The sequence below is a fragment of the Centroberyx affinis genome, unplaced genomic scaffold (genome assembly GCF_046629955.1).
Source record: "Centroberyx affinis isolate AG114_WGS23_722 - 3 ecotype Tasmania unplaced genomic scaffold, CSIRO-AGI_Caff_v1 ptg001780l_1, whole genome shotgun sequence".
Taxonomy (NCBI): Eukaryota; Metazoa; Chordata; class Actinopteri; order Beryciformes; family Berycidae; genus Centroberyx; species Centroberyx affinis.
Window position 1 is genome coordinate 204,394 of NW_027280173.1, and position 72,089 is coordinate 276,482.

At 40.1% G+C, this 72,089-nt stretch overlaps 1 protein-coding gene across 1 annotated transcript; it reads right to left on the reverse strand.

Moving 5' to 3' along the window:
* Positions 1–14,261: 14,261 nt before the first annotated feature.
* Positions 14,262–60,643, reverse strand: clvs2 (clavesin 2). The gene is made up of 5 exons (XM_071529366.1): positions 60,255–60,643; positions 58,564–58,738; positions 24,644–24,754; positions 23,577–23,809; positions 14,262–14,355 (listed from the first exon to the last, which is right to left on the reverse strand). The coding sequence occupies exons 1-5, from the start codon at positions 60,641–60,643 to the stop codon at positions 14,262–14,264; spliced, it is 1,002 nt and encodes a 333-aa protein (XP_071385467.1).
* Between the last annotated feature and the right edge of the window lie 11,446 nt (positions 60,644–72,089).

The following is a 72,089-nucleotide window of genomic DNA, read 5'->3' on the forward strand; positions in this document are numbered from 1 at the left end:
CAAGGACGACTTCCCAGATGGTTCTGTGTAACAAACCATCTGGCATGTCAGGTTAATATAATTCTGGGGAACATAGGACCCTGGGAACATAGGACCCTGGGAACATAGGACCCTGGGAACATAGGACCCTGGGAACATAGGAATGACTTCATCAGGTGGAAAAGGTTAAGGTTAGGAGATAGAGAATTAATGTATTCAGTGAAAGTCCACACAAGTACAGCATAGTAAAACAAATATGTGTTTTTGTCTGTATGTGCGGCTGACAAAATCAGAGCTGCACATATGTGAAGACGTGTCGATGCTGAAGGGCCAAAGTCATGGTGAATCATAAATTGTGAGTCATGTGTAAGCTGTGAAGGATGACACATACTGTATGTGTTGTGTCATGGTAGTGTGTTGCTGTGAAACAGATGTCTTGCTACACCAAGGCCAAAATTTAGGTTTGGTGGGTTTTTTTCCTCCCATTTCAATAACAATAATCAGCAACTTTTTCATATACATAAATGTCCATTTTGCCACTCTCTTATGAAGGGGACTGCCAACGCCATCTCAGTTAATGACAGCTTTTACATTTGCTGTTTTAAATATCTGGTGTTGGGTAGGTCTTTCCTGGGAAAAATGCTGCGGTGCACAGGAAGGGATATGCTTAACTTTGTATATATATCTATATATATAGATATATATAGATATATATAAATAGCTACCTACAGACTTCACACTACCAAAGATGGAGACAAAATAAATACAAAGAAATGAACAAAAGGAACTCACAGATGACCTCTTTGAAATTCATATGGTCATTTATGGGCAGAGTTTCATAACTCCTGAACCTTTGAATCCCTTTAAAACCCCACAGTTTCACTTCAGTAAATAGCTACATTCTTTTGCTCATTCCTGAAAAACATACTCTTTGCAGATGTATGCTTAAACATGCAATAAGCGATATCAGACCTTCCAACCGATCCTGAAACTAACCTATGCTATGTGGAGATTTCTTTGAAACATAACAACCAATATCCACACACGCAGGCCAGCTGTGTTGCTGTTTTCACCTCTTTTCTAAAGCTATTTATCAAATTCCGCTCCAGAACGAAGCTCCTCCCGGGCCATTCAGTACCTTTCCATTTTTTTAAAACTAGCTTAGCACCTCCCATGCTGTGTAAAAGTGCCCCTCACCCCCTCCCATTCCTGAAAAAAACTCTTGTAATGGCGGAATCGATGAAGCGGGCATGTAAACTTGTTAAACTAGTAAACTTGCTACCTCCCTCTTCACTTGTCATTGTGGGACATGTGACCTTCAGCAGGAGAAAGATCAGTCAAAGCGAGACTGGCAACCGACCGATTTCTCTGTAGGTACGGTTAGCTTAGCTATAAGCCTTAATGCACGGCACTTGCTAGATTTGTCCTTAGTAGCCCTCTGTAGTGCAGTGGCTTTGCTGTGCTTCATTTACAAATGTGTTGCGGTTTCTGTCGCCCTCTAGTGGTCAGAAAAATCGCTTATTGCAGCTTTAATAGCACCTGGAAAATTTGCTTGAATTTGGGCTGCATATCATATACCCTTTGCTTTAAGGATAATTGGGCACTGCTATTTTCAATGTAGTGCCTAGCCTATTAGCCATGGCTTCTTCTGTTATGAGACTACAGGAAACCCATTTGAAACGTGGCTAGAATCGAAATATCTTTCACTACTCAGCATGCTGTGTGCTGAAAACATGCTCCGTTGTCATTACTGCTGAGAAAGCACAATAGTGCATGCTTACCATTGTAAACATTGAGAAAAAGCAGCAGACTAAAGTCATTAATTTTCCACATAGCTAATACACAAGCTATGTGTAGTCAGCCACACATAAAAAAAAATTTTTAAAAAAAATTATTTCAATGCTGCCCTAGTGGTTGAGTGAACTAATTGACTGTCATAGAATTCATCAATGTACTGTATGTGTTATGGCCCTCCTCACTATATACTTTCACACCTTCTCTGGCTGTCTTCTCTGTCCATCTTCACTGTATTATCTAAAAAACGACTATAATACTGAGGGAAGGAAGCCTGCAGTCTCTTTTTAAAAGATAATATTGTCCTCAACCACAATGAACATTAATCAAAAATCTGCCTTAAAAACCTTAAACCCAGATAAATAGTCAAGAAGACTAACACGAGGCGTCGGCAGTCCCCTCCGTAAATTATTTCTTGAAACGCAGTGACATTACAGAAAATTCAATATGTTGAACTTGTTTAGTGTGTGTGTGTGTGTGTGTGTGTGTGTGTGTGTGTGTGTGTATGTGTGTGTGCGCGCGTGCATTTGGATACTCCCCCCTCCTCCTCTCTGTATGACCCAGATTAGCTTCCTGTGACTAAGTATACCAGCTGAAGCTTGTTCTGCAGGCTGCGGGTATCTGACACCAAAACATGCTCTTTACACCTCGCTTCAGCCTCAAATGAACATGAGCTGAAATGTGCTATGTGTAGCATTTTGTTTTTTTCTCCAAATAAAGACCACATTTCCCATAAACCCTGGTTGCTTTCTGTCCCCCCCCTCCTCCCTGGCTCTCTTTAGCTTCACTGAGGATAATCATGTTGGAACCTCTTTCCGTTTTGTGCCGTAAAGCAATCCAGTAGATTTCCCACCAAATCCCACCAGCTGGCAGACGTTGTAAAATGCAGTGTAGAGTTAGAGGCTGCCAGTCTTCTCAGCGATGATCTTCTTTGTTCACAGCACTAATGTCTCAAAATGAATGTGCTAATGATTTATTGATGTTAAAATTTTGGAGATTGCAGGTCTAATACAGCTAGAAATGGGCTTCCATAAACACACTATTCCAAAAAATGAGATATTACTCAAAAACACAAATAACGTAAAAACCTGTTTGGCACAAAATGGGCGTGCTGCAATAAGTACACCACATACTTTAGAATGGACTGTCATACTGTCGAGACTAGGCCATTTCTTTGCTTTTAGATGACAGTATTGGCTTTGTTTTGTCATTTTCATGACAATAGATGCTGGCAATAATGATGCCTGATTCATCTTAAAGCAATTTTCTGATTTCTGGTGCATTCTGCATGAAGCTTCTTATGTGAAGCTTGATTTCTTATTGATTCTTATTGGCTAGAGATCTCCAGATAGAAGAAAAAAAAAACACTTCTCTAGATATGCCTGTAGCTGTAAAAGGTGGCAGATAAATTGAGTGGTATATCAGATACAGCTCCATAGCTTGTCCATGCATTATATTTGAATAGTCTCAAATGACTTTCAGCAATAGAGGAATTTCCTTATGGTTTATTTCAAATTTTTCATATGTTTTTGTGTCAGATGTTTTTATGTCAAGCTGACAGTTTCAGGTAATATTTTCTGGTAGCTGTAAAAGGTGACAGGTAAATTGTGTGGTAAGATACAGCTCCTTTACTTCTCCGTCCATCATATTTGAAATGACTCCCAGCTGTAAAGGGATTTCATTACTTTTCAATTCATATTTTTTACATGTTTGTTGTTTTAGATGTTCTTGTGTCAACCTGACAGATGCATCAGTTCAGATGCTTTCAAAAGAATGTGATATTTTCTGTCAATATTAATTTTAGAAACCTAAAATTGGATTATGAACATAATTATAAATGTGTAATATTATAAAGAAATGTGTGTCACTTAAAGCTGGGGTAGGCAAATCTCAGGGCGCCTGAATCTTAAATGGTAAGGGAAGGTTATTTATTTAGCCTTGTGAAAAAATTCAATCAGTTGGGCACCAGAAAGGCTCACCTCATAGACTCCTACCTACTCCTACCTCATGGACTCCTACCAAATGGAAGGGTAGCAATAAAGGATTGAATTGATTATAGCTTTAATAGAATTTATCATGGGATTAAAGGTTAAAGCACAATGAAAAGAAAATGGTTTTACCACTCTGATTACCTCCGCCAAGGAGGTCATGTTTTCACCCGTCTGTGTGTGTGTTTGTCCGTCCGTCTGTCAGCAGGATATCTCAAAAAGTTGTGCATGGATTTGCACAAAACTTGGTATGCAGGTTGATTATGGGCCAAGGAAGAATTTATTAACTTTTCATGTTGATTGGCCAAAAGGGGGCGTGTTGGTGGGTGTGGCATATCACCAAAAGATGCATAAGCGGTGTTGTCAGACATCGCAGAGGTCTGTGCTCTACTGAGCACATTTTCTTTTTTGTTTTTGTTTTCTGTTTCTCTGGAGATAGACTCCATTCATTTGGATCATTATTTCAGATATTCATCTGTACTACATATGCAGCCTGTGTAATTTACTTAAAGGAAGGCTTCTTTTTAGAGAACGAGGGTTGTAACTGTTGTTGTTTTAATCGGTAGGCTCAGCTCTGTTGGAAATCAGTGGACTTTTGGTGACTTGTTGATTGTGTTGCTCGCAATATGAATGCACAGCGCAGGTCCTACGAGATTGTGGTGGAGATCTTTGGCCTGTCAATTCACTGCACCTTCATCAGCAGCACCTGGAGCCCATCTTCTGCTGCTCCTCTTACTCCATGCTCCTCAAGATATCCATCACCAAGTTCAAGGGGGTGGAGCAGAGGAGACACCATGGTCCACCCAACGGATAGGAAGACAGTTTAAGTAACCAATGATGACAATGGATAACAATTATCGTCTAGTGTTGTTACGCCTCTTTTCAAAAAAAGATTTGCTCAATAAACTATTCAGGTGATATTTTGGGGGAACATGGGAACATGGCTAGATGTGAGCATTTGTTTCCATTAGGAATGCTAAATGTGCTCCCTGCAGATGTTTCTCTTGTTTACATACATTACATTACATTACATTACATCACATTACATTACGTCATTTAGCAGACGCTTTTGTCCAAAGCGACTTACAATTAGTAAATTTTGTCAACAGTAGTAAAACCAACTGTGCATCACAGTCTTCATCAGCTAAGACTTTTAATAAGGATAAGTAGCATTTGTTGAATTTTTTTTTTTTTTTTTAGTTTAAGAAAGGTAGACGAACCCTAATGTTTTTCCTTTTTGTCTTGTTGTTATTATCAGTATATACTGTATATAACCCTTTTGTTTTTCTCTCTTTTTTCATGGGAGGGGGGAGGGGGGTAGGGATGGGCTTCACTGTTATTACTATTATTTATTTATTTATTTATTTTAGGTATTGTACCTGTCCAACTGGTTTCAGTATGTCTTGTCTGTCTGATCTTATTATGTATGCAAAGCCACTATAAATAAAATGTTCAAAGAAGGGTAAGAAGATAGGTTAGTTCAAGAAGGGTCCAGGTGGATCCTGAAGAGATGTGTCTTTAGTCTCCGCCGAAAGATGGGCAGTGATTGGGCCGTTCTGACAGAAGGGGGCGGAGCTCGAGAGAGAGAAAGTTGGTTGGAAACTGCTCGCTTAAGGGTTTTGGATAGAACTGAGAGAAGAGATACAGGTCTGTAGTTCTGGATAGCAGCAGGGTCAAGGGAGGGTTTCTTAAGAAGAGGCTTGACTCTGGCAGTCTTTAAAGCAACCGGAACAAGGCCTGAGGACAGGGAGGAATTGATAAGGGCAGTGAGGAAGGGAGTGATGTTGGTGGAGATGGTTTGGAGAACCTTTTAAATCCTTGACAGCTTGAAGCATTATCAGACCAGTCACAGCCAAATGTGACTTTGCCATTCTCTCTCTCTCTCTGTCTCTATCTTTAAGGCCACATACCGTTCTCTCTGTAGAGGGGAGGTTTGTCCGTATATAGTCACACTCTGCTTCTATAGGCTGTAGATTAAAAATGTGCAAAGTATAGCACAACCCCAGTGGGAATTAAAGCAGCATCATAAAGGAATTGACTCATTTGGTTTGATTCTATTTCTGTCCTTCTGTGCCGTCCCATTCTGTTCTGAGTTGATTCAATTAGAGTTATGAATGGCTCTGATGCAGACTGCAGGGCGCCTAATGATAAGCTGGTGTAGGAGGAGCTATGCAACACACATACACTAGATAATGCACACACACACACACAGACATGCACAAAGCCTGAAAGAGAGAGGGAGAAATAAACTGTGAGAGACACAAAGATGCAAAAGACAGTACACTGACGTAAAGTAAAAGTATTCACTTCTCTGTTTCAAATGAGATTGATTGAACTTGGATAAATAAAATAAAGGAAGAACAGGTGTTGTTGAGCCTTTATGTTGATGTTGACTGGACTTCCTTCTGCTCCTTTCTTCTGCTCAGGTTGTTTTATATGGTGACAGTTTTATATGGTGATGCCTGCAAAGTCTGAGGTGTGAGCTGTTAAAGTAATAAACAAATAAATCTCTCTGTTGCTGATTTACTTATAGCCAGATCTTGATAGCTTTTACATTTGCTGTTCTGGTGTCCGGTAGGCTCTTTCCTGGGAAAAAATCCTCTGCCCCACAGGAAGTGACCAGTTTGTTTGGAATAAATACAACTGGGTAGTTAGCATGAGCAGTAATATCCACCATGGCTGGAAAGACAAAGAGTGCCACCTACAGAAACACGAACTTCATCAACAGAAAATCCAAGGAAAAATACATCACAGTACTGGATACACTTGTTTGATTGACAGGTGATCTCTGGGAAGTGCAGTGCAGAAACACCACAGCAATGAGCGCTGAGCACCAAATATGGAGACAAATGAAAAAAAACAACAAAAAAAACAAAACCCTGTTGCATTGGTGTGAGCTGTTGGATGAGCCTCTATGAAGAGCTATAAAAAAAAGAAATGCAATTAGAGCTTTTCAGCTAAACCTCTTATGGATAATATTTAATCCCAGTGTGTAAGAATGCAATTTTAACCTTTCAGTAACACTATAGTACATCATGCTAAGAATATAGAGTATATTGAATGAAGTTGTTATTCAATAAATGCTACTGCAAGAATTGTAATGAATGAATTTATGGGACAGTGGCTCAACACACTGAAACACGAGACAAATGTGAGCAGTGAGAAAATCTACGTGTGTCCATATTTATTTTTGCTTGTTTGACTCAGTTACATAATGCATTTCAGCAAATTGTCTTTGAGGACATTTAAACATTTAACACCTGCTAACTCAACAGTTTTTTGCTCCTATAATATTTTGGCTTTCCATAATAATTTCACAATTCCATTTTGAGTTTGGTCTCCCTTCAGCTCCTACTATAAATATACAATCAAAGAACAGTGATATGCGAAAGAAAAAAAAGAACCAACTTAAAGTTATGCATTCATCTTCAGAGAAAATGATCAATCATCATACCTATCATTCGACGTCGAGATCAAAGCACAGCTTCTTAATGCTAAGAAATAATACATTGAATTTTGTATCAAAGAAATGGCTTTGGCTGAGATGATGAGGTTATAAATCAGACCCAAGTCAAATTCAGTGAGAAATAAAACAGAACCTTGTTTATCCAAACTCCGACAGGATTGGAAATCATCATGAAAACTGTATTACACTGACAAAGCTTACGAAAATGAATTGTGTATATAAAGGGTTTAATTCCAAAATGCTATCTATACATTCTTAGAAGAAAATGGTTACTTGAAATTCATCACTCAGTGGTTCTGAAATATGGATGACCGGATCCTCTAAAATGTTAGCAATGGTTCATGTCAGCAATCATTTTGCAAGAGCAGGTGTCACTTTTTTCAAAAGGACACCTCACTTTGGAACAAAACTCTTCATATGTACACTGATCCCTTACTCCTCTATACACTGTCATCGCCAATTAAGACTTGTAATTGCTGTTATTGTGCCAGTTTAAATGTCTGACACTTGGAAAAACAAAGTTCTGTTGAACCGTGTGTAGTTTAGCCTGCCTGGACAGTCAAACTAAGAAGCACAGAGCAGCAGAGGACATTGATATCACTGGAACCAGACAGTGTGAAAAATATTGAGCATTGTACACATGTATCCTACCTCCATGAATGATGTCAATGTCCTCTCTTCTACTATGTGCTCAACAGACAGAATTTGCCCTCAGGACAGTTCAGCAGTTCAGTTGCTTAGTGTCTGGGAATTCCAGGTTAGGATTCGGGTTCTCTGGAAAATCAAACCCTAACCTTGGAGAAACACTGCCCAGGTCCAAGCCCAAGAGATCTGTGATCCTCCTCGTCAAGGGGACGGTCACTATAAAGGCTTTGCAGTTGTGTCACAAATCTCCTGTCAACCACATCTGGTGCCATCATGGAGGTCCATTGGAGAATTTGTTGTAAGAACAGCTAAATGTCTAAATATATAACAATCAGGTTAGAAAAAAGAGAGACACCCGAAAAAGATGCTTGCGTGGGTATAGATCCATTCAGTAACGTCAGTAAAAATGAATAGTTTGATAAGGTAGATTTGTTTTTGTTTTTTTGAAATTTAGGTTACTGTGACACAGTAAACTGTCTTGTCTTTAGCTCTAGTCTCTACTCCAAAACACTCTGAGTTTTAGCTTGAGAAGAGTCAGCAAAGTAAACCTGAACAGCTAGCTAGTTTTGACTTTGTTAGCTAGCGAACTAGCCAGCGATAATTTAACAAAGCAACTAATGTTAATGTTAACATGCATCTACTAGCCACTACTATCGTTAGCTTCTACTAGATATGTTAGCTAGTGTGCAAATGAGATGCTGACAATGATGGTTAGCTGACCAGATAGCTAACAAGCTCACATAGCTAAACACAAAAATGATCAGCTGTATCAGGGATGAAATATCAGGTCTCGGTCCAAAACGGCACAGAAATTAACCATCACTATTGCTGTTGTTGTCCAAGAGCTGTGGACCTCCAATATGGCCGCCAGAGGGTGTGTTACACACTTGAAAGCCCTCTATGCTAGTCTCTGCCATGGCAATCAAACTCAAACACTGCCCGCATAAAAGTATTGGAAGTGTTTTTAGCAATGCTTTGACCAAGGTCAGCAGGAAAGACAATAACAACACAGGAAGAACATTCCTAATGCTTAATTACTTAAATAAAAACAGATTCTAACTTCATAATTTTGTTTTACAATGCATACAACATATACCAATCGGTCACTTGTGTAATAAACAAGGTAAATAGCAGTCTTAATAAAATACTGACAAAAACATTTAAAAAATCTTAAATGTGTGGCAAAGCACAAAGCATCACCCAATAAAGTACATTTGTAATAAAATTTCATTTTTCCACCAATGGTGTTATGTGTTTAAGTTTGTCTACATACAATAAGTTTTACAATGCAACAGATAAGCCTTTCTGAACTCACTTAACCATATTAACCTTAAAAGTAACCAGTGAGGGACTGAACTGCAGGGAGTTGTGAATGGGATTCAGTTAAACTCAGTTTAGCAATATTCAAGCAGTGTTTTTTTTTTGTTTTTTTGATGCAGATTTTATTTCATGTAAACTTCTTATCCTAAAAACTGGAAGCATCTACAGTGGCTGTGTGTGTCCCTGTTTATGTTACTAATAGGTTTTCCCTTTACATTACCCCTGAACAACTCTGGAAGGGAGTCACAGCCTGAATGACCTCGATATAAGCTTGACTGAATCCCAATGGTGAGTAGGAGTCCTTACTGTACTGGTGTCATAACTATGAAATACATATAGTCATCTGTCAGAATTACTAATGCAAGGTAAGCACTCGGAAACACTTGATAAACACGTTTTCTGGTTTGAACCTTTACCCCCAATTCAATACAATCACTCTGATGTACACAAAACAGACAGTTCCGCATTTCCCCAAAGCATCTTACTGACTTACACTGGTACAAAGAACCTTTTACAAAAGTAGGAGAGGCTGCTGACATGTTGGACAAGTGGCTACATGGCCAAGCAATGACATTGTTTCTCCATCTAATATGTTAAAACATGGATGAGATGCTTTAGGGAAACCCAACCCAAGCATTGATGTAGGGTTCAATTGATATGGGTTTTTGAAGACTGATAATGATACTGATATTTTTGTATCGAAGCTGCCGATAGCCGATCTGCCGTGGCAATATTCAGTATCTTCAAATTTGACCATTTTCATGCCCAAAATATTACACGCATTCAGTGTTTCCCCCAGAATGTTATTCTTGTCAGGGTGGGAAAGCCTATGAACCAGCTTTTAGATCATGTCATCAAGGTCCAAGAGTCTGCAGGTTTTCATTCAAACCGAACACAATGGCAGCTCATTTCAGTATTCAGTTCCGCCTCTCTGGTTGAAGGTGTTCGAATCAGCTAAATGAGTTGCTATAGTGTTTGGTTGAAATGAAAACCTAAAGACTTGTGGGCTTCCATGACACATGGTAGAGAACCAACGCTTTAGACCATGGGACGCTAAAATTCTCCATTGAACCCCAGACTCATGAAATTCTTTTAGGGTTAGGACCGGGGTGGGGTGACCCACCACACCTATCCAATGGTAGGGGAAACTCTGGGATACTTTACTACCTTTAAATTACTACCTTTACTTCCTATAAAAATGTATTTACAGCAACAAGAGGCAACTGTTTGGGAAATTTACCCAGAAATCCTAGGGGTCTTTGGGGTCCAACGACCATAAATGACATCGAGAGTTAAAAGTTAACTCTAATGCAGTATAGTTTGATTGTTTTTAATCAATTGTGTGTACCCAGGATTCAACAAATAAGTCTGAATATGTTCAGAAACAAATTATTGCATGCAGGACAAAGTTTCTATTACTGGAAGGACTCATTTGATTTGTCTAATGATTATTTAGGTGAAAAACCGATTCTGGACTGGACTGTGAAATATCTGGAAAAAAAGAAAAATAACATCAACACCTGTCACTCTTCAGCACTTCTTTCTGTCAATAACGGCGCCTTGGTCACTTAAAACAACAATTTCAATCAGTTGGAGTTCAACAACCAATGACGTACAAGAAAATTTGGGTAGGCACCAAGAGTGGCCAATCAGATTTCAAGGGTAGCAAGTGCCACCCTGGCCACCCTTTTGGCTTTCCCCCCTGGTCTATGATGCTTTCTACCAAAGGATACCAAAGGGAGCAGAGAGGCAAAAGATGGTGGTGAGTCCAGCTTTTTGTGGATGGAACACTTGCTAACTGCTGTTTAGGAGACACTTTTGGATTTTACTCTTAAGTTTCCACTTCCTGACAACAGTCTCTTTTCTTACCTTAGTTTCGGCAGCGTTAAGATAGGAACCGACTGTTGGGAACCTAGTCTAGGGCAATCTCGGAACCCATCGTCTATCGGTCTGACGACGATTAGACTCTGGGGGCGATGGCCAATATTTCAGGGTTTCCGGTGTAGCCAGCGGACATCAAGACTTCCTCTTCCATGTACCGGTCATTGTTTACAGTCCGATTAGCAACTTGAGACGCGAGAATGGAGTTGGAGTTGGAGTTAGACGATGGGTTCCGAGATTGAGTCTAGGGCTACCTCTTGGTCACTCTGCATCATTTCATTGACAGTCTGCTGTCTGTATGAGTGGGTATGTGCCTGAATATGTCTCTTTCGAGTGTGTGGGTCATGATTTCACCTCGCAGTGGACGTGGGTGCTGCGCTAGCATTTGTGGATGCCGGCACTGCCCTAGCTGCCAAACTCCCATCTACCTGCCTCATCATGTTTCTCCCCATCTTATTTGCTTTGGTATCTCATTGTAACTGTCCATGTTACTGTCCATTTTATTGTTTTGCGGCAATTGCACACTCCTGACCTGACTTGACTTGTCCATATGCAACAGCAGAATTGAATTTAGGCAAATGGGGTGAATCTGTGGCATCTTCAATTAGTGGGGATGGGACGCTCCTCTCTGTTGCGGCCCGACTTTGCGATTTAGGATTTAGACAGCTTGATTTTTACATAAAAGTCTTAGTGCCACTTTAATGAATATGCAAAGAAAAGAATTCCTAGCTGGTATTCCAGGCTGTTTTTATGTAGCTGTGGTCAGAGAGGAATTTCTATCATATTAGAGGATGACGACACTGACTGACTGATACCCAATATTTAATAAAAAGGCCAATATTGCCCCCATATATTGGCAAGCTCATGTGTCAGTGTGACCCTAATTTGAGCCGTGGTGGAACCCAGACAGATAGCATGGAGCCAAAGGGGGAGCCACTCTGAGATTTGTGTCTAGCACTCTGTCCCATACAGTGCAGAGGCTTTGAGCGGCTCTAAGTGGGGTTGACATGTCGTGTACGCTGGCGTGATAGTTTAGCATTACAGCTGTCTAGCCTTGTTCTAGCCAGCCACTTCAGACTGCCTGCCTGTCTGGATATCTGTCTCTCTGCTTGCCTGCCTGCCTGTCTCTTCTGTTGCTCTGCCTGCCTTATTAGCGGCTTTCCTGTCTGCTGGTCTGGGTGCCTGTCTATCTGCCTTCACGCCCTTCCGTTGGTCTACCTTTCTTTCTTCCATGTGCAAACCTTTAGTGTAACTGGGCCTCTCTGTGAGTGTTGTGGTGGTAGCACCACTACAGTGCCTAGGCGACTTTGAACACCTTCAACTGGTGTCAATTTCATATAGAAGTGTATATAATATTGTTTAGATTCACCGGCATAAAAAAACATACTGTATGTGGAAAATAATATCTCTATCTTTTTAAATACTATACTGTATCTAAATTGTTTTTTCAAGTATAGCGACTTTACTAGCTTCTCCAACTGCTGTTCTGAAACCAAAATCCATTTGCAACTTCAAGAGGTCACCAAAACAAGTGAAATACTTCTAATATGTGAAATACTTCTTACACTTTTCTGAAATAACACTTAACATAGATTCAAAATCCTTTCAGAACACGTCTGCACTGAATATCATAACTAATGCTAAAATGAATTTATATGGGGTTATAACCAGCGCACAAGTGCCTTAATGTCTGATTTTTGGAACCATGTTTGGAACCATGTCAAAAATTGAAGAGCACTTTGCCTGACTGTAATGGTTGATGGCAGATTCAGGAGTGGGACATTATTGCCGAAAATATAATATACATATAGCGAAGTCATAGGAGAGTGCGGTACACTTGTCCCCCACCTCCCCTTCCACCCCTACAAACCTAAATTCATCCTCCATCTCAGACGAGACATCCCACCCATAGGAGTCCCTTTTATCAAGCTAACCACCACAGAATATAGGCTGTGTTACAGTGCTTATTACAGTGCATACAAAGTCTCAAAGCATATATGAAATTCATCACGACAAAATATATCATTTTGGTAACATGAGGACATCTTCAGCCAAACAAATGGTTGGTGTCATAACTGATTGTTTAAAAGAAAAAAAAAGAAAAAAAGCCATTCTGGATAAGAGCCTTATATTTTCTAATGGCACAAGAAATACTGTATACTGTAATGTATGGGCCAGGCAAAAGAGAGAAAATGGCCTAAGGAAAAAGCGCATAATTCATGAAGTCAACTCTTACAGTAAAGGGGGGTTTGCTTTTCTAAGAGATAGCTGGAGAGAGACCGATAGTTCCGACCGAGTCTTTTCACATGAAAGAAGCCCATACCCCCAGTAAACCCCCAGTAAACCCCCAGAAACCCCCCCCCCAAGTAGGCCCACAGTAAACCTATCAGACCTGACTCGTCGGCCCCAGTTTGGCTCCAGGTTGAACAAGCTCATTATCATCGCTCCTGCTAAATCCCGAGCCATGCTTCTTGATCATTTGGGGGCATTTTCTTCTAAATACTGTACAAAAAAAAAAAAAAAAAAAACAAGAAAAAGAAAAGCCTCCAGCCGGCAATGTGCAGCATAGGAACATCGGCCCCAAGCCCCTTTGAAGTATGATTTCCAATCCCCCATCACCCCCCCCCATAACCCATATACTGTATAGCTGTAGACAACGCTATTTTCCCTCCACAAAATATCATTTTCAGCATGTGTGGCACCTTCACAGCTGTCTCTCTATGCGCTTGCCACAAGAACTATCCCGCCCCTCCTTCGATACTGAGGGCGGGACAATTTTTTTAAAGAGTGAATTTACAGTTTTGGAATTGGCACTTGACAAATAACTAAATAAATAACATATGGTACACCACCAGTAGCTCTTAGGATGCCCTTCTGTCGTGAGGAAACGTCCGTCTCGCGATGGCCGTCTGTAGGAAGCTGTCTGTTGTCTGTCTGTTGCTCTGTTTCAGCTCGTTTTTACTCCGTGAGTTCAAGAGAAACAAGTTGTAGAATCCAACAGCAGCACTTTCTGAGGATGGTGTTTCCAGGGTGTGTGTGTGTGTGTGTGTGGTTTGTGTGCCCAAGTGTATTTGTGTGTTGAACTTTTTAACGTGGGTATGTTTTTGAGCTGTTAATGTGAGTGTGTGTGTGTGTGTGTGTGTGTGTGCGTGCATGTGCGGGCTTCATTTCAAGCTGTCAGCGTGTGTTTAGTCCAGCGAGAGCAGCGGCTGCATGTTGTCTTCTTCACTCTTGACTTTGTCTGGTCGCTTCAGGACGCCCGGCTCCACCACCGACTGAGACCTGGGAAAGGCAAGACCACCATCAGTAATGATTGTGTGTGTTTTTGTGTGTGTGTGTGTGTGTGTGTGTGTGTGTGTGCTGGGTTTCTATCTGTGTACCCGTTTAGAAAAACTGAATGGAAACAGACAAGTTGGATAAAACGTCCTCAGTGTCGGCGCAAAGTTTTTTGAAGTGGAACATTTTTTTGTCAAAGAAATTATGTGATAAGTAGCAATGGAAAGATTTGTCAAATAAATAATGAAGTCTCCACTATGGTTGTATAACCACTGGTTGGTAGGGGAGAGCGGGGCATGTTGTCACACTTTTTACTCATTGGTGTATTTCTCAGCAGTGCCTTACTACTGAGATACGATATATCTTTTTCTACCTTAAGGTCTTCTCTAAAAAAATTGGCATTTTTACATTTTGAATAATTTACTGGAAGGAAATGTTATTACTGATGAAATGCCATTTGACAACTTGTGACAACTTACCCTATGTTAAGTATGGTTTGTTTGTGCACACACCTCTGAAGTATATATACAATAATAACATGGAAAACATACTCTTGTATGAACATACTTCATCTCAGAAATCAACACCCACCACACACACAATCATACATAAACAAACATAAATTCTGATACAATTTCTAACAGTATGATATATTAATGTACATGTAATATATACACATTTAATTTAATGTTTTATTATGTAATTCTTAAGAAAGTTACATTTTTGTAATTGGACTTTTGGCTTTAAAATATTTAGTTTCAGAAATAAAGTCTGTAAGAAATAAAATGAATACTGTGTTTTTTTATATGAATAACACACTCTGTTCTTTTGTTCTTTGTTCTTAGAGTAGAGTGTCTTTTTTTTCTCTACATACCATGGTGAGGTAATCAGTGCATGTGTGCGTGCACGTGTGCTATATATGGTTATGAAATGATTTTGAGTGTTCTTATAGGTGAATAATAGTTTATGCTATTCATACGTGTGTTTCCGTGTGTCCCATATTAGGTGAGGTTTTTGGCTTTGAGTCAAGAAATCTGAACTGTGGGTTTGGCTTTATGCCGAGATTTATGTTGTTGTTTACTCTAGTGTATAAAAGCTTCACTTCTTTGTCACTTCTCTGTTACCCGTTGGGAACACTGAACTGAACCATGCATGTCTGAATAAAGAATCCACGGAAGACTCTTGAACCTTTGCTCATTCATTTTGACCCACAAGGGTGAGACTCATTTTTCCCCTACAAGCCACTGAGACAACTTACCCACGTGACAACTTGCCCCACTCTCCCCTACATTACAATATCATACATGTTGTCTCAACCATAGGTCATACAACCTATGGTTGTATGACCATAGGTTGGTACATTACAATATCACCAAATGCATTTCTTTGGTTTGGTCTTCAGATGAAAGCATGAAATATGACCAACATAAGCTCACACTAAAACAAATACAAATAATAAACTTGCCTAATACTAATCAATACTAACCAACTGTTGAAATACTTTCCATTTTTTAGTGGATGTGTTTTTTTGACATTCAGGAAGCCTATTTATTTGTTTCTACCCAGCTGATGGAAACGCAAGTATTTCATATGTTATTGTTTGTGACATTTCAAAAGTTCAAATTCACTTGACAGTTGGATGGAAACATAGCTTGTGTGTGAAAATCAACAAAGTTACTACTGGAGTTCTTTTTCCAAAAAATGACCTTCCATGTTCAGTATCCCACTTCTCATAATGTAGCAGACCTGCATCAAACAGTATTTACAAAATCATTTTTAGTGTGTTTTAACCTGCTTTGACCTCCAGATTGGCAAATTCAGATACTATTTAATCCAGATTCATATAGTACAGTGGGAGGTGGTTTAAGGGATTTTGAGGGCAAAACCAATATTTTTGGGATTGAAGCTGCCAATAGCCAATATTTTGCACCGATACATAATCTTAAATTTGACACTAAAACTCGCCATTGAACTTAAGGATATTAATAATTCATATAAAACATATTGATCACAATCAAATGATACACTGAGTATTCAGAACAGACAGCTACAATATGCATCATCATCAGGATTGGATAAATGAGAATATCCCTGGCTTGATATGTTCTCAAGAGGTCAAAGGTCGTGTGCAATACCAGCACATGGGCAAGCACTTGCATATTATCTCTCACTATATCTCTCAAATAAAACCTTTATTAAACCCCATTCTTGATTCCTGCCGAAACAACAATACATAGCTGTCTGTCCATCTCTGGAGGCCCTGGACAAAATGTCATTTGATGATGAAATGTCACAATCGGACAAAGGCTGCAACAATGTCTGTTATTGTGTGTATCTGTGTATTTTTTGACAGATCTCTCTAATAGAGGCCTATAAGCTGCTTAGGGGGCAAAAGAGAACTATCCATCAGACAGGCAGAAAGAAGGAATCTGGGGCAATCTCCTGTGTGTGCGTGTGTGTGTGTGTGTGCGTGCATGTGTGTGTGTGTGTGTGTGTGTGTGAGAGAGAGAGAGAGAAAGAGAGAGAGAGAGAGAGAGAGAGAGAGAGACAGAGATAGAGATACAGTGTGGTCATATAGTAACTGCAAATTACACCAGCAAACAAACAGAGCTTCACCTGTGGGTTGAAACATACTGGACCTGAGAGATGAAGCCTCGAGACAAATGAAATATCTCATGATCAATCAATCACACACACACACACACACACACACACACACACACACATAAAAACACACCTCTAGACAGTATCCAACAAAGAGTTATCAGTCATCTCAACTCTGACTGCTAGCAAGGATCTCACTGTGTTCCATGAAATAATCCTTTCATAGAATCCAAAAAAAAAAAAAAATCCTATTGGACTGTCCTATAAGACTCCTGGGGTATCATGCCCTGGGACACCCGTAGCATTAAAAGGACCCCATAACTGTTTGTCCTTTAGCTAGTCCGCTAATGGCAAAGAGAGTGCTGATCTAATTCCTCAATTGCAAAACATGGCACATGTTTAATGTACCAGTCAATGTTCTCTATATGAGTGTGATGTGTAATGACGCACTATTGAGACTTTCTTTTATACACTGAATGCACCAGTGACATTTTGCAATGCAGTGAATTAATCTTATGCACCAGTGACTGCAATAGATCACTGATCTAATGCAAGGCAGTAAAATATACCTACAGAGCTATGAGCTAATGTTCCCTGTGGTAATGGCTGTTCATATTATGGCAAGCAAATGGCAGTATAGAGCAATGATTTACACACATTAAAGCCATGAGTTAATAGGCTGTCCCCTTAGAAATATGTGGTAGTGAAGGAGTGAATTGTTGCGTGCCTGTGAATATGGCTGTGAAAAATTATTCTCTTAATTTCTTACCATCTAATTTAGCTGACATTTTGATAGCAGAGTAGAACTGTGAGTTACTACTGTCATGTTAACATGGTTAGTTAGTTCAAGGGCGGCCCCAAATACAGGCCGGGAAAAAAACAACGGAAAAAGCAATGGTGGATACCGGTAAACTCCTGGTGCCTGTTATATAATGTAACTGTAGTTTGTAGTAACGTACAAGTGCCACAAGATGGCAGTATGCCACAAGATGGCTCGACCGGCGGAAGTCTCTGGAGCGTGCCATCGTCGATTACCGTAATTATCGGTAATGCACTGCAAAAATGGCTACCTAACGAACTCCAACAGAAGCAGATCAGAACTAAAATATGAGCAAATATACTTATCAAACAGAGGGAATTAGAAATAAAGGCCTGTCTCTAATATAAGCCTGCTTCCAATAAAGGCCTGGTACCCTCTGCAGTTGAGGTAAATAAAGGCCCGCGCCAATATTAGAGGAAATACGGTATTTAGACATTATTGTACGCAGACAATTCTCCAATGGATTTCCATGATGCCGCCAGCCATAGCGGCCAAAACCAGGGGTGAATTTGAAGCCAATAAGGAAGTGGCTGCAGGCGACAATTCCTCTAACATCCACTAGGGGCAAAAGACGATAAGACCGAAAAGACTCCAAACCGCCCACCTCCATGCAAGTCAATGGGACCCACTGACTTGCTTGGAGGTGGGCGAACTTCTCACTCAAAATATGAAGTCAATACATTTTTTTGACAAGTTATGGTCTCAGTAGCTAATTTCTCTTATTCTGTGTGTCAATATGGTGGTTTTTCAATAATTGTGTCATTAACGGGATATGATGGATATAAAATAGGCCCTTCAGAAACCTATGGGTGACGTCACACTCACTATGTCCATCTTTTTTTACAGTCTATGGGTGCAACACAACTTTTCTTATAAGCATCAACCTAACAAACATCAGAAAATTACAGTTCAGTACCATTTCATTACCATCAGAATTCAACCTCCTGCATATTTGCACATCGTGTTATCTATATCATGTTTGGTTATAATAATTATCATGCACTCATAATATGCTCATAATGCGCTTATGATGCCTTATAATGTCTTAACACCACTTCAAGTAAAGTGTTACTGAAAAATGTTCTCACAACTAGATGCAAAAATGATCATGTCAATTTAGTTTTCAAACACATAGATCAGTGATTCTCTTCTTTTTCATATCGAGGACCCCTAATTTAGTCTACATTAGAGCCACAGACCCCCATTTGATGAGATTTTGTCCCACGGACCCAAATCTGAGAATATTTTTATTGTTAGATATGATTTTGTCCAGAATCCCATGACTATCTGTACTGTAGGTAGAGAGATAACAGAGAAACTATGATCAAAACAGTCATTCTTCTACATTCTCTAATTGTGTTAACTTCTTGTAAATGAAATAATGCCGAAGTTTAACAATTCATCATGTTGCTGGGGACCGCCTGGAATCCCCTGAAGGACCCCTGGTGGTCCCCGGACCCCATGTTGAGAACCACTGACATAGATCATTTGGCCTGGCTAGTGCTTTCCTGAAGTGTCTGAGCTCCAGTATAGAAGCACACTGTAGCGTACCGCTAAGGGGAATGTCTTGAGTGGATGACTCACTTGACATCCCATGGCTGATTTACTGTCAGGATGAATCATATTGCGTCCTGGCCTATAGGAGGATATGATATTCCATGCAATGTCAAACATACTAACAGCAGCAAATGCCCTTCATGGCAACAAGGATACTCTCTATCGAGACAGAGCATCCATCAAGACTGGAGCTTCCCTCGCAGCGTTAAAATGCTACTGTAAATCTTGTAACTGTTGTATCCATGCACACTAGAGTTCAACCAATATGGGTTTTGAAAGACCGGTAACCAATACTTATATTTTTTTTACTGAAGCTGATGATCGATATTGAGATACTACATATCGAGATATTCACTTCATAGTAGGATACCCCTAAGAAAACCACTATAATCTACTGACGCATGCTTATAGGGGAAATGAAGAATTTAACTGCCCCATATCACAAAATGAATTAATATATCTATGGGGGTTGATACTTGACCAGCTGCTGAGATTTCTGGCTTTCAAAACTCACTTTCTGGCCCGTACTCCTCTCTATTGTGAAAATGTGACTTTATAATTTATGTCAATTACACGCCACAAGTGTTCCAGAGCCCTGTTGGTGCTGCTTTAATTCCCACTGGCAGCTCGTATAGCTAGATCAAAGTCATTCATTACTTTATGCCCCTTTAAATCAGGGCTGTAGAAGAACTAGGCCAGAAATACCCGACCTGGTCATGAAGTTCTCTAGGACTTTAACAGCAATTGGATTTTTGAAGGCCTGATACTGATATTGATGCTCATACCAATATTTTTGTCAAACAAGAAAGAAGCCATGCAGGGCTATCTTTATTGCCTGGGTCCAGACCTTTGAATCCGCCCACTCCACTGAGTTGACTGATTCTGGTCTGGCATCGTGACATGAAACAGCGGTTTCTCGGTTGAAAAATGATCGGTCCAATGAGTGCCAGGGGAGGACTAACGATTAGCCAATCAGCGCCACAGGTGGGACTAACACTGTTGTCAAGCATCGTCAAGCCAGAACCAAGGAGGAGTAATAACAACAATGGTGGCCGCTATAGACAAGATAGACACTGCTCTCGAGGCTGTTCTAAATCGATTAAAAGTACAGATTACTTTGAAATCCGAACAGCACTCTGCTTTGAAGGCATTTATTCAAAGGGGAGATGTTTTTTTCGCATCAGTGTCGACTTAAAATGACGTTAGATTCAGGCGGATACGTTGGTCTCTAGGGAAAATCGAATCCCCCTCCCCCACGGAAATCGGTTAGAATGGAGGCAATGTCAGACTGAAGATGGAAATGGAGTGAAACGAGTTGACAATTCTGTCTGATATCAGGCAACTATCTTTAGGCACTCTTGCACATAGAAGGAGATGAAAAGCCTTTACTAGAATATGGGCATATCTAGGACAAAGAATTAAAAATGCAGACTGGTTTCGATTAAAGCAGGGCCTTCATCAGGGTATGGTTGGGAAGAGTGTGAACCCTAGTACATTTACCACCATATATACACCATGGTCAATTAGAGTCAATTACACCAGTGGTTCTCAACGTGGGGTCCGGGGACCACCAGGGGTCCTTGAGGGAGTTCCATGGGGTCCCCAGCAAATTGATGAATTGTTAAACTTCAGCATTTCATTTACAAGAAGTTAGAGAATGTAGAAGAATGACTATTTTGATCATAGTTTCTCTGTTATCGCTCTACCTACAATACAGATAGTCATGGAATTCTGGACAAAATCATATCTAACAGTAAAAATATTCTCAGATTTGGGTCCGAGAGACAAAATTTAATCAAATGGGGGTCCGTGGCCCTAATGTGGACTAAACTAGGGGTCCTTGATATGAAAAAGGTTGAGAATCACTGAATTACACCATTGGACCACATCACTCCAGTGCTGAGATCACTTTGATCTCGCATTGGCTTCCTGTGTGCCAAAGAACTGAGTTTAAAATTCTGTTGCATGTCTATAAAGCACTAAATGGTTTAGGACCAAAATACATTTCTCATCTCCTTCAGTGTTATGAACCCACCAGAACCCTCAGGTCTTCAGGGGCTGGTCTGCTTACTGTTCAAGGGTCAGAACAAAACATGGAGAAGCAGCTTTTAGTTTTTATGCTCCTCAGGCCTGGAACAAACTTCCAGAAAATCTGAGGTCTGCCTCCACTTTAGAGTCTTTTAAATCAGGGCTTAAAACATTTCTGTTCGCCAGGGCTTTTTAAGAAATCTAGGGCAACACTCATCTACACTGGAATATTTATTTATTTCTATCTGTTATATTTTCTTTTAAATGTGATTTTAATGCACTTTTCTAATCTTCTTGCACTGTCTTGTTATCTATGTCTTTATTTTTATTTTATTTATGTAAAGCACTTTGAATTGCCATTGTGTTTGAAATGTGCTATATAATTAAACTTGCCTTGCCTTGCCTTGCCTACACTCCCATCAATTTAAACATAAAAAATAACATCATAACATGTGCATCATCAATTGCATTCCATCACATTCATAAAAAAGTTAATTCATAGAAATGGTCTGTATTTAAACCTGGATATACCAAAGCATCAAACTTGAATATGTTTCTGTCTGTAACAATTTCATTTTGTTTTTATTTAGTTTATTTTTATGGACCTCCACTGTCTTCAGATTCACAAATTCTTTCTATTGAATGATATTGGGGCAGTGATTATGCGTAGTCTTCATACATTAAAGCCACTCACTCTTCCTATTAATAATAATACTTATTATTAACATTAACAGAAATATCTCAATAATATCGAATATCGGTTCCAGCCCGGTTCCCAAGCCTAGGAACCGGCCTGTATTAAATAATAGGGGGATTTGACAAGGTCTAATTGGGGACATTTTGTGGTGGTACAGATGAAAAGAATCATAGTGTAAAAGGGAATTATGATCACTATAGGTTTTCTAAATAAAATGGGACACAAAAATTGAAACCTAGGATAATACTACTAATACTATTAATAATAAAACATTAATGTATACCTGTGTGGTACCCAATCAAAATATCTCATTAGAATCATTAGATCTACAACCATTAGAATGTACAATATATATATATGTAATCAATCACACTGCATCATATCCATCATATCATAGGTGGATGACACTGACTGGACCAAAATCACCTCTCATATTACCTGAACTAAGACTCAGAAATCTGCTGCATCAAACAGAAGCTCTTTCAGCTTGGTTCTGCACAAAACACAGAACACACACACACACACACATACATCTCCCTCTTTCTCTCTCAATAAAAGGCTAGCAGAGGCGTATATGTCCTGTGTATCCCTGAGGCTGTGGAGCCCTTGTCACAACGTCATCTTGTCTGTGCTGCGCTCTCTCTCTCTCTCTCTCTCTCTCTCTCTCTCTCTCTCTCTCTCTCTCTCTCTCTCACTCTCTCACACTCACTCACTCACTCACTCACACACACAATAGTGGAGGCTTTGTAACACCAACAACAATGGTCTTTTGATGTACTCCTCATGTCTAATTAGGCATTCTAGGATGACAATGCATCCCAGAGTTTTCAGGGTATCTGCATGTTTAAGAAAGCCAAATTTAAGACTTTTTTGAGTTTACTGGGTATATTGAAGCTTACCTAGCGAGTTTCAGGAGCAGGACCACACCTCAACCGCGCCTCTTCCGGCATCCCTTAAATACCACCCTAACCCTCTCTTCCCCTTTCGCTCTCGTATTCTGCGTCCCTCCCCCCCGCCCTATTCTTTCTTCCTGTTCTCCCTCTCCTTCCTCCCCCTTGGGGGTCCGTCGTGGCCCGGGTGCCGCGGCGGATTCCCTACGAAGCCTCCCCACAACGCATTCAGCTACCAGAAACCATGCTCATCAATCTTCCTTCAATAAATCATTTAAACGCATCTTGTTGATGGTGTGGTCCTTGCTAGTGAATGTCATTTTAAAGGAATAGTTCACCCAAAAATGAATTCACCTTGTTTAACCCCTTGTCACACTTTAATAACTCAACGTCAAACCATTTGCAGTATAAAATGCCCTATAGATGGTATCAATCTTTTTGTTTGGTTTATCTAGTTATATCATGTCCTCCTTGCTGTTGGAGCTCTGTCAACTTTCCCTGAATAAATAAAGCTAAAATTAAGAATATAAAAACTGTTGATATTGACATACTGTATGTTGGGTTGAAAAGTAACAGCAATGTGCGTTGTCCCAAACTAGAGACAAGGATGCGTTCAAAGTGACAACCCCACCTCTTCATGGTTTTCGGGGACAGGTCTTTCTCCAGGTCTCGCTCCAGGTCTTGTACTGACAGGGTGTAGGACTCCGGACAGTAGTCGGTCTCCTCGTCGTAGGCGTGGTCCAGCAGCGTCCGCGCCCACGTGCCCATATCGTACGGCGGCATCATGCCGCCCAGCTCCGACGGCAGGATCTCAGGGTGGATCAGCTGGTGGAGGCTGTTCAGGTTGTTACCATGCATGAAGATCTGCACAGAGAACAGATCAAGGAAAATAAAGGACAGATACATGGTATTATGGTATGTACTTGATGGTAAACCAAGCAGTCCACAACATCAATCTGTTTTGTTGATTGATGTTGTGGACCGCTTAGTTTACCATGGCTGCAAACCCAATTTCCCTTAGTGGGACAATAAAGTTGAGTTGAGTTGAGCTGAGTTGGTATTGTTTCAGATGAAGGTTGCAATACTGCAGATCCAAAAAGGGTAAAAAAAAAAAAAAATGTAATAAAATCTCTTGCAACCTTGCAGCACCTCCAAGGTGCATGTCTCATGAATCATGAAGAAACCAAAGACTGTCCAAAAGATGATTGAGTGATTTTGGTGTCCTAAGTTGACCAACAGAACAATCCACCAAAAACTTGGTGTATTCCTATAAAGATCAAGTTAAGTACATTTTTGTATTTTATGCATTATGCATTTATGTACGTATTATGTTTGTAAGTCTATATGTTGCACTACCAGCTGTGAAAAATGGATGGCAGGAGCAGTGACACTTTGTTGGGATCCAACCAAATGATTTTGGAAATTCATATAAAATGTCATACAAAACAAGTGTCATTAGTAGCCTATATGGGACATTTTACAGTGCAATTCACTCTGCTAATTTACTTCAACTGGAACTTGTCACAGTGGGAAAAGGTTTCATTGTTGGTATTATGGCTTTGCTATCCACTCACTTTTCAATGAGAATACTTGTAATGCTGATAATTCTTGTTCAACTGGAGTGCCAATATAGAAACATTTTTCCTCATTCTGTGACAGCTGGGTGTCTATTTAATCTAAAACATGCTCTGGCCTCACCCTCTTCCTGGTCTTGTCCTTGAGGAAGGGCCGTATGACAGTGTAGAGGGCGTGGATGTACCAGGGTTGGTTCACAAAGTGGATCCCTCCAAATCTGGCAGGGAAACTGTCCTGTTGGAAACAGAAAACAGAAATATACCATTAATGTCTGCCAACACACAACGTAATAAATGTAACCAGGGATGTGGTGGAGGGTAAACCCACTCAAACTGATGTAAGTTATATGAGGATAGTGTCACTTGGGGGGGGGGGGGGGGGGGGTATTTTCCGAGGGGGGTATTTTTCTCTCTCTCTGGTTATATATGTTCCCAGGGTCCTAAGTTCCCAAGGTCCTATGTTCCCAGGGTCCTAAGTTCCCAAGGTCCTATGTTCCCAAGGTCCTATGTTCCCAAGGTCCTATGTTCCCAAGGTCCTAAGTTCCCAAGGTCCTATGTTCCCAAGGTCCTATGTTCCCAGGGTCCTAAGTTCCCAAGGTCCTATGTTCCCAAGGTCCTATGTTCCCAAGGTCCTATGTTCCCAAGGTCCTAAGTTCCCAAGGTCCTACGTATGTTCCCAGGGTCCTATGTTCCCAAGGTCCTATGTTCCCAAGGTCCTATTTTCCCAAGGTCCTATGTTCCCAGGGTCCTATGTTCCCCAGTTCAATATTCTGTTAACACACATTAACCCTCCTTTTGTGTTTGGGTCAAATTCGACCCGTTTCAAGTTAAAATATTTCATAAATATTATCCAGTTTTTTTTATTGGAACAAGGCTTCAAAACAGCTATATAAACACAATAAAACCAATGGTTATCATTTTATTTGATTTTGAAGGTCTCTAACCCTAACCCTAAACCCTAACCTTAACCCTAACCCTAAAACTGGGGAACATAGGACCCTGGGAACATAGGACCCTTTGTCATGTTCCCATTATGTGCCATATAAATCTGGGGAACATAGGACCCTGGGAACATAGGAATGACTTGGGTTGGGGCTATCCAGGTGAGGCTAGCAGCCACAGAGCAGGGATGTCACCACAACAATGGCAATGGAGGAAAAGCAGTAAGGAAAGAACAGTGAAGTTAAACGTCCAAAAACACAATGAACATTCGCGTTTCATGATTTTTTTTTGCAGATTGGCTGCGTACTCCGGTTACCTCAGCCTCAGACTAGATGCTGTTTCATAATTTTATATTCTTTATTTTATAATGCATTTCCAACAAGAGGGCAGCCAGACATAGTGGTTAACTCCTAAATGAAGGATGCAGTTCAGTATGGTTAATGAAAACTAAGGTGCATGAAAAGTTTTATTTGCTTTCTCTCACCAATAAGGAGCAAGTCTCATCTTCCCAATCTTCCTAGAGTATTAGAAAATGAAAAATTACCACTATGAATTCCATGTCCGTTTCCATTAGATTAGTTTGGTAAATGGGCTCTAATCTTGTGCTCATAGGAAATGGTCCAGTCTATTTTGGAGTCAACAGCACAGTGCTTGAGGGAAATGAGTCCTTGTATTGCAGGTTAAACTCTAGAGTCTGGGCCTGCCATGGTATTTCCTAGAACGCTGGACACAATTATGATAATTACACTTCTCAATGTGCGTGTGTGTGTGTGTGTGTGTGTGTGTGTGTGTGTGTGCATGAGTCATAATTTGGCCCTGGTCCAACAGTATGGTGAGATTATATTCTGACATAACAGAGCTGGCTGATGGTTATGGCTGGGGGCAGACGTTTATATAAAAGCTGTTAGCAGTGTGTGGGAGAGAGAGGGACAGAGAGAGAGAGAGAGAGAGAGAGAGAGAGAGAGAGAGAGAGAGAGAGAGTCTCTTGGGGCAGTCCAGCTCCGTCAACTAGGGTTTGACCGATATGGGTTTATGAAAGCCGATGTCGACAGCAATGTTTTTGGATTGAAGCATAGCCAATATTTTGTGCTGATATGCAATATCTTTAAATTTTACCATTTTCATTGCCAAAGCCCCCCCAAAAATACAAGTATTCATGGTGGAAAAGCCTCTGAAAGTGCATTTAGACCATCATGAGACAATAAAACTCGCCACTGAAAGCCAATGAAATCGTTTTGGAGTTAGCAGCTCCTCAAGGCAGGGTGAGGCAGGGTTCACTGCAGGTTTTACAGCCTGTTGAGTAAAATCCTTCCCTGGAATCACTGCTCTGGTCAGACAAAAACATATTGACTAGCTGTGGTCAGGGAGAAACCTCCAACATATCAGAGGTTGACCACACCACGACCTGACCATACGTGTCTGATTTAAAATAAAAGGACAACAATATCAACACATCGTCAAAAGTATGTTCTAATTAAAGGTTTAATTTGGACGGTAGTTGGTTTGGAGGCTGAAATATTTCATAGTTTTAGAGATGCTGGGGGGGTGCTTAACTTGTATATTAGATATTTGAACTATCTTAAAGGAATAGTTCACCCAAAAATGAAAATTCTGTCATCATCTACTCCCCCTCATGCCAGTTGAAACACAGGTGAAGTTTGTCCATATAACACACAGGGAGGTTGCCAGCACAACTCCATAGCAGCCTTCTCCAAAACAACTGAAGTCAGTGGGGACCAGTTCTTCAGAGTTCCAAAAAGACCTACAGTATATTTACACCATCATTTAGTGCAAATCTTAACTACAGCTGATCGATTTGCAACAAATCATGGTGTATAGGTCTTTCTATTCACAGTGTGATTGTTTGGCTTTTTTTTTTTTTTTTTTTGGGAACTCTGAAGAACAGGTCCCCATTGATTTCAGTTGTTTTGGAGAAGGCTGCTACGAAGTTGTGCTGCAACCTCCCTGTGTGTTATATGGACTAACAAATTTCACCTGTGTTTCATTTGGCATTTTCATTTTTGGGTGAACTATTCCTTTAACAACACTTGCAAGATGAAAACAATCCAGACTTTTTGGTGTTTTTTCAAAGACCTGAAATGTATTTGACAACTATTTTGTCCAGGTCTCTCGATCACTTCTGATATGATTGCTTTACCCCATTTTTTACACCGGTGGTTTTCAATCCTGTAGGATAGATAGAAGTAGGATAGAAAACCAGCAGTACTCAGGGTTTTGAGGACCAGGGTTAAGCACCATTGTTCTCCATAACACTCATTTACAGCATCAATTCCATGTTAGTGAGGGCTCCATAAACTACACAGCTGGATAGTTTAACAGTTATGTCCTAATTAGCTAATGGCAGTGGTTAATGATAATGTTTCTAAATGTCTGCTGAAGGTCTCCGCGCCAGCCTGTCTTGATTTTAGCTAATACATATTCAACAGATTCTCCATTATTGTCTCTCTCTCTCCCTCTCTCTCTCTCTCTCTCTCTCTCTCTCTTAGTATTGATCAGATTCAGTAAGCTCAGACCAATATATCTGTGAGCCGATATAGATGCATTTTCAGATGCATTGTCCGAGTCTGGTCAGAAGGGTCAACCGGACATTCAAATGTTTGGTCAAAATCATTCTGTCAATAATAATCCACTAATTAAGTTAAAAGTGTTCTGATAGGCTCATGACTAGAGCAGGGGAAATCTCCACCAATCACAGGTGACCATATCACCCCATGTAGATGTGTGCCAAAACTCAACTGTTTTGGCTAACTAGCTACAACTCAAGAGTGTTCTGGAGTAGCGACTAGGGCTAAAGACAAGACAATTTAGACCAGTGATTCTCAACCTTTTCCATATCAAGGACCCCTAAGTTTTTACACATTAGAGCCACGGACCCCCATGTCATGAGATTTTCTCTCTTGGACCCACATCTGAGAATATTATTATTGTTAGATATGATTTTGTCCAGAATTCCATGACTATCTGCATTGTAGGTAGAGAGATAACAGTGAAACTATGATCAAAATAGTCATTATTCTGCTTTCTATAATTGTGTTCAATGAAATAATGCTGAGTGTTTACCAATTCATCAATTTGCCGGCGACCCCCTGGAACCCCCCTCAAGGACCCCTGGTGGTCCCCGGACCCCACGTTGAGAACCACTGGTTTAGACAATTCACTTTTCCTTGTAACGTTACTGAATGGATCTACAGCCACACCGCGACAGTCTTTTTCAGGTATCTCTCTCTTTTTTGCCTGGTTGTTATATATTTAGACATTATTAACTAACAGCCAATTCTCTAATGGACCTCCATAATAGAACCAGACGTGGTTGCTGGGACGATTGTGATGCAATCGTAAAGCAACCCTTATCAGTCGAACCCTTGTCTACCATGACCGGCAACAACAACTTCCACCCCCACTCGCCCCGACTCTCAGATCTCCCTGGACTTTGCTATAGCTCCCCTCCCGGTAAAGCTCTGGCCCTTCCCTGTGCTCTGACAGGCCCTTTCACCGCGATGAAGGGGCCCGCTGCATTATACATGAAACACAGAAAACAGAATACTAGATGGCCCAGGGCCTCTGTGGCACTGTAGGGAGAGGAGGAGGAGGATTGATCTGCATTCCCTCGTGGTGTCAGGGGGGCGGAAAGGTCTGAAGAAGAAGGGAAGGGAAGGGAAAGGGGTTAGGTATGGGGAGAAAGAGTATAAAGGCGGAGGACACTGTGTTGAGGAGGATACAAGGGAAAGGAGATGACAGAGTGTCCAAGAGGGAATGAAAGATGTGAGGAGATCAGGAGAGGGGAGGACGGAGAAAGGAGGAGAAAACTAGACAAAGACCTTAAAACTCTTAAAACCGTCTTTGCACATTGATTTTTTTTTATACTGCTGGCAAGAGGCCTAGGTTTCCCTGAGTGAGGAGGAGGAGGGGGCGATAGAAAGAAGTGATGATACACACAAAGAATGGGACATGGAATGGGACATTTATATCCACTATAGTAACTACATAGTATTTTTCTCCCAGCGCAATCAACAAAGGCATATAGCATGTGCAATGAACAAAGAAAACCAGTAAGGCTCACTAATTCTGCACTCAATTTTTTCCATATTAGGTTCAGTAAGGGTCCAATCCAGATCCAGAAGTCGGTTTTGTCCCCAAACCACTGATTCCAACCCTGGAGTTAGTGTTGGGATACGAAGCCCCCTGCAAGAGTAGACTTTGAGGTGATGAATATGTAAATCAAGCCATGTCTAACCTCACATTACGATACACAGATTTTGACTTTAAGTCCATTGGTACACACCTGTCTTTATGCACCAGAAAACCTGCAATATATCTTGAGCTCCCATTGGTTTCTTGATGTAAAACAAGAAATCTGCAGACTGATTGCCAAGACATCAAATAGGATATGGATCACAAAAACATGAAAGAAACTAACGAGGCTCTGTAAAAGTGTTGATTGGTCTATTATTATTTAAAGCAATCTGACTCTCCACAACTAGTTTTTATTTAAATAAAAATGTTAATATACTGAGTTTGACCAGTGTATCTAACATTTCCACATTGAAAAGGCCTTGACCTGTCCTTGATCGTGCGTTTTTGCATGTCAGTGGCTCGCCAATATATACACTCTTTGCTCATTACTCAGTGCTGTATTTTCCCCTAGCATTAGCTTGTGTCATCATCCTTACTTTTCATGACTACTCTTTCAGTTGAACTGCTTTTGCAGTGAACAATAAGAAAATCCTGCATCTAGCATCTTTACAGAATTTGCCAAGAATTGACTGCCTACCCAAGGTACTGCATACAAAGAGAAGACAATGAAAATAAAGAAAATGGCAAAATGCTTTACGTGTACAGACAATTGTATAAACAGGCAAAAGAAAGAAAGAAAAAAAATTTTTTTTGCTGATATTAAAGCTGGGATTTTTAAAGTGACAGGTTTGTGATCTAGGGGGGTTATTTTAGAGCAAAGCAAGGGGTATGTCAAAATTGTTTTTTTTTAGTTTTCCAAAAACCCATCTTGTCTTCATTTTACATTGATTGTATCAATTCTGCCTTGAGGCAATACACATCCTAACAATATTTACCTCCCTATATGGACTCATTTACCTTCCTATTTTTTCCTGGCTGACTAATTCCTATGCCACAAACAGTATTACACAAAAGTCAGAGTCCCTGTGTCAGCAGGCCAGAAGATGGTTCTGATACCATTGAGGTGAATGAATGGAATCAGACCATGATTAATTATTTGTGTTATCAGGTAATGCTTGTGCTCTTGAATTATTTCTTTCTGCAGCAAAATATATAAATATAAGCCATAGGCCGCCATACCTAAATTCACCCGTGTTGTGAACTCCTAGCTCCAGGGCAGATGAACTGTTGCCAAGCTAACCTGCTCACAACCACTTTAACATTTTGTCTGATGTCTGTTCTAAACAACTGAGCGATAGTGGTGCCTCATTTGTGGATTCTTGCCTCGGGTCAGCATTGAGTTTGTTCAGTTACCAACACCAAAGGTCGAAGAGAACTAATAGTGGCAGAGGGTCAGGAAGAGGCCATGCCACCAATAGGACAACATATTTAGCTAACGAGACTTTCAGAATCAGAATCAGCTCAATCATCAAGTACATTTGCATTTAAAAGTGCTATATGTACTGTAGCTATTTGTGTTTTTAAAAATGAAGACCACATTTCCCATAAATCCCACTGTTTCCTGTCGGCCATGTTGGAAGCAGGCATGGTGCCGGGGCACCTGCCTGATTTTCCTCTTAGGAGAAAGTGCCCTTTAAGCCTACATAGCCAACGTATGCCTGCTTCTCTGGGTCTTGTCATTTCTCACACCGCAGCATCAACTTAATTGTAGGGACTAGTTTGCAAAGTGCTAGTACAGGCACCGTACAGGGGGCTTTTATTTTGAAATTCAGCTTCCATGCGTAAGATATAGTATGTAGTAGATATAGTACTGGGGAAAGAGCTTAGCTTGTACAGAGACACGCAGATAATCAGCTTTTTTCCCCGTACTTTATTTTTTCATTGTCGTAAAGCCATTGCAGGGAGAGAGACAAGACCTACAAACATCATCAAAGTCAAGTCAAAGTAACTCTGTAAGTTGTTTCTGCCGGGAGAAGGATTTTGTAATTAGCCAAAGTGTAGATGTCAGACCCTATGGGAGGAGTGTAGCTTGCGTAGCATTCCATAGGTCTGCCTTGTCGGGCTAGGCTAGGCAATGAAGCTAGAAAAATGAGCCATGTCTACTTAAATCGGTGCAACCTCTGTTTTAGCTTGCGTTAGCTAGATTACTAAAAACAGAGACAGCAACACCTGCACCAAGCATTGTGCAAGATTGGGTTGTGCGTAAATGCGCACCTCTGTAAAGGCTCGTCATGGTTAGAGATTGGCTGAACCAGAACAATACAAAAGTATCAAAAGTTGGCACCGTTTACCTCAACATTTTTCGGTACTCTGTAGTAGCCTACCGACCTGATTCAGTCAGTGCCAAAAAATTACCTGCCTTCGGTCTACAGCTATTCAGTCATAACGCAGATGGTTATTCACATTTTTCTTTGTCTTACTTTGCCATAGGGCTGAACAATTAATAACAATTTTATCGAAATCGCAATATGGCCTTCTGCAATTTTCAAATCGCAGGAGGCGCAATATTTGTTAAAGGCAAAATGTGTGTCAAAATACCATTTTAAATGAAATATTGTCATGCTGCAGAAATGTCCTGGCCTACACATCATATTCTACAGACTTAAGAAAACATCTTTGTTTGGTACAGATCCCCGCAAAAATCACACCATAATCATTTTAATACGTTTTTCAATGAAAATGAGAATAATGATGTAAAAATTATCATTCCCTCTAATATCGCAAATCATATCGCAATTGCAATATCAGTCAAAATAATTGCAAATAGATATTTTTTCAAAATCGTTCAGCCCTACTTTGTCATACTATTCAACACATGAAACACATGCTTTATTCACAATAGCATAAACCTCATGTTGTCATCAGGACTTGCTATAAATACACCTGCAAAAAATAACCAGTTGAAATACATGGATTGATTTTGCCTGGTACAAAGGAAACAATAGAATTGTGCCTTAGAGCTACGGTGACCAGACGTCCCGGGATTGTCCGGTCTTGTTTCAAGATGGGTGTCCCAAGTCCCGACAAATATCTGTAAAACACTAAAATGTCCCGGTTTTCACTATAATTAAAATAATAATAATAGTATTATACTTGTTTTCAGCGCTTACATAGACATTTATCATATTCTGTCCCGCTCATTATTACCTAACCCAATCAAAAAACATAAACAATGCACCACGCGTCTGAATTCAACACTGATTTGTCTGTATGTGTGTCAATCAATCAATCTGTCGTTGTCAAGGCTGTTGCTAGCCTATATGACGCTTGTGGCTCTGTCTGACAGAATCTGTCAGTACGCTAACGGTTAGCTGTCAAGCCGAAGAGAAAGACGGTCTCTTTTTGGATTTTTGGAGACAAAACATCATTTTTCGTTTGCTGAGGCGCTGTCCACGGTGTTGAAAGGTGCAGTCACCAGGTATGCTAAGCGCTGAAATCCCCCATCCTGATGAAAACGCCTATGGTGCATGTGCGCGTGCATGAACGTGCGGTACACTTAAGGGTCCCGGTTTGGGGGTTTGAAAACGTGGTCATCCTACTTAATGACGTTTTTCCACCGCATGGTACCGGCTCAACTCGCCTCGACTCGACTCTACTCGCTTTTGGTAGTACCACTTGGTTTTCCACTGCAGATAGTACCCCCTCAATGGTACCAGGTAATATGGTACCTGGTACCTGGTACTTGCCCAATGGAAAACCAAAAAAGGCGAGTAGAGTCGAGTCGAGTTGAGCCGGTACCGTGCGGTGGAAAAGGGGCATTAGAGCTCATAGTGGCAGATATTTAGTAGGTATTTTGAGTATACTTTCTCAGAACATTTTGATTAGAACAGGTCAGTACAGGAATGTGCAGTGTGCATGGGTGTAGTTCACATATTTTGCCGCCATGCTGCCACTAGAAAACTTCACAATCCGCTGTTTTGACCTCCAACAGGGGGACACACTATTATAAAAACCGGCGGGGTCCCAACACTGTGGGTTAAACGCCGTGTCTCTGTTGAAAGCGACACAGTGACACTCAGTGATAATGACATGTGACACCCCAGCATCCCCTCAACGGCTGAAGCAAAAGGCAGATGAAGTCAACCAGTCATTAACAGGCAGAGCTGCTTCCCGGTAAAGTGTATGTCCACTGGGATTAAAAACTGCACTGTGACTACTTCACCAGTGCTACCCCTTAAGGATTCTGTATGCCTTGGTGAGTCGTGAGGTGTGCTTCTAACACACACACACACACACACACACTGCAAGCCCTGTTGCTGGGCAGCTTTGACATAATTTCCACTCTGGTACTGATGGACTGGTTGTCAGAATCAGGATCAGTATGAGCCAGAGAGGAAGAAGTTTTTTTTTTGTCTTAGATCAAAGTAGAAATACTCTAGTAGAAGTAAAAGTTCTCCATTCAAACTTCTACTCAAAAGTATTGCAGTATTGCATACTAATTGTGCTGAAGTATGTATCAAAACTGAAACAACAGGTTTAATATAATGTCATCTCTATTACATTAAAGGCCCATTCAATTGAAAAATGCAATTTTCCAGTTTTGTGCTTGGTTATTTGGGCTATAAATTGGCATGAATTAATATTGAAAATCAGGGTTTGTGATATTTAAAATATTTTAAATTGTACTGGATTGGCTCCTTGTGGTTTCAAAATTGGCTTGGAATTGGGTGAAATTCCTGAGAAATAAGGTAAATATCATTGGTTGCATTTTTCAGTTGTGAGTTACTTTTGAGAAGCTAATGATTTTGCTTACTACTTTAATGACTAATCTAACATGGCAGATCGTCATCGTTGTATAATACCAGAGTGTCAACCTGCACAAAGCCCAAGAGGAACATTTACGGTGAGCTTGGTTATTTCATTGGCAAGTACTGGACTGCTTATTCACAGCTAATGCTGGCTTTCATATGCTAGTGTCTGTTCAGCATGTCCAACACTGTTTACAGTTTACATCATTTGTGAGGTCACCTCCATGTGTGTGATTGGCCATCAGCCTCTCAATCAAAGCTCTGTTGTGAATGGAAAGGATACACCCACAGTTATCAAGATGGGTGTTAGATGTAGTGGAAATGTGGGAGCATTAAACCAGTATTTTTGCCAGAAGCACAAACTGAATTTAAATTCACCAACATGGGTCCCTTACAAAAAAGTCACATGTGAAAACTCAATCTACATGTGAATTCAAAGCATGTGTTTTTTTTTTGCTTTTGCACATGTGAAATTTCCCATTTCCCCTCTGAAACTGACATTTTCGCCTGTGAACTGTCTCTTTGCGTGTGAAATTAAGTTTTCGCATGTGAAACAAATATTCCCGTATGTAACAGCAGGTGAAAATGTGGAAATAAATGTCTTTTTTCACATGTGAAAATTTCAGTTTATTTCCACATTTTCACATGCTGTTACATATGGCAATGTTTGTTTCACATGCGAAAACGTAATTTCACATGCAAAGAGACAGTTCACAGGCGTAAATGTCAGTTTCAGAGGGGAAATGGGAAATTTCACATGTGCAAAGCAACATGTATACAAAAATAAAACATGCTTTGAATTAGGGCTGAACGATTTTGAAAAAATATCTAATTGTGATATTTTGTTGTTATTTTGACTGATATTGCAATTGCAATATGATTTGCGATATTAGAGGGAATGATAATTTTTACATCATTATTCTCATTTTCATTGAAAAACATATTCAAATGATTATGGTGTGATTTTTGTGAGGATCTGTACCAAACAAAGATGTTTTCTTAAATCTGTAGAATATGATGTGTAGGCCAGGACATCTCTGCAGCATGACAATATTTAATTGTGGGTTTTCACATGTGACTTTTTTATATGTGATCTATCAGTCCTTTCTGGAATTTGCAGTATTTGCAAGAATATTTGTGATACATTTTATTAACCGCTATGAAGCTAAGTCACTTTGTTTTTCATTTAACCTGCATTATTTTAATTTCTGTTCCTGAAATCCTGGAGGGAATGATAGTGTTGTCTTTGCCATATGGAAATCAAGCAGGCAGGCATGGAAAGCTTTGGCCTATTATTTGGAATGTGAGTCTGTCTCCACTCCACTACCAAGCGGCTGATGTTACAACATCTGACAAGAGTCTTCTACTACTCTGTGTGTGTCTGTGTACATGAGTAGTAGTCATATACGTCTTCCTCTGTCTCTTTCTGTCTCTCTCTCTCTCTCTCTCTCATGCTTTTTTAGTCTTTCCAAAGCACATCAGGTTGATGAGCTCTCTGTTCTGCTCTGCTCCTGTCAGTTGCCATTGATAGAAGGATGAGTAAACTTGTGTTCCAGTGAAGGGGAGGAAAGCGAGGGTGGGGGGGGGGGAGACAACATCCATTCGAGTGCACTCCTTTTTATAATGTAAAGTGTAGCCTGGAGTGAAGACATTATTTTGCTACAGAAAACCTCTTTGTCAGAGGACTTTTGAGGCAGACTGGAGCTAACGTTGAACTTAAAGTAGATCACTCTCTTTTTTTATGCTTACCAGAGCTAAGTACCTTTTGCCTGAAAAAAAAGACTTGAAACTTCCTTTGGCTTTTACTTTTCCAAATGCCAACTATCATCTCTCATTCTCTCAGTCAAATAGCAGCAGGTTTGTCTTGTGTATGGCCAGACAGAGTAAAATGCTACTATCTCTGTTTGATAAGCAGTACTAGTTTGATAAAAGTATTCTGCCTTTGAACAGTTTCATTCCATCCTGTGTTTTTTTTTCATTCTCTAATGCCATGTCTTATGCCATCTCCCCTCCTGCTGTTTCTTCTTTTCACTTCCGACGATTAGAAGAAGGTGGAACGCCTGTAGTCATGGTAATAGAGGGGGGACAGTGTTAAATGAGAGGAAAGTCAGAGGGAGAGCCCATCACAGGAGGACAGGTCACCTCAATAACATAGCCTAGTCTGCAGGAGAGTGGTTATTAATATCAGCCAGCTCCATTCAGCCTATTCGGCTTAGTGAGGGAAGGTAGGAGAGAAAAGGGAGGGGGATTTCTATCCAACCTGGAAACCACAAACGTGATTATATATCATTTCAAAAATTTCAACTGCTTGTGGTGAGCTTTCAAGCAATATGATGAGTTTTCTATTGGTCCACTTAGCCATTTTAAGTAATGAGAACATAGCCTCCAAAATCATCCACATGTGCCTGGTAGATCATTGGTTGCGGTGCTCCATGCTAACACTTTAGCATCCACTTTGTTGAGTAATAGTAGGCTTCATGCTAACACTTTAGCATCCACTATGTTAAGTAATAGTTGGCCACTAGCATTATCTCAAAAGTGACAAAGTGAGAACCTGTAGCAGCTCCAAAGCTAAGTCTGGCTGTTTTGTGTGGGAGATTTTACAGGAAATCTGAAAAATAAACAGAAAAATAAGAATGGTAACCCTTTAGATTAGGGAACACACATTAACTATTAATGAATTGCTTATTAACATGCTTATTAGTAGTGTAGTGGTTCGGATTTCACATTGTGTTTACATGGTACCTGCCTTAGCCCACTTAGCCACCAGGATGCCCCGCTAGCCATACTTATCTTTGCTTCACAATGCCATGAAATGCTTGAATGCTAAGCTAATGCACCATCCACACTATGGTTGTTATCAAAATAGCAAAAATTCAGTAACATGTTAAAATATGTAATAACTTTGTCATATGTTATACTTCCATTATTTCACCCATTTTAAGAAAAGAATGATTGGCAAACAGACAAAAAAAAAAAACCCTGAATCCGGATATAATCTGAAAGCCCCGAAATCAATTGAATACTTTCTTGAACCGTTACATGTTTTGTTCTTATAGGAACAAAACAAGTAGGAACAGTTCCAAAAATAAGCCTGGCTATCAGTTATATTGACTTAATAACATTTCATTTTTAAAATGTATGAATCTACCGGCCATATAATAAAAACCACTAACATATATTTATTACAAAACGTCAGGTTTCATATTTTGGATATTGCTATTGGTCTCGTATCACTCAACATAGTGTATGCTATGAGTATACGTAATATATGCTAAGTGTTACCCTGAAGGACCAGAGCCAGCAATCTCCCGGGGACACATAGATGATTTTGCTGTCTTCTGGGTCTCCCACCCCAAGCATGAGTAAACATCAGATATGGCTGCCATCTGAATAAAGCAAATTTGCTGCCCCACAGCCCCATATGTCTGCCGCTGTGTGCCTGTAGTCGGATCAACAAAGCAAACCCAAACAACTTCATTATCTGCCGTGGACGGTAGTGGCGTGTGCGTGTGTGTGATAGTATGCTGTTAGGTGCGTTCGACCTGAACGTCCAGATGGCGGGCCGAGGCGCCACAGATCTTGACTTCCTGCCAAACAGGCAGAGGGAAGCAGAGACAGAGGGAGGGAGAGATGGAGATCGGCAGTGACAGAGGCCTGACTTGGCCTATACTGCCCTGTTCCCCACCGTATAATGCCTGACCCTTGCAAGCAGTCAAAATGATACGTAGCTCATCGTGATGGAGTCAAAATGGTTCTGTCCTAGGTTTGATTCCTCAAACCTTGAAAGACCAACCAACACACCCCAAATGAAGAAACCAGTCTTCAGTCCATTCATTTTCTACATCCAAAGAAATGTCAGTGGACATTGACAGAGGTCGTCTTGTTTCTTTGGCTGCTGACACACAACTGTTGAGCTGCAGCCAACTTTTCCGCACTGACAATCACAATAGAGTTGCTCTAGAAGGCTTTCAGATAACACATTTTGCCCTCTTGCGTCCATGTTGGAGGTCCTCAGCTCTAGACAACAGGCCATCTCAATTGGCTGGAATTTACACTACCCTACACTAACCCTAACCCCTGTACTGTTTTCGATCGGCAATTGATCGATTACTCACTGAATCTGATCTTTTTTTTTTTTATATAATGACATCATGGTACCTATCTAACCATAATACCTGGTCATCTAACTATCTCTGTCTTGTTAACACATCTAATTTGCACAATAGCTAATGTTTCACAGCTACTAGTAGTAGCCAGTCGTATGTTGACATTAACATTAGTTGCTTTAAATTAGCATGCTGGCTATTTTGCTAGCTAACAAAGCCAAAAATTATGGAGTGTTTTGGAGTAGAGACTAGGGCTAAAGACAAGACAATTTACTGTGTCACAGTAACTTAAATTACTTATCTGACCATTCACTTTTACTGACAACGTTACTGAATGGACTATCTAATTTTCCAATGGACCTCCAAGATACATTGATCTTATAACTTTTAAGACACTCTGAGGCGCCGGAAACTTGAAGTCACACACCAATGAACAATGTTTTCCTTGATTATGATGAGATTCAGGACCACCAAAATACAACAGAGGGATTTTCTCCCCGTTGAATCTTCTTGCAATTTAATCAATTTAGTGAATATGCAGTCGATATTCTCCAATAATGCCTCATGCCTCAGTAGGTCTTGCTGAAAAAACAATGTTACTTTTGGCTCTGGACTGAGCATAAGAGAGGATGGATTTAGTTCATCGTTGAATATGATTTGAGAGACACCTTGGAGCACTTTCAATGTCCAAAGCATCTCTTCAGTGGTGGATTTAATTTAGAATAATAATCAGCACCACTTCATTTGTTATTAGTCATAGTACACAAAGCAATAGATCAGCCCTCAAAAATAAACAGTGTGGTGCATTTTAATCATTTTCTTTTTTATTTCTCATTTCTCTCAAATCTTCATCACTGCACAGTCATGATTCATGGAAGGGGCTATTTTAGGTCATGTATTTTAGGTCCTGGCCAACAAGGTGCGATCCCCTTACCCCAGCAAATAGCTAAACATATCATTATAAATTTGAAAGGAGGACTCCGAGAGTTATTCATAGAGTGGAAAATGAAACTCAGTCAGTAGGGACTTATGCATTTAGCCCACGGCACTAGCAGAGGAGGAAGAGAGGGCACACTGCATTGTCCCCCCATGATAAAATCAGGAGGGGGGCCACATGTAATATCTCAAAAAACGACTTGCTTAATTTTGATTAAACCTGTGGAGCGCACAACAGAGTGATAACAGTTTGGTAGCATATCTCATACAAATCTTTTGCAGATATGCCAGCGGTTCTCAATTGTGGGTCTCGGGACCCAGAATATTGCTGGTTTTCTGTCTTAGTAAGGTGCGGGACCTTACCAGGTGCACCTGGGACGGCAGGTACACCTGGCGTCCCAGGTGTAAATAAGTCCTTGATAAGATGGCTAGAATGAAAATCAGCAGGGCTCTCTGTGCCGAGGAACAGGATTTAGAACCATTGAGACGTGCAATTGAGCCTGAGCAATAAGTTTCTCATGTGGAAGCTCCTCCCATTAGATTTTAAAGGACTTCTGTCTCCTACATAATGGACATTTTAATCATTGTCATTAATTGGCCCATAGGCTTCACTGCACATGTATTTACTAATTGGATCTGACTCTGGTCCAATTCAGATCATTGGTAGCAGGCCATTAAACAGAAATAAAGTGACAAAATTATTTATTATGAATATGTTTTGTCCTTTTTTACAGACCAGGTGCATAAAAATGGCAACCTCCTACACTGAGATTATTCATTTGAAGAACCAAAAGAGCCACACACTAATAGTGTTTCCAAATGCTTTTGCTCTCAACACTGTATGTGCATACAAAGGAGACCACAGTAGGGTTAGACCGATATATGGAGTTCTATTGTTCCCATTGTCTAAATGCTTCAGAGGTTTTTCCACCTGACAAGAATAAAATTCTGGAGAAATACGGAACACTTGTCATTCAGTATGTCATTCAGTTTAAAGATCTTGAATATTGGTACAGCAGCTTCATTTCAAAAATATTGTCAAACCTTACACAGTATAATGTATCTAAGTGTGAGGACCTTTGGTTAGAGAGCTCCTCGCCTCCTTGACCTGTAGATAGTGGATAGTGAGGCATCAGACATGTGGAGATAACAGGAGGAAAAGACACAGACAAATAACAGGCTTAAACCCTGCACTGTTCGCAAGGACAAACCTGGTCCATAGCCCATTAACCCACAACAAACCGGGTCCATTGCCTGCTTGCTGACCAATAACCATACTGATGGCCCATTGACTCCCTACAAAGACTGTCTGATAATCTTGCTTTCTGTCCTCCCACAGGAATTCACACAGAATCCCTAACACGCTGTCACTGACGTAGGCTAAACCAGCGGTTCCCAAAATGGAGTCTGGGCCCACCCAGGGGTTCTTAAAGCAAAATTAAGGATGGTTTAATTTCACTGTAACATAATTCACTTGAAATTTGTGTTTAGATCATGTCAGCTTGTTAGCTAACTAAACATAGTATCTCCTTAGCTGCATCACTGTCTTGTTAACACATCTGATTTCCACACTAGCTAACATATCTAAGCAGAAGCTAGCATTGGAAGTGGCTTGTAGTTGCCTGTTAACATTAAAGAGTAACTAAACCCCAAACCCAAATCTGTGGTGAAGCCTGACACCTAATGGTGAAAAGTAGGGTACTGAACAGGCCTTCTGCTATTGGCTGGTCTTTGTGCCAGGTGATGTCACCTTCCATAGAGTACAACAGGCAGTAGTCGATTTGAGGGGGGATGCGAGGGGATAACAATTGTCAAAAACCATCCTCTTTGTAAAACTGCCATCCCCCACTTCATCCCTCTTCATGGCACTAAGATATCATTTAGCCTAATTAAGAAATGTGTAAGCCATTTATTATTGATATTTAATCATTTTAGAGAATATAGCACATCTGGAGTTTTCAGCAAATCCGAGGGCGGGGGGCACACGCACCTGCATTCAGGGATGGACTGGCCATCGGGACATTGGGCCGCTCTAACTGTGGACCGGTCAGACAAGAATATTTTTTGACTAGCCCTGTATCTTTTCACAGTGGAAAAAAGCATCAGAACGGCGTTTGACGAAGGAACGAGTGTTCCAGTTCTGAAAAAATAAACAGAGCGTTTAAACAACTGCTTCATTTCATTTAACACCATAGTTTGCCGGCTGGGCAGTGTTTGGACCTTCGGGCCAATCACAGTGCTTAAAAACGGAAAACTCCACCCAACCGGGAAGCTGGGCCACGTTAAACAAACACACAATCGAATGACAGGTACAGACAGTTCAATTTGAGCCGCGGAGCTGACAGGTTGTGTTGTGAAACTGTCGAGAAAGAATCATCTAGACATTCTGTCTAATTTTCAGCCCAATGTGAGTGATAAAGCAACATGTTCAGGTGAATTTAACTAGTAAACAGACGGAAATATTGTCATTTTCACATGAGCCACTATCAAATTGTTTGTCCCCATAAGACCCCACCATCCCCCCTGAAATTTGTGTACAAATCGACTATTGACAACAGGTGGTGACAAACCCAAATCTTTGGTGAAGCCTGACACCTAATGGTGAAAAGTAGGGTACTGCACTGGCCTTCTCCTATTGGCTTTATTTACTCTTTAAAGAGTAACTAAACCCCACCTAAATCTTTAGGTGGGGTTTAGTTACTCTTTAACATCGGCTGCTTTGCTAAATTAGCCTGTTGACTAGTTAGCTAGCTAACATAGGCAAAAACCAACTGTTAACAACACAGCATTTTGAAGTAGAGACTAGGGCTAAAGGCAAGACAGTGTCACAGTAACCTACATTTGGAAAGAAATCTAATCAGACCATTCACCTTTACTTATTACTGAATAGATCTACACTGACACCACAACAAGCTTTTTCATGTATCTCATGTATCTCGCTAATTCTAATTCTAATGATGAAGCCAGACACGGTTGTTAATAGATTTCTGATGCAACTGCAAAGCCTCTTTGTATCCCCCCACCTACAGTGTAGACAGTTCTACAATTCAACACGAAAACCTTTCCGAAGCTCCTGTTGCAAAACGCCTCCCTCCATGCTTCAGTAAATTGGTTCTGCCTTCACATGGAAACAAATGAGCAATGAGTGATAGACACCAGACCTTTTAAGAGCTGGGCTGAAGCAACATATTAGCCATAAACATGATAAAAACATAAGTCGTTGTTCATTTTTGAAAGAGTGCTAATTCCTTTTTTCTGAAGTGTCGACTTAACATTAATACTGAATGGACTGAAGAAGAAAGGAGCACTGAAAGCTTCACAGTATCTCAGTGTATCTTATTCTCTCTCTATTTCTCTCATACCATACATACTCTTTGGTAGGTCTCGCTCTTTCTTTCTCTCTCTCTCTCTCTTTCTCTTTCCCAATTATTTCCCTGACAGTCTCAGTCTCTGGTTATTAATAATGATGAGGATTTTGACCACATTAAATCTGGTTGCACAAGAGTGCATTTGAATAATGTGGCTGTCTGGCTTCATGCATGATAATGGCGCTGATTGATTGAGCCCTGCCATAATGGGCCCCTAAGCAGTTGATGGTAGTGATTAAAACCAAACCAATGGCTAACATTCATGTATGACTGGATTTTAGCTTTACTTTATTCATCTAATATAAGAATTCATATAACAGTCACAGTCAGTGATGTATCAAGTCAGTGATCATCATAATGCAACCAAACACCAACATTAACAAAGATGAATCATACTTTGAGAAGATCATTAATTGATGCTTTTTCCCTTTAAAGAAGAGAATCAGTTTGATACTACTTATGACGATATATATTATAGATTTACCTCATAAAGATTTATGACAGCCTAAAAAGGTGAGAAAGAGAAGTCCTCCACTCTACATGGTCACAGCCAAGTGAACATGCTTTGAGGAAATATTACATTTGAAAAGTATGACTAATAGATTTTAAGCTGTTTTACATAACTCTGTAAGTAGAACATGTGCTACAAATGTGGTTTGAGCTGTCAATATAGAAGATGCAGCAGAAATGAATGACTCAATGAATTGCCATATCTACAGTGCATTCTAGAAATGCTGGCACCCTTAATAAAGAATTGCCAAAAAGGATTGTAAAAAAAAATAAATAAATATGTATACACACAAATGTAATGAGTTTTCTTCTTTGCTCAGAAAATTCAGAGCATCATATTCTGTCAGTCAAAGCAACAGGTCAAAAACAGCTCAGGTCAAATGTGTGATGTATGACATCTGACCAATATAGATCAAGACACTTGGTATATTTATTTGTCTCTGCTGCTGCCTTTTGCTTTTGAATAGAATCTCACTCTGATGTAGGGGAGAGCGGGGCAAGTTGTCACGTGGGTAAGTTGTCTCAGTGGCTTTATTTCTGAAACGAAATATTTTAGAGCCAAATGTCCAATTACAAAAATGTTTACTTTCTTAATAAGAGGTTACCTATGTTGAATACAACAGTCTAAGTCAAAACACTCTAAGATAAAAGCAATTTGTATACCTGAAAGTAAATAATGATTTTTTTTTTGTTTTTCTTCTAATTTTTTTTTTATCTTATAAAGGAATCAAAATAATTATACATTGTCACTTGCCTATATGACAACCTGCCCAGTCATGTGTGACAACATGCCCTGACAAGGGGTAAGTTGTCAAGTGGTATTTCATCAGTAATAACTTTTTCTTCCAGTAAATTATTCAAAATGTTATTTTTTTTTAGAGAAGACCTTAATCTAGCTAAAAAATATATATTGTATCTCACTCAGTAGTAAGTAATTTCCCACTACTGGGAAATACACCAATGAGTAAGAAGTGTGGCAACATGCCCTGCTCTCCCCTACTTTGGACTGCATAGTTAACTAATTGTCAAAGTACTGAGACTTGGAGGGAGAAAATCCCCATTAACTTTTATTCAGCTTCCTTGGTGTGACATATAGAGGAGACCTTTTTAGCAAAAGGTTCTCTCTCTCACAATTTCCTTCCTGGAGGTTAATAGAAAAAACAACAAACAGAACAAATCTTAAACTTATTTTGATGAAACATGGTATTAAAGTTAAGGTGTCAGGTTAATATGGTTAATATAGTTGCTGCACTGCACACCAGAGCGAATAATAGATAATCCTGATGAAACCAGAAAAATCCATTGAGATTCATTCAAATAGAGTGTAACCAATACATGTAGCCATTATTGTCCTTTTATTAAAATGGAATCTGGTCCAGTCTCATATGATGGATAAGATGCAGTTTGATTGATTACATATGTATTTTTGAATTGATCAATACTACACCGGTTGTCTATGGGAAGATCTTGACCTGAATTGATTCTAATGAGATATTTTGGTCAGATTCCACACAAGTATGCAAATACATTTTATTGTTATTGTAAGCATTAGTAGCAGTACTAGCAGTAGTGGAAGCAGTAATAGTACTAGTATTACTAGTACTAGTGCTAGTAATGCTAGTAGTATCAACACAGGTTTTAATGGAGAGTTTTAGTGTCCCTGATAGTCTAAATGCTTTTTCAGAGGATACAATTTGAGGAGAAACACTGAAGACCTGGATTTTTTAAATTGAAATGGTCATATTTAAAGCTTGAATATCGGCACAAAATATCATCGGCATCAATATTGTCTTTCAAATAGCCTCTATCAGTCAAACCCAAATTCCAAATAAATAAACCGTTATTGATGTAGATGGATCATATTTGAAGCTGTTAGAAACAATCTTTCAAGACAAATGTATTCTGCCTCTAACGAATGGAAGAATGATTTTACACTGTTTGAGCTGTTTCCTGAGAAGAGAGGTCAGTGACATTTATTTTCTACAGCCACTGTTGGCTCAACTTTCTCAAGTGTGCCAATGATCCTGGAGGGTTTTGCATGTTACATAACAATGCTAATGCAGACTAAATCCACAAGGACCTTGGTATATGTTAATGTAATCTAAATAGGCATATTGAGTCAATAAAATCAGGGGAGAGAGAGAGAGAGGGAGAGAGAGAGAGAGAGATAGAGAGAGAGAGGAAATGCACTCCCCTAGCTAAAGACAAATAGATAATATATAAATAGAAATTAAATAGATTAAGTTCACCTTTTCACATTTGTCAGAAATCAACAAAGGACAAAGCCATACAGATAATAATAATAGTAATTATAATATACAGTACTTCATTTATATAGCACTTATCTAAAAGTAGGAAAGCCAATCAAAAGAAAAAGAGGTTAAAAGAAGAAAAAAGAAACAAAAGATTAAACTGCAATAAAGCAAGGTGAACTGTGGAAAGTAGTTATATTGTATATTATATTATATTATATTATGTGGAACATGCTACATTTGTTATACATTTACATTACTATGTGGAATGGATGATTGTGTTACACGCGCTCAAAAATAGAACTTTTTTTTTAATTTGACCATTTTATTTTCACTTCAGAGACATTTTAGCACCGCAGACATAATTTCAGCTAACAGGTTTTTCTTGGCTGCGAGGACTCAATTCACTGGTTGTACACACGCACACGCACACACACACACACACACACACACACACACACACACACACACACACACACACACACACACACACACACACACACACACACGCACTCAGCCAGTCAACCAGGCAGCCGATCTGTCAGCATCTTGGAAGAAAGAGAGGTGGAAAAGTGTGTTTCTGTCATTGCAAACGCTAACACACACACACACACACACACACACACACACACACACACACGCACACACACACACACACACACACACACACACACACACACTGACACAGACACACACAAAAGGGAGCCCATCTGGAGAGGAGCGAGCACGTAGCGTGGCGGTCGGACATGTTGCCGTGGCAACTTAGCGAGGGAAGGGGGGGGGGGGGTGACGAAGCAAGTGAGAGGGCGTGGCGGGGGGGGGGGGGGGGACTTGTGCTTGTGGGGGACTTACATCATCCAATGTGATTGGCTGCTGACAGGGAAGATGCTGTTTCTAAAGGGTTCAAAGAGGGACAAAAGACAAAGATAAAAGAAGAGAGGAAGAGATTTTGAAGGCTTTTGATTGATTTCTGTACTCTACATTTTGGAATTTTGGACTATTTTACATTTCTATAGATATTGCTGCTAATGTACTATTGTACAGTTAATGTTTTAAACTAAATAATTAATAGCTATTGTATATATTAGTGATTTTGTACTATTGTTTAGTTCGTGTTTTAAACCAAACAATTAATAGCTATTGTAGATATTAGTGATTATGTACTATTGTATACTAAATGTTTTAAACCAAATCAGTAATAGTTATTGTAGATATTTCTAATTATGTACTATTGTATAGGTCATGTTTTAAACCAAATAATGAATCATCTCAATTTGGTTGGTATATATAAGCTGCTGGTTATTGCTATTTGGAAAACTGGCATCACGTAAACTGCTTTGCCAATATTGTCTCCGATAAACAATGACAATAAAGTGAGTGAGGAAAGGACAGATAAAGGGCAGGGGGAGGATGATAATGTTGTGAGAGAGAGAGAGAGAAAGAGAGGGGGAGGGGGAGGGTAAGACAGATCAAGAAAACAGAAGTGAGGGGTGGAGAGACCGGAGGGGATAGACAGAGGAAAAGAGGAGAGGAGTGAAACCGAGCCGGGGGCCGACCTTGGCATTCACGCTGCTGGTGCGTTCATGGTGACCGCACCTGAACTCTACTACTTTGAATATGATATAAATGCTCATGTTAATGCTTTTCCATATTACAAAGTTGAGGTTTGACTTTTGTGTATTATATGTATTAATGACACTAGGAAGGCCAATGGATTTGGGGGATCTAAGAGAGCAGCAACAAGTCATCAGTTGAAGGGGCTATATATAATTAAGATAACAATAAATAAAATAATACACTATATTATTATATATTATTATAGGATATATTATTAATAATATAATACAGTACTATGCAAAAGGCATATGTAAATAAAATTTCAAAAAGCAAAAGCAAAGAAGCTTTCAAAACGAATGAAAGGAAAAGTTTCTGAATATAAAAAAAAAATACAATAAAGAGCAGTCTACTGACACACTAATGCAGGAAACAAATAAACAAAATAAAAAAAATAAATAAATAATGAATTTATATAAAACATCTAGGGTGTGTAAGACTTTTGCACAGTACTGTATAACATGATATTTACTTACTATATATGGTCATGGTTAAATAAGAAAAAACTTTCACTAAGAATTAAAACTTGACTCACAGTAGAAAACTTCTCAGCATGAGTTGGGAATTGAATGCAGGTTGGCGGAGTTAAAGGTAAATGCACCCCCTCCCAACCACGATGCCCTTACTTTGTAATGTACTAGTTCAATATCAGATCACTGCCTGTTTCCAGTCATGCCTCCTTAACACAATTATTTAATGGTGGGAAAATGTATTTCTCTCACTTTTTGTGCAGCAAGTATTTTAAGGGCAATTTCAGACCATAATAGTCCGCCTAAAGGCCGAACCAGAGTTCACTAGATTGTTACATTGTATTGGTCCGGTTCGTTTCACACTGACTGTAATGTCAAGCAGACCTACTGAACAAATATCTTTGTGAAAGTAAAAAAAAAATCTACCTAGAATGGCACCCAGATGGCGTTTTCTTTAGTATTTTGGGGGACTTTTAATTTGACAACGTAATCCTCTGCAATGGGTCGCACGTACTTTCGCACTGGGGCAGCCAGTAGGTTTCTTTCTAGTGAGATTTCAGGGCTTAAAATCTATATAACAACGGGTCAAATAACTTAAGTGAGTGTTTGTTTTTGTAAAATGCTGACCGAGGTGGCGATCAACACGATGGTTGGCAATTACAATGCCAACCAAGCTACAGCCAGAAACTGTTTCCTCTTTGCTGTAATTTGGCTAAAAACAACCCAAACAACTCGCCGTGAAAGAACAAATCATCGCGCACATATCGTCCTCCTCTGTCATCCTCTCTTTGGGTGGGACTTTATCGAAATTGTTTTCACACCGCAATGATCCGCACCATAGTCCGAATGGAAGAGGACAGAGACCGCAGATTTTTGGCGAACCTTTTGCAGGTTTTTGGTCCTACACCCGAGTCCGCATGCCGTGTTCACACCTGCCAGAATGATCCGAACTTAGCAAAAAGGTCCTAAAGTCCGGACCAAATGATGCTGGTGAATGTTGCTGCCTGTCTTACGATGCTGCAGATTTATGACAGTTTGGCCCGATGTTTGCTATGGTAGGCACTTGCATGGTAGTACCGTATTTCCTCTAATATTGGCCCGGGCCTTTATTTACCTTAACTGCAGAGGGTACCAGGCCTTTATTGGAAGCAGGCTTATATTAGAGACAGGCCTTTATTTCTAATTCCCTCTGTTTGATAAGTATATTTGCTCATATTTTAGTACGAAGCCTCCTTGTTTTCTGATCTGCTTCTGTTGGGGTTCGTAGCCGTTTTTTTGTTACTGCAATGCATTACCGATAATTACGGTAATCGACGACGGCACGCTCCAGAGACTTCCGCCGGCCGAGCCATCTTGTGGCATACTGCCATCTTGTGGCACTTGTACGTTACTACAAACTACAGTTACATTATATAACAGGCACCAGGAGTTTACCGGTATCCACCGTTGGTTTTTCCTTTGTTTTTTTCCCCGGCCTTTATTTGTTCGTGTCGACCACGGCCCCGGCCATTATCGGAGACCCGGCTTTTAATTGACTACCGGCCACTATTAGAGGAAATACGGTACATATCATTCTGTTAAACTCTGAATTGAGCCTCTATATGAATGCTCACTGTGGATTATGGCATATTGGTTAGTAATGCCTTTTGTGCTTTTGAAAATCCAGCAATACTGGTTTGTACAGAAACCCCCACAGTGCTAAAAAGTGGGGGGGCACAGTGGGGAAGCACTTGTTATTCTCATTACAGCACAAAATGTTGTTGTTGTTAGACAAAGTTTTCTCATTGATGCCGATATAGTTTTGCAGATATACAATAGTACAGTGCTACAGATACAGTAGAATAGGCTTTCAATAGAGGGTCAAAAAACTGGCAATGGAGCACAGTGAAATCAATTCAGGTATCACTATGAGTAGGCTTTGACCGCTATGGGTTTTTGAAGGCTGATGATGATATTGTTGGACTACAACTATGCTGATAGTTGAGATTTTGTGCCAATATTCAATATCTTTAAATTTGACAATTTTCATGCCAAAACATTCCAAGTATTCAGCATTTCCCCCAGAATTTTGTTCTTGTCATAGTGGAAAAGCCTCTGAAACAGCATTTAGACCATCATGGGACACTAAAACATTGAAAGCCATACTAATGAAATTGTTTTAGGTGGGTTAGCAGCTCCTTAAGGCAGGATGGGGCAGGTTTCATTGCAGATTTTACCGACTAACACTACTGAAGCTGCTGAGGAAAAAAAAGGAGGAACGTCCGTCACATCAGAGGTGGACCACATTGACTGGATGATGTCTGATAATTAATAAAAGGCCAATATCATCCCTATATATCGACAAAACCAGTATACCCTTCTAACCCTAATTCTGAGGCCACTCACAAGCAGCAATGTACCAAATCCACCTCAATAGATGAGTTTTCAGCTCCTTGAGGGTGAAGCAGACCCGGCTCAAAAAATAGCTGCAAATAATTCTTAGCATTCATTTCTACCGCATTGGAGCACCAGATGAGTGGGCTTTACTGCAACAGGACCATGCAGATGAGCCAAGAAAAGGCATCCATCACAGACAAATGCGCAAAGTTGTCTTTTAAATACTTTACTGCGATTCTCTAAGCTTTCTGGCACTTGCTGTGCTGTCCCTATAGGGCCAAACCTTCCCATCTGGCAGTTAACTAGGCTTAAACAAACCATAACCCTTAGTGAATCATAAAGTGAGCCGCACACACACAGACCCACACGCTCATTAACACGCCCACAGACACAACATACACACCGTTAAAACCATTGTAAGGCGACCACAGAACTGCGTGGTCGCTCTATAACAAAAGTCAACCCCATGTTCCATGCTGGGTGAGGAGGCTTTCAGAAGCAGAGCCACTGTATTCTCATTATGAACACGTCGACACTGAACAATTCTCCAACTTGATGCTAGTTTTTGTTTGTTTATTGTTTGGGATTTATTTTCCCACAAAATAGCATGTGAACGCAATGGTGCTTGCAATTTACAATTTACAATTTCTTCATTTGGCAGACACTTTTATCCAAAGCGACGTACACATGAGATTTTAATAAGGATCTAGTCAGGAGAGTAAGTGCCATAAAGCTAAGTTCTGGTCCGACAAGACAAAGGTGCCAAGAGCAGAGGTGGTAGAAGTACACAAATTCCCTACTCAAGTAGAAGTGCAAATACTCATTTAAAAATATACTCTGGTAGAAGTTGAAGTACCGTTTCAAATCCTTTACTCAAGTCAAAGTATAAAAGTACGTGGACTTAAATTTACTTAAAGTATAAAAGTAAAAGTAATTCTCTGAAAGCCATTTCTAATGTTCTGAACTGGTTTTCTGTTGAGCGTTCCTCTGAATCCCAGATGAGAAAGAGTCTGCAGCTCAGATCACAAACCTAACCCTAGCAGCTGAATTCAACGTTAACTCACTCTCTTGTTTCTTCTCTCTTCTTCGTGTTGCTTCTCTCTCTCTCCCTTTCCCTAATTTTTGGTGTTGCTTTGCTGAACAAGCAGCCAATCACATCTGGCTCTTGATCAGCTGCTTCCGGGATGGAAGCTGTCTGATGCTGAAAATATTTTTTTTTTAGAAAATCAGTTGATGATTTCCCGAGGGTAATGAGAAATTGAAAATGTAGTAGAAAGTACAGATTTTGCTTTTGAAATGTAGTGAGTAAAAGTAAAAAGTCTTCAGTGAAAGAAAAACTTGAGTAAAGTACAGATACTTGAAAATCTTAAGTAAGTATGTACAGTAAGTATTTTTACTTTGTTACATCCCACCACCTGTTTGCGGTTTGGTAACTCATTCCACCACGGAGGAACCACAGAAGAGAAGAGTTTAACAGCTGACACAGAAGGCCCAGATGTCAGACATAATAGTTATGACTAAAAAAAAACGGAAATCGCCTAATGGCGTGAATCCCAGATCCGGATCACCACCGATGAATCACCACTGATCCTTGGGCCAAGGGCTATCTCTCCACCACATTTCAGCCAAATCCGTTAATAGCTTCCTGAGATATCTTGCTAACAGACAGACATGGGTGAAAACATAACCTCCTTCCAACTTCGTTTTTGCGTCAGGCTAAAATGAGAACCATGTTTGACCTAGGGTGAGATCAATATCGGTTTGCCGATTAACCTTCAATGTTGCAACCCCACTTCATGATTTAGACAGAAAAGATGGATTTTTTTTTACATAACACTCTTAACTAGTGCAGCTTTCTATGTTAAATGAACAGAATTGGACTAGTGAGTCAGTCCAGTGGCCTGCATTATACAGTTAGTTAACTGTCAGAGATGCAGGACAGCTCATTTATCAGTGTGAGTGGCAGGTAGTTGATCTGAGGTCAGTTGGTGTCAGGCTGTGGCAGATCGCTTTAATAAGATGATTCACATCTGCTACATCAGAACCAACACGCCCACATGACACAGGATGCTTCACTTTCTCAAGTCCACTTTCAACACATTCTGAAAAAAATAAATAAAAAACACCGAAGCAGCATATCCCTGATGGTGGGCGAAAACCTTTCAACTCCATTTTATATGATTATCATGTTTTTACTTGATTGAAAGATTACATGGTGCTCTGTGTTTTGGGAAAAATGTCATGACTCTTGGGCTTATGAAACCCTTTCAAAGCCCATTGGATAATCTGAAAAATACATGGTTGTCAACCGTCATGTGGTGTTAAATCAAAAGGAGGGTAAACTGACCTCCAGTCAGCAATCATCATAAGGCAAACAACCACTAAAATAACCAACAATTATATTTTCAGGAGAGCATTAATTTAAGCTCTCTCCTTAAATTACTATACACCTTACATCAGTTTGATAGTACTTATGATTTTACCCCATAAACATTTATGCCAACCTAAAAAGGTGGTAAACTAACTTTAGATGTAGGTATTTTTACATATATATTGTAATATCGCAATATTACCCCCCACGATAATATTGTATATCGCGATATTACATTTGTGATATCGCCCAAGCCTATTTGCAGATACAATGGTAGAGCCACCCCTAACATTTTGGAGAAAGGCTTAGGCTGATATTCAATATAATATATATTTTGTATATTTTTTAAATATTTTTACATATATATTGTAATATCGCAATATTACCCCCCACGATAATATCGTATATCGCGATATTACATTTGTGATATCGCCCAAGCCTATTTGCAGATACAATGGTAGAGCCAACTCTACCAGATACAATTTTAATGAGGTATTTTCCTATACCTTGCTTTAAAACCAGTTCCAAAACAAACTTGACAGCGAAGAAACAGCCAAAAAGCAGTTTGCAGACTTGAAACTTTAATCCCACTACAACCGTGTAATCCTGGAGGATTATGACTCAATGGGTTTGAATCCTCTCCTGTCTCACCTCCTCCTGGTTCCTCTGGCCTCTCCACCGTAATCTCTTTTATGAAGAAATAAAGAGATGTAAGTAGAAAGAGGCTTTTCACATGCAACCAACCAACCAACTGGGAAAACTGAGTAAGTATGGAACTAAGAAGAACAGGCACAGGCACAAACAGTTCTGCAGCGCATAAGAAAGCCACACTGTGGAGAGGGTCAAGCAAAGGCCACTGGGCTCTGTTCACAGATGTGGAACAGATCTGATGTTTTCTAATCCAGTGGTTCTCAACGTGGGGTCCGGGGACCACCAGGGGTCCTTGAGGGGGTTCCAGGGGGTCTCCAGCAAACTGATGAATTGTTAAACTTCACCATTATTTAACTGACAAGAAATTAACACAATTAGAGAATGCAGAAGAATGACTATTTTGGTCATAGTTTCACTGTTATCTCTCTACTTATAATACAGATAGTCATGGAGTTCTGGACAAATTCTCAGATTTGGGTCCGAGAGAAAAAATCTCATCAAATGGGTGTCCGTGGCCCTAATGTGGACTGAATTCGGGGTCCTTGATATGTAAAAAAAAGTTTTAGAATCACTGTTCTAATCGGTGTGAAGAGCAAAAAGCGGCACGAAGAGCTTCAATTGTAATCTGAACCACATGGATATGCGGTATAAAATCAGATCCCGAGGTACGCGACCTACATGAGACTCGGAGGATTCGAAGGCTCAAATCAGAATTCGTCAGCGTTGCCATGACAATAAGTAAATCTTACATCATTCACCTGAAATAGTCTTCATGATTTAGTCATCTTAGCTGAGTCAGCGTTAGCACGGAGGACAGCGAGACACGACAATGAAATGAAAGACAAATAGCGCCTTGATGCCTCAACTCAGTCGAAACCGGAAAGGCTAATATACCGTAACCGGAATGTGTTGTCGCTCCGCACATCACTGTCAGTTCATATTATTATGGGATGTGGGTTACATCCTAGAATAGATATGAACAAAAAAAAAAAATCAGATATGAGCAGCGATTCAGAATTGGTTGTTCTCTCAAAAGGAAAATCTACCTTTGGACACAATGAGAAACAAGGACAGCAGGAAATTTAAAGTTGCCGTTGCCTTATGGAGGTTTACCCGCGCCGAACTGCATCAAACCTTCATGTAGACAAACTCTGTGACAGGCATTTTTCTATTTGAATACCCCATACATTACAGCGTGAAGGTTAGGACTGTGGACTCAGATCCTACTGGGTTTGGAGATTCATAATCAGATCTGCTCCGACGGAAATGACTCACTGCGCTTGTTTCCAGCGTTTCAGATCTCAGTATTTTGTCTCTTACAGTGGAAATGACTCAGACGCGGCTCCGGTGTACTCAGTATTCATCTCTTCTAACATACTGTACAGAGGGGGGGGGGGGGGGAGTCAATGTTGAATCTGTTCCAACAGGTTCAAACGTGCGATGCGGAAATTGGCCCTGGTGTCATGAGAATTTCAGACACATGTTACAAATGGTTCCTGGATAGCGTGCGTTGGTGTTGAATCTGTCTTGCCGTCTTTATATCTCTGACTTATTGCCACATTCCGGATGATTTCATTATGCTTAATGTGTCAAATCAAATCAAATCAAACCAAAAACAAGTTATTCCAGTACGCTTTTCTTTTGTTTTCTATTCAAATGATGAGCAGCCATTCATGTTGAGAATGACTCAGGGCTGCAGCTAATAGCTCCTATCAATAATTCAGGCTCTAATCTGTGTCTGGAGAGCTAACAGAAATGTGTTATATATGGGCTCGTCACAGTGGTCCACTGGCTTGTGTCTAAAGCCGCTACCTCGGTCTTCGAAAGGATAAGAGTTTGTCCTTGCGAACATACCGCCTCAGCTCCCTCCTGACAGTGCAGAAAACTAATATTTGGAGAAAGTGGCTGGGGTGGAACGAGTACCGAAATATCCTGCTCAAGTGGAAGCAGGCTACTGGTATTTTGCTGAAACTTTACTATAAGAAAAATTACTGCCGTAAAGTAAAAGTAAAAAAATAGCTTATCTAAAATGTACTCAGAGGAATAGGTACTGAGTTGTAATGCAAAAAGCACAAGAGGATAGAGGTCAATATGTGATATTTATTCCATTAAGTTATGATATCACTCCATTAGACTTACGACCTGTCACATATATGTTTGTCATATTTTGTTTTTTGGGGGCTTGGAAAAGTGAGAGTAGGCAACCTACTTTCCAAGGGTGAAAGTAATGAATTGTAATTATAGTAAATTTTTTGTATATTTGTACCTGTTTGAGCTTTTTTGAAGTCACTAATTTTACTGTTACTTAAGTATGTTTAAATATTTTACCATAAGCATTGCATCAGAAAATGGCCAATGGTAAATTGCATCTGCATCAAACCTCTTCAAGCATATGAAGGAAAAGTTAAACTGTAACATGAAATGCTCAAATTTATTCTTGATATTAGCTTAGTTAACATCCATCCAGCTACAGTATAATTGTGGTATAAACTATATAATACAGTATAATTGTTCATTGTTGTTAATTGTTAATAGTAATGGGTAATTTTGTAATTGAGTAATTTGTATACAAATATGTGATATTGAACATTATAAACTATGTTCAGTGTTGTAAAAAATAAGATTTTCATATTCATGCCATTATTTGACCTGTAATAAAAAAAAACACCACACCAAAAACATAAAATGTCCATTCCCATTACTTAATTACTATATGGATGTCTTTTGCTATTAGCTATACAACTAGCTAGCAACAACCAGGCTACCACAAACAATTACACTGTATTATATAGTTTATAACACAATTATACTGTATGGATGGATGTTAACTAAGCTAATATCATGAATAAATTTGAGTATTTAATGTTACAGTTTAACTTCCTTCGCATGCTTGAAGAGGTTTGATGCAGATGCAATTTACCACTGGCCAGTTTCTGATGAAATGCTTATGGTAAAATATTTAAACATAGCCTACTTAAGTAACAGTAAAATTAGTGACTTCAAAAAAGCTCAAACAGGTACAAATACATAAAAAAGTTAACTATAATTACAATTCATTACTTTCACCCTTGGAAAGTAGATTGCCTACTCTCACTTTTCCAAGCGCCCGAAAAACGGAATATGACAAACATATATGTGACAGGTCAATATTTTGTATTTAAAACATTTGATCATCTTTATAAAATAACTATAAAATAGCATTGTTATAGATTGGACTACCCAAAAGTATAGCTAAATTGTTAAGATTAGCTTCACGTTGACAACTTTAAAATGCTGCTTTCATGTACATGTATGTCAATAAATCAGTATTCATATTCCAATAATTTATGAAAAATATAGCTCTCTAAATGGGGACAGTTTGCATAATGAGTACGTTTACTTTGATACTCTAAGTACATTTTGCTGCCTGTACTTTTACTCAAGTAAGATTTTGAATGCAGGACTTTTACTTGTAATGGAGTATCTTTACATTGTTGTATTGATACTTTTACTTAAGTAAAAGATCTCAGTACTTCTTCCACCAGTGGCAGATGTGCCTCGGACAATCTTTTAGACCAATTTGGGTCTTGCCGCACTTGGCAAAGAAGCGCTTCCCCTTACATTTCACTTTGACTAATGGAGTCGGAGACGAATCGACAGATGATTCACAAGGATGTTGAGAAAGCAGTAACAACCCCCCCCCCCCCATGCAAGACATTTCCTTTCAGGTCTGGCAGGCTACCAGAGGACAGCTATACGCTTTGCCTGCAAGCCTCCTCTCCTCTGCTAATTCCGGTGACTTCATTTAAAAGGTGGCCTGATGATGGAGTGGACTAATGCTCTTTCATGCCTGGAAAGACATTGGATACACAGGTTCAAATCCCAGCTCTTGGCACGTTGTTGCATTTGTCTCTCCTCTGTTTTTCTGTCCTTGCTATGTACTGTCTGCAAAATTGGACTATGTGAGAAATATTGGGTGACAGCAGACTAACTACACTTATTAAAAAAAAGAAAAAAAAAAAAGAAAGAGCTTAAAGAAAACCGAACTGACAACCGCTGAAATCGCTTTTCCTGCATCATCTACCTGCCGAACGAGCCTTGAAAGAATCACACAGCGGCCTGTAATCAAAATGGAAATGTCATTATTCCCTTCTCCTGCTCTTTAAACAAGCTCACTGCTTTAACACGGTGGTTGACTCGCGCCTAAGTGGAATATTTGCGACTGCTGAGTGGATGATGTGGAGGGTCTGGAGGTTTGTTCCGCCACTGTCAGAGAATGAAAAATGGCACTTTAGAGTGGAGGGAGACTCCAGATGTAGCTACAACAATAAGCTTTGAGGAAGGCCAAACTGTGGATTTTTTCTTGGAAATGCATTGTATGTAAATTCAGCAGATGAGAAAAGCCATTATGGTAGGGACTTGCCTGCTTTGTTATTATCACCCTCTTGACAATGGCTGTATAATGCACTAATCATGCTGCACCAGTAGCCCCACAACAGCCTTAAAAAGGACTGAAACGATGTATTGTTGGGTCGACATGCAACAACAAGAGTTTAACAAGCTGTTGCCCCCAACAGCCTCGTAGACTTGAGTGAAAATCTTGCATCCTAGCGGTCTTGTTGCACCCTGGTCTATAAAACCTGTTTGGGACGTCCATCTTGAGTGTACTTAAGTGTATTTCCACCCTCAGCTGGAATCCCTCAAAGGAAAGTACGGATATTTTTGTGTAACTGCAGTCAGAGGACACTAGTTTGGGAATTTAGAGGCATGTTTAAATATGTCAACTTCCTATTTGTGCTGTTCATACTAAGTGCTAGGCTTGGGCAGCTGTCTGATAACATCGAATATCACGATATTTTGCAAATATCGCGATATTTATCGAATACCATGGATAATATTCCCACCTCACCCGGCCGCGGCACCATGTGTTGCTTAGATCACAATCGTGCAAACTTTTCAACTTAGAAACCCATAATCTACTAGTGGTAGAATAGTAAAAAACAAAAATAATCATAGTTGCGGTGAAAAATGTGTCATTTTATTTCGAGTGGGTTCCCTTTTCCACAATCAGCCCGTTTTCCTGGAAATGGCAGGAGTGAGCAAATTACACCAAATAGATGAATTTTTTTTTTTGTTGATTTTTCTAGAAAGTAAGATCACATTTCTAGGCTACTATTATTATTAATAGTCTAGAAATTTGATTTAGAAGAGATACAATTAAAAACAAAGCAAAAAAAAAAAACGGGAAGAAAGCAGAAAACTAAAACGACCGAACGATTTCGCGATATAAAATTTTGGATATCGCCCAAGCCTACTGGCTGCATATTCAAGTCGGCCTGTATGTATATCCATATTAAAGATTGTTCTCCTTGCCACATTAAATAATGAGACAGTTTTTGGTCCGATGCTCCTCAATTCAGGCACCGACTACTTGGACTAGGACTCGTCCATCCGTATCTGTGTGGATGGACTTCCATCTTAGATAGCTGGGGATGCGCTGCTATGGCCGGACAAGGAGGCGGTTATACTCCATATATCTGCATACACCTATATGTTTTCTTACCTGTAGCCCCTCGATGGCCAGCCGCAGCATGCTGGGAGTGAGCTTGGAGGCCTGCTTGAAGGTGAAGTTACTCCAGTCGATGATGAGGATGAAGCCGTTGACCTGGAGCTCTGGATCCTCAATCATAGATTCCAACGACAGCAGGATCGCCCTCAGTATATCCACAAATGTGTATCTGGGAGAAAAAGACCAATCGTTTCATTATCACTGTAAATCTTAAGGTACAGAGACTTCAAAACATTTCTTTGCGGCCTTTTTTTAGTACGGAATAGTTGTGTCAGAGATCATTAGTTGTTGTAATGTCGTAAAACTCACTGAGGGAACTTAAGACAATAAGTTCCAGTCATGTTGACAAGCGTTTATCAGCGGAATTCACTAATTACTGAACTGCCTTCCGGTATTATTTATTCTTTAATTAGTAAGGAGGTTTTTAGTGTCAGTTGTTCATGTGTCATAAAATTATTATATGTGAGCAGAAGTGAGTAGATCAATCTGCCTGATGTTTTTTTGCATGTTTTAATTGCTTTCAGTGGTGTCCGTGTTGTTGCTGGTGTTATGTATTATGCTGTTTGCTGTCTCCATGTCCTTATGTGTTTCCACCCAGCTGAAGCCTGAGCTACTTTACTGTCTTATTCCACATTACTGTTTTCATCCTTGCCTTCTGCAAACTTGTCTTGTCTCACTGATTTTTTTCCCTTTCCCCCAATTCCCCATTAAGAGGCCTTTTGCCTCTTACCAGGCCATCATTGTACATATATTCTTAAATGTACGAACGTTCATAAATGTATTTAACTATACCTGTACGAATACAAGCACAAGCGAAGGATACCTACCATGTCTAACAGATAATGGCACTAGAAATACCCCACCTTATATAGTATTTCTAAAATTTCTATTATATAGGGTAGAGTCTAAATTCTGATTGAACTAGATACCAATTTTCATCATGGTTATCATTATTTTCATTTTTATCAGCGATAGATCTACAATTCATGTAACATACGTAGGGTACTTAGGGTCTGGTAACTTTATCCAACCAGAAAGGGTTTCTGGAGAGTCGAATGCAATGCATGCTGGAAAGTATGCTAATAAGCTACCAATGTTTCTTATTAAACTTGAATATGATCAGTTTAGGACAGTGATTCTCAACCTTTTTCATATCAAGGACATTATAGCCATTTGTCTCTTTATTGTTAGATTTTGTCCAGAATTCCATGACTATCTGTATTGTAGGTAGAGAGATAACAGTGGAACTATGATCAAAACAGTCATTCTTCTACATTCTCTAATTCTGTTCACTTCTCGCAAAAGAAATAAGGGTGAAGTTAACTGTTGATCAATTTGCTGGGGACCCCCCTGGATCTCCCTCAAGGACCTCTGGTGGTCCCCGGACCCCACATTGAGAACCACTGCACTAAATTACACTTGGGAGTACCTGTGAGAGAGATGGATGATGTGATGGTTCAACTGGTAGAGTTACATGTTGACTTTGTGGTGCTGAATGGACAGCTCCCCAACCCAGCGCCTCACATCACTACAGTAGAGCTCGTACAGAACTGACTCTATTCTAGTAGCCTATTCTCTGTTCTCTATCTAGCCCTGTTTCTCTTTGTAGGTCACTAACTGGTGAGATGAAGTATATTTCCAACTCCGACACGGACATTTCGACCTCCCTCCCTTCATCGCATTACCTGCTCTGGTCCCAGTTGGCTGCGAACAGGACCAGTATTTTCCTGCCGTATCTGTCCAGATTGGCCAGCACCCCGGGAAAGCCGTCCTTCAGGGCCTGCTTGATGCCCGGGTCCGTGGCTTTCAGGTTCTTGAACATATCCAGATTCTGCTGGCGGTACTCGAAATACTGAGCCAGCAGCCGGAACGCCTCGAAGTGGTTGAATTTCCTCGCCCGGAGAAACCGGAGGATAAACGCGTCGTCCGTCCTGAGGAAGCCGATGTCTGGCCGCGTGATGATCATGTCCCGGACCTCCTGGATGTCCTGGTGTAAAGTCTCCGGGTTTTCTTTCAGCTCCACCTTGGCCTTCTCCAGGGTCTCCGGGGAAAGGCCAGCCTGTAAGTGAGTCATCCTGCCAACTGGTGTCCTTCCACCGGGACCACACCAAACCAGTTTCCAATGGGAAGGTGAACAATAGAATATATCAAATCAAAGCGTTACAGCCAAACCAAAGAGGGGGAAAGTACAGGGGGGTGTTTTCTTTAGAGTTTGCTGATCAGACTTCAGACGCAGGCCCGCTCTGTAGACGGGAATCCACCCTGAACAGGCAAAGATGCTGCTGCTATGATGCTCCTATGATGCATCAACAACATATGGGCCATTCACTTCCAACCACAGCAACATTGCAATTCCACCTGCGCCCTCAAGAATTTAACTTTATGGTAATTTTTGTTTTTTTCTTCCCCCATTTACCGTCACATAGGCTATAGGCTGTGAATCAGTCTGGGCTTCTCCGGGCTTCAGGCGGTACATCCAACCTGCTGATCCGGACGGCCTGAGCTCAGAGCCGAGAGACAGCCGCTTCCATCCATGTCAAAGCCCCTCTCCCTCCCTCTCTCTCTCTCTCTCTCTCTCTCTCTCTCTCTCTCTCTCTCTCTCTCACTATAGCACAATGACGACGACAGCATCACCGTCTCCCCGGCATCGTTCACAGCGGCCAGGCAATGCGGCACCCTGCAGCAGCTGTTATCATCATCATCACTCCGCCTTCACAACGCATCTCCATCCACCGCCCCGAGTGATGCCGCCGCCGCCGCCGCCGCCGCTACTGCCGCCGACCGCTCGCACCGACAATCAGGGCAGAATCGGGCGCTCGGTTTCCGTCGACATCCGCGTCTTAATCCTCCTCGCCGCTTCCATCACCTCTCGTCCCCCTCCCGGTCGCTGGATTCATTCGGTTAAAATCATAATTCGCACCGGTTCCCAGCCGGTCGCAGGTCCGAGCGTTTTTTTGGTTTTTTTTTTTTATTCCCGAGCTGCTGCCTTGCTCCCGGTTCCTCGGTTGCGAGGGAGGGGGGTTGGGGTGAAGTGGGGGGGGGGGATTTGCCGTCAGACTCTCCGCTGCTGCTGCTGCTGCTGCTGCTGCCGTCTGGTCGTTGGGAAAAGTGAGAGTAGAGAGAGAGAGAGAGAGAGCCGGTGATCCGGTCGGTCTGGCCGAGGGGAGGGGTGGGGTGGAGAGAGGGAGGGAGGGGGAGGGGGGGGGGGGGGTATATCGGCTGGAAAGGCAGCACGAATAAAAGGGATGGAGGGATGGATGGAGGGGGCACCTGATGGAGAGATGGGTGTATAGGCTGTAAAGGTAAAAAAAAAAAAAAAAAAAAAAAAGCGATTAAGGGATAAAGGGATGGAGCGGGCACCTGATGGAGCCTTGAAGATGGAGGGAAGGAAGGAAGGAAGGAAGGCAAGGATGGAGGAGGGATTAAGAGACGTCGGAGGGTGGAGGATAGGCTGTAGAGAGGCAACGCAAATGAAAGGGATGGAGGGATGGAGGGAGGGAAAGGGGGGGGGGGGGCGGCGAGGAGGTGACACCTGCTCAGCGGGGACCAAGCGGCTGCAGTTTAACATGCCGAATGAATTCTCCTCACGTCATTCCGCCTGCTTATCGCTCTTATCGCGGGTTTTTACATGTTAAAATGACATCTGGTACATTAACCTTCAGTCTGGGGCTACAGCATGATCAACACAGTAGAGTACAAAGGAGTACAGGCGACACAAATGAAAAGAATCATGACGATCACATATGGATTGTATAGGACTCTTTCTGGTCAGATTAAACTGAAAAACATATACTTTCGTTTATAGGGATGGGACGATATATCGAAATTCGATATATCGCAATACAAAAATGTGACAATACATAATGGGTCAGAAAAATGAACTGCAATATTAGCTATATTTTATTCTACTCTACAATTTAACACAATTTCACAAGCTCTCCATCCAATTATTTGCACTTTGCAATGACATTTTTAAATTGTTGTGTACATTCTAGCGAGCCAAAGCCAAGATTTGTGGCTCAGAATAAACATAATTCTCCACAGTCATACTTTGTTGTCATTGAACTTTTATTTATTACATCCTATCTTGGCTGTATCAAATCGCATATCGAATTGTGCGATAAGCATCCCGCACCTCCTGCACTAGTGTCACTTTCATTGTTATATTTTCAGTGTGGAAGACAAGAGCCATGCGAGTCAGTTGGGTTATGAAAGGTGTGGCACTCTCCATTGAAACCTAAGTGAGTCCAAATGTGATCTTGAGGTTTTTATTTTTTAGAATGAAGAGCAAAGTCCAAGTAAAAATCTCTCCACAAGTCTATTTGGAAGCCATATAAAAAAAAAAAAAATGATATCATGGAGCAAAAAGGAGCAATGTTGCCTCTAAGCTGATAGTTTGGTGACATGTTTCAAATAATTTATTGACCAAATTATAATATGTTCCTACATAATATCTACATACATACATAAAACCTACATAATTTATCACACTGACCAAATAATATCTTATCAACCATCAGTCACTGCTCCACTGTGTCCCCAGAAATGTCTATTCATGTCAACAGGTTTGAAGTTTTGGTGTTAAAATGATATTTTAACACCAAAACTTCACCATAGCCTGAAATGTGTCAGATGCATTGTGTGATTTATTGTCGGTCATGGGAGCCCATGCAGCAGGGTGCGATCGGCTGAATCGCTCCATCCAATTGATTGCATGTAGATGGAGCCACAGGCCTGCCACGGTGCCTTTGTACCTTTGTCTCGGAACCCCCCCCCCGCCACCACCACCCACCCACCCACCCAGACTGCAGGACCTCCTCCTTGCCCCCACTCCACCCCCCATCCCCCCAGGCTGGAGCAGATGGGCCCCTGAGATTGAATAGTAAATATTAACATTTCATTATTTCTTATAATGCTGTTTTTGGATGAAATCAAGTTCCCTCTCTGATTGGTTAGAATGTTAAGAAAAAAAAAAAAAAAAAAGGTAAATCAGAATGAAGAGCCCAGCATGGTTTTTAAAAAGTTATTTTAATGCCGCTGGTTTGGAACGTTCATATGTTGTTCAAGGGTTACAACACCATAAAGGTTCTATGTAGAACCATTTCAGTATGGGCAGAGAACCTTTCTAAAATGGTAGTGTACAGCAGTGGTTCTCAACGTGGGGTCCGGGGACCACCAGGGGTCCTTGAGGGGGTTCCAGGGGGTCCCCAGCAAATTGATGAATTCTTAAACTTCACCATTATTTCATTTTCAAGAAGTTAACACAATTAGAGAATGTAGAAGAATGACTGTTTTGATCATAGTTTCACTGTTATCTCTCTACCTACAATACAGATAGTCATGGAATTCTCGACAAAATTGTATCTAACAATAAAAATATTCTCAGATTTTGGTTCGAGAGAAAGAATCTCATCAAATGGGGGTCCGTGGCTCTAATGTGGACTGAATTAAGGGTCCTTGATATGAAAAAGGTTGAGAATCACTGCTTTACAGCACTATAGGGTCCATCTATGGTACAAGCCCAAAGACCCCCCTTGTTAAGAGTATAGGCCACCTGATAGTCTCATAAAAATAAAACATAAAACGAGTTCCTGGCTGATGTCCAAACACATTAGTCCTACAACAGTTTGACAAAAAGCTGTAGACAGTCAAATATCACCAGTTGGTAATGCATTTTTTTTTATATCTGATGAGTCCCTGAGTAGCTCAATTTTACAAGACCTGGCACCATGAAAAGAAATGCATCCATCAAGAACCTAAAACTTATTTTGTTTCGGGATACACCGGTTTTTCAAGCCCTAAAATGCAGGAATTTATGTATTATTATTATTAACCAGAAAGAAATGCCCTCCCACTCACTAAAAAAATAGATCCAAGCAGGTTACGATGCTTTGGTGCCGCAAGGAAGTTTCTCAACTGTGGCACCATTTTTCCTCCTCAGTTTTTCTTTCTTTCTTTATCTTCACTTTTTTTTTGTTTTTTCTTAACAATGGCAAGTGAATGCTGGCTGGCCCTCCGTACCCCATCTCTTAAAAGCAGGTTGTGATACTTCGGCGGTGTCGGGAAGTTTTTTTATGCCGCTCTATTTTTTTTCCCGAACAAATCGTTACCGATGCCTCCCATACGCCTTCTGTCTCAGCGGCGTGTGGATAAAGGCCAGGGCCTGGGTAATATCCTGTAACCCTGTTGCCTGTAGGGAGAAAAGGAAAGTGTGGAGGTGGGGAGTGGGGGTGGGGGGGGGGGGTGGGGGGGGGGGGGGGGCAGAGGGTGAATGGAGAGAGAGTGAGGGGGGTAGAGGGAAAAGGAGGAATAAGTAAGAGCGTCCCTGGGGAGAGAGAAGTGGGGTGGGGATGGGGTGTGGTGGGGGTGGGGTGTGGTGTCGGAGCAAATCAAATGAATTATGGACATGCATTGGAAATTACCTCTGGTTTTGCAAAGGCCCAGCTGTCATTTTTTTTATTTTTTATTTTTTTTTGAAGTAGTTCTTTGATTTGTCACTCTGTCTCTGAGGGCCAAATGGCTGATTACTGAAAGACTTCAAATATTATAAAGTCAAAACTGGAAAGGGCCAGTGGATTTTGACTGAGGCTCCGTTCACACTGCAGCTTAAAACGTCCCAATTGTGATTTTTTTTCCCCCCTCACATGTAACACAGATCTTTTATTCATTCATTTATTGTCTTTACCTGCTTATTCCTATTCAGCGTCATGGGGGGGGGGCTGAGGCCTATCCCAGCATGCACTGCTGGGTGGAAGGCAGGTGCAAGGCACACAAAAACGGTCGACTTTTCAGAAAAGCGCCCGGGTGACGTGAAGCGCTTTTTTTTTCTCAGCCGACCAATCACGATCAAGGAGAGGCTGGCTGGTTCCCATAGCAACAACAAAGATGGCGAAAGTGCTGGTGGAGAAATTGGTCACTGTTGTAACTGATTTTTTATTCAACACACATAATACAGAGAACATACAACTTATATTCTTTTCATGTCTGTTCTGAACATTGTTATGAAATAATTCTTCTTCACTGGTAATAATAATTGTCATAATACATAAACATGAGCAGCACTTTTCAAATACCGCTCCACTCGTACCACCAATGAATTAACAATACAATAACTGTGGTATTAGCCTAACATACTTTGTGGCTTATACCTGAGAAAGAAAAAAAACAAGTGTAATAGGAATAAAATAAGAATAAAAATAAATACAGAATAGGAAAAAAGAGGTGACTAAAGTTCTGGCATTGCCTGTATTAATGGTGACCATCTTTCAGCAAACCTGTCTGTTCTCAACTGTAAAAAAAAAAAAAAAAAAAAAAAAACGCTATGTGTGAACACAGCCTTAGTCATCTTAGCTGAGTCAGCATTAGCATGGAGGACAAGACAGATCAATTGAAAGAAAGACAAATGCTGATTTCACTACTGTTGACAAAATGCACTTATTGTAAGTCGCTTTGGACAAAAATTATGCTAAATGACATGTGACATACAGACACGAAGGCTGCTTGAACAAACAGTAGTTGTGTGTTGTAAAATATTTAGGAAGAACATGCAAAAGTACCTGTCACGCATCGTAATGTAACTGAGATGATGACAAAGTGTACAGCTGTACAAGCAAGCATCACTGTGAATAAGACTCAACAGAGGTGTTTGGTATTCTCAGCACAACATTACATCAGGCTCATTATCCCCCCCCACACACACACATACAAAGCAACTGTAGCATTTAGACAGAAGGGGTCTCATCTATAGCAGTGATTCTCAACCTTTTTCGCATCAAGGACCCCTAATTTAGCCCACATTAGGGCAACGGACCCCCATTTGATGAGATTTTGTCTCTCGGACCCAAATCTGAGAATATTTTTATTATTAGATATGATTTTGTCCAGGATTCTATGACTATCTGTATTGTAGGTAGAGAGATAACAGAGAAACTATGATCCAAACAGTCATTCTTCTACATTCTCTAATTGTGTTAACTCCTTGTCAATTAAATAATGGTGAAGTTTAACAATTCATCAATTTCCTTGGGACCCCCTGGAACCTCCTCAAGGACCCCTTGGTGGTCCCCGGACCCCACGTTGAGAACCACTGATCTATAGAATGGTTATATGATCAAATTAGGTCTCACCAGGTACCGTACACAGAAAGTCATGTCAAACTAGTTATTTCTAGAATTTCACTTAATGTGGAACTTGACATGGAAACAATCTCAGCCCTATGTCAGGTCTTCATTTGACGTACGAACATTACCTGCTGGTTATGCCGGACCACTTTGAACCAATTTGTTGTTATTGTCAACTCTGATTAGGCTCAAAGAATGAACTTGAACCACCTTCCTCCAACAAGCACTCCATCCAGACTTATAGCCAGTGGTGACACATTTGTCCTGGGATAGAGGCAATGCGCCGGTTGGTAGGAGATGGATCGGGTGCCTCAAGTCCTCCCGCTGTTGACTTTGGTCTAGACTTGTGGACAGCGATCCTCTTCTTAACCCTGAAGCTTCATGTTGGCCCATTTGCCTTAGACTTGAGCTGGGTTATTCCCAGTCTGCAGCCATAATACAACTGCCATGCAAGGTAACCCCGCTGCTTGAGGCTTCCGAAAAGAGTGCGTGAGTCTACCTCTGTAAGAAGGGAATCAATCTCCTCCTCTGTGAAATTGCCCTTCATCCGTTTTTTCAGTCATAATTGCTGTGTTTCTCAAGCAAGCTTATTTATAGGACATGACACTAATTGAGTTCCAATCATGGGACCAAAATTGGCGTTTGTCCAAATTGGAGTTTGTGATTCATAATTGAAGGTGCATAAGACAGATGTACTCAATTTTCAAAGAGTACAGCCCATTTTATAAATAATGCTTGTCCATTTAAAAAATGCGAGAACATAAAAATTTAAGATTACGTTCAAGAACATGTTTTAGAAATGAGGCCCCAGTCTGTATGTTTCATAAACCCTGAACTGTGTTTCATTACCATAACATTGTATTCCCATTGACAAGAGCTTGTTACAACTGTTAATGTAATAACTTCCCATTAGCATAACAGTTTTCAGTGAATAGTGTAATTATCCTGTCAATGTAATAGATGTCACATTAATGTAATAAAGGTAATCTTATTGTATCGTATGGTGTCATATCGTATCGTATCGTATCGTATCGTATCATATCATATCGTATCTTATCTTTTCTTATCCTGTTCACAAAATAATGATTAATTAAATTATTATTCAATTATCATATTCAATTATTAATTAAATTATGGGGTTACATTACTGAGAAGGCTTAAATATTCAGATTTCAAAAAATGCAATAAACAAACTGATAATAGTCAAAATTCAATACACAACTGTCACCTATGTACAATTTGATTACTGACTATAATGCTACACTTGAAAAAGGGATGAATATGGAAGAGGGCATTGGTGATCATTGCAAATGTTACCATTTATACAATGTCAACCTTCCTGTTAATACAATAAAAGCCTATAATGTCATAGTTACATAATAGTGTCATGTATTGTGTAATGTACTATAGTTATAATGGTAGGTAATGGTAGGTAACTTTTTTTTACATTAATGCAAAATGCATTACATTAACAGAATTATCATACTATTTGCTGCAAATTGTTATTAGATTAATGGTTTATATAATTAATGGGAAGTTATTACATTAACAGTTAAACAGAGATTTCCCATTGAGCCTTGCATGGATGAAGGGCATGTAGGCTGACTTGTTCAGGTTGGATTTAAAAGTGAATAACGCTTCACTTCAGCTTTGAAATTAATATACTGAAATTACTATTCTACTGCTTTAGGAGAGTTCAGTCTGTATTAGCCAAATGAAGATTATCAGACGTCTACTTTAGCCAGAAACAAGAGAATTAACAAGAGATTTAAACTGATTTTCTTCAAGTAAGGGTGGATTTTCTGGTTTGAAATATAGAGTCAACAAAATCTGTCTCCCATTCAGCAGCTCCATGCTGTGCACAGCATGGCATGACAGATTTAATATGTACAATCATGGTTCAACATGAATATGTAAAATAGTTGCATTTCCTTGAAATAGAGGTGTATTTTTCCATTTGGAGAAAGGTCCTAGCTTTCAAAGGACATGGTAAAATTCAGCAAATAAGTTACAGATATGGCATGGGACTAAACTAATTTATACATCGCTGTATAGTGGGCTTTCAGGTGATGTACAAACTCTGGCGGCCGTATTGGAGGTCTGCAGCTCTTGTGTAACAGTAGCTGTGAACAACGTTTCTAAACATACAACTTGGTCGCCTCAACAGAATTGAAAAGACATGGCTAATTTCTGTTTGTTAGCTAGCTAACCATAGTATCTGGTCACTGTCTTTTTGTAAACACATTTGATTTGTACACTAGCTAATCTAGTAGAAGCTAACGTTAATAGTGACTGGTAAATTAACATTAACATCAGTTGCTTAGCTATATTATGCTGCTGGCTAGTTAACTAGCTAACAGTTTGTTCAGGTTAACTGAGCTGACTCTTCTCAAGCTACAACTCAGAGTGTTTTGGAGTAGAGACTAGAGCTAAAGACAAGACAGTTTACTGTGTCACAGCAACCTACAAATAACAAATTTACCTTATCAGACTATTCAATTGTATGTATTACGTTACTGAATTGACCTACATCTACACTACAACATTTTTTTTCCAGATATCTTTCTTTTTCTAGCCTTGTTGTTATATATTTAGACCTTATTGGTAACACTTTACAATAAGGGTACATTAATTACGGGTTATTTAATGCTTAATAAGCATTAACTAACCCTTAATTAACAGTTAACTAATGTGTCTGGTAATCATTTACTAATGGTGTTCATGTTAACTAAGGTATTCATTTATACATTATTTAATAGTCATCTTTATAAACTATTAAATAATGTATACATTAATACCTTAGTTAACATGAACACATTGGTAAATTATTACCAGACACATTAGTTAACTGTTAATTAAGGGTTAGTTAATGCTTATTAAGCATTAACTAACCCTTAATTAATGTACCCTTATTGTAAAGTGTTACCACATTATTTGTGCACAGATAATTCTCCAGTGAACCTCCATAATGGAGCCAGACGTTGATAGGTTGATAGGACATTTGTGACACAACTGCAAAACCTCTATATTGGCAAACGGTTTTTAGTGAATTCTCCAAGGTTTTTTGGCTACTGTCGCTACATGAACCTGATGACGCTACACAGGAAACAGAAAATCAGATTTTCAAGGCTTTTTAGCCAGCTGGTAGACAACCAGATTTGGGTCTCCTGAGGTTACCAGTCTCATCCTCTGGATCTAAGTGACTCATTCTCACATTGGCAGATTCACCAATGCAGCAGAGCTCAGTGTATTCAGACACTGTCATGATTTACCAGAGGCTAGCCAGCCTCACAATCACACTAATGAATGAACCAGCCAGGCCACAACCATGGCTACTCTCCAGCCAAGTGGACTACCATAGAGTCAAACGGATACATCAGATCAGATCAGATACAGTTTAGATCTTTGCCTCTTTATTCAGAATTATATTCTGCATACACTTGCTCCCTACAGTCTGCAACCATTATGAGGCCTTGACATTTCAAAAATTTCATTCAATCTACTTCTAAAATAGGGTTCAACCGATATGGGGTTTCTGAAGGCCGATACTGCTATTTTTGGATTTAATTTATATTTTGTGTCAATATTCGAAAGCTGCCCAAAAATTCTAAAACATTGTTCAAAAAACAACAACAAAAAAACAGTGTTTCCCCCAGAATTGTATTCTTGCCAGGGTGGAAAAGCCTCCGAAACAGCACTTATAACCTGGGACATTGAAACCTAGGATAGTATTTGTAATAGAACATTTTCATGCATTCTTGTGTGAAATCTGATCAAAATGTCTCATTAGAATGAGTTCAGGTTAAGGGCTTCCCACAGACAACCAGTGTACTGATAAATTCCACAATAAATATGCAATTAAACTCATCATATCAATCATATAAGACTATACCAGGTCTGATTTTTAATAAAAAGGACAATATCAGCTTCATATAGCACTCTAACCCTGGTTGACATGTGTTGTAGATGGCAGGCAGTGATTCAGATGGCTCTAATGGTCTGGTGCTGTTGGTTTAGCAAAGTCATGCCTGCAGGCAGCGCTAATAATACGGCTGCTGCCATTCATCTGTCTCTATGTGTTTGTGTGAGTGTGTGTGGGGAGGGGAAGGGGAGGGGGGGTGCTCTCTCTCTCTCTTTTTCCTGTGTAAACTCTATTTGCCCTCATGAGAGTATGTGTGTGTGTATGTGGGAGAGAGAGCTCGGGCAGCAACATGCTTTGAGCTGCTAACTGTATGACTGATGAGTTAAACAGCATATGGTCAACTGGCCCTGAAGGCTGACTCAATCTGACTAGACCGACATCTGGTAGGAACCTACAGAGTACAACATACACACACACACACACACACACACACACACACACACCGGCACCACCACCAGGAACGACACGCTGGGATACAAACACACATACACACACATTCAACTCATCGGTCAGGGGATTAAGAGGCTTGTGCACAAACTCCTTAAAGACAAATTAGATCATGTTTAAATCAGGCTTAATGATACTTGATCATATTAGTTAGAAACACTGAATGTTTGGTTGTTCACCAGGCAAAACTCATCATTTTGAAAAACTCATCAGTTTGATTTAATAAAGTAGAAATGGTGAATGATAAGATAGTAGTAAAGTAGTTAATTTTTTCATTCTCTTTACTTGCTTAACACTAGAATAGCCAATGGATATTGGGGGTCTAAGCGAAGGTCAACATGTTGTCAATTGAAGGGGGTAAATATTATATTATTTATATTTATAACCACTATTACCTTTTAGATTTTGAGAATATAACAATACTGGTTTGTACAGAATGTAGGTCTAGGAAAAGTCATGGAGGACCATTTAGAAAGCAAGAGATATTTTAATTCTAAAATTCAAAACAGTAGTCAACTGACAACTGACAACAGCTGGGGGGGGGGGGGGGGGGCTGGAGCCTATCCCAGCATGCATTGGGTGGAGAGGTAGGTGGGCAGGACACCCGACGCCCGTGTTGGTAAATGTTGGAGTGAAACTATTTTTTTTTAAACTGCAATTAGTGGTGGAGGGGCTGTGGCTTAGTAGGAGATCATGTTCATATCTTGTGGGATTGCCCCAAATGATCAGAATACTGGCAGAACATAGAGATCAAAGAGATTCTAGGATTAAACGCACTGTTGGATAATGGATCTCTCCCACGTCATATTACCAGAAGGCTTAAATGAAAAAAAGATACAGATACATTTACTAGGGATCTTACTATTGATAACCAAGAAAATGACCGAAGTTATTGGGGGAGGGAGCTATGGGCAGAAATATGTCACTAGAAACTGAAACTGAATTATTTATATTTGAATTTGAATTGCTCACTTGAATAATTGCATTACAAAACTGAATTTGAATCACATTATTTGAATTTATATTGTTTA

Bases quoted from the DNA above. Each gene is read 5' to 3' on its own strand.
- clvs2 (XM_071529366.1), bottom strand. From the start codon at position 60,643: ATGACTCACTTACAGGCTGGCCTTTCCCCGGAGACCCTGGAGAAGGCC. The intron at 58,739-60,254 runs GTAATGCGATGA...TTTTTCTCCCAG, and splicing joins GCCAACTGGGACCAGAGCAG to ATACACATTTGTGGATATAC. The intron at 14,356-23,576 runs GTGGGGTTGTCA...TGCCTTTCCCAG, and splicing joins TCCCCGAAAACCATGAAGAG to GTCTCAGTCGGTGGTGGAGC.